General features: G+C 51.7%; 14 protein-coding genes across 14 annotated transcripts; all 14 read left to right on the top strand.

Annotated features, from left to right (window-relative positions):
* Window positions 1–38,691: 38,691 nt before the first annotated feature.
* On the top strand, window positions 38,692–39,081 carry LOC126281823 (sperm acrosomal protein FSA-ACR.1-like). The gene has a single exon (XM_049981051.1). It carries the CDS (start codon window positions 38,692–38,694, stop codon window positions 39,079–39,081), a length of 390 nt encoding a protein of 129 aa, XP_049837008.1.
* Window positions 39,082–39,096: 15 nt separating this feature from the next.
* Window positions 39,097–39,561, top strand: LOC126281822 (sperm acrosomal protein FSA-ACR.1-like). Its single transcript, XM_049981050.1, has one exon. It carries the CDS (start codon window positions 39,097–39,099, stop codon window positions 39,559–39,561), a length of 465 nt encoding a protein of 154 aa, XP_049837007.1.
* An 870-nt stretch (window positions 39,562–40,431) lies between these two features.
* On the top strand, window positions 40,432–41,205 carry LOC126281820 (ribosome-binding protein 1-like). The gene has a single exon (XM_049981049.1). The coding sequence runs from the start codon at window positions 40,432–40,434 to the stop codon at window positions 41,203–41,205; it is 774 nt and encodes a 257-aa protein (XP_049837006.1).
* On the top strand, window positions 41,202–41,741 carry LOC126281819 (sperm acrosomal protein FSA-ACR.1-like). The gene has a single exon (XM_049981048.1). It carries the CDS (start codon window positions 41,202–41,204, stop codon window positions 41,739–41,741), a length of 540 nt encoding a protein of 179 aa, XP_049837005.1.
* A 159-nt stretch (window positions 41,742–41,900) lies between these two features.
* Window positions 41,901–42,739, top strand: LOC126281817 (uncharacterized). Its single transcript, XM_049981046.1, has 2 exons — window positions 41,901–42,246; window positions 42,402–42,739. Exons 1-2 carry the CDS (start codon window positions 41,901–41,903, stop codon window positions 42,737–42,739), a joined length of 684 nt encoding a protein of 227 aa, XP_049837003.1.
* Window positions 42,740–43,317: 578 nt separating this feature from the next.
* LOC126281816 (sperm acrosomal protein FSA-ACR.1-like) lies at window positions 43,318–43,746 on the top strand. The gene has a single exon (XM_049981045.1). The coding sequence runs from the start codon at window positions 43,318–43,320 to the stop codon at window positions 43,744–43,746; it is 429 nt and encodes a 142-aa protein (XP_049837002.1).
* Window positions 43,743–44,491, top strand: LOC126281814 (sperm acrosomal protein FSA-ACR.1-like). Its single transcript, XM_049981043.1, has 2 exons — window positions 43,743–44,028; window positions 44,265–44,491. Exons 1-2 carry the CDS (start codon window positions 43,743–43,745, stop codon window positions 44,489–44,491), a joined length of 513 nt encoding a protein of 170 aa, XP_049837000.1.
* Window positions 44,492–44,739: 248 nt separating this feature from the next.
* Window positions 44,740–46,957, top strand: LOC126281812 (spidroin-1-like). The gene is made up of 2 exons (XM_049981041.1): window positions 44,740–45,754; window positions 46,722–46,957. Exons 1-2 carry the CDS (start codon window positions 44,740–44,742, stop codon window positions 46,955–46,957), a joined length of 1,251 nt encoding a protein of 416 aa, XP_049836998.1.
* A 569-nt stretch (window positions 46,958–47,526) lies between these two features.
* Window positions 47,527–47,997, top strand: LOC126281811 (spidroin-1-like). Its single transcript, XM_049981040.1, has one exon. The coding sequence runs from the start codon at window positions 47,527–47,529 to the stop codon at window positions 47,995–47,997; it is 471 nt and encodes a 156-aa protein (XP_049836997.1).
* Window positions 47,994–48,497, top strand: LOC126281809 (armadillo repeat-containing X-linked protein 4-like). The gene has a single exon (XM_049981037.1). It carries the CDS (start codon window positions 47,994–47,996, stop codon window positions 48,495–48,497), a length of 504 nt encoding a protein of 167 aa, XP_049836994.1.
* A 39-nt stretch (window positions 48,498–48,536) lies between these two features.
* LOC126281808 (sperm acrosomal protein FSA-ACR.1-like) lies at window positions 48,537–48,965 on the top strand. Its single transcript, XM_049981036.1, has one exon. The coding sequence runs from the start codon at window positions 48,537–48,539 to the stop codon at window positions 48,963–48,965; it is 429 nt and encodes a 142-aa protein (XP_049836993.1).
* On the top strand, window positions 48,962–49,710 carry LOC126281807 (sperm acrosomal protein FSA-ACR.1-like). The gene is made up of 2 exons (XM_049981034.1): window positions 48,962–49,247; window positions 49,484–49,710. Exons 1-2 carry the CDS (start codon window positions 48,962–48,964, stop codon window positions 49,708–49,710), a joined length of 513 nt encoding a protein of 170 aa, XP_049836991.1.
* Window positions 49,711–49,958: 248 nt separating this feature from the next.
* Window positions 49,959–53,605, top strand: LOC126281800 (spidroin-1-like). The gene is made up of 2 exons (XM_049981014.1): window positions 49,959–50,973; window positions 53,364–53,605. Exons 1-2 carry the CDS (start codon window positions 49,959–49,961, stop codon window positions 53,603–53,605), a joined length of 1,257 nt encoding a protein of 418 aa, XP_049836971.1.
* A 79-nt stretch (window positions 53,606–53,684) lies between these two features.
* Window positions 53,685–56,498, top strand: LOC126281799 (spidroin-1-like). The gene is made up of 2 exons (XM_049981013.1): window positions 53,685–54,503; window positions 54,948–56,498. The coding sequence occupies exons 1-2, from the start codon at window positions 53,685–53,687 to the stop codon at window positions 56,496–56,498; spliced, it is 2,370 nt and encodes a 789-aa protein (XP_049836970.1).
* Window positions 56,499–67,731: the final 11,233 nt, after the last annotated feature.

Below are 67,731 nucleotides of genomic sequence, written 5' to 3'. Positions count from 1 at the left end.
AGTGTGCATGAAGACCACAATATTTAATCGCGATGCAATTACTGTGTCATATTGTCAATATAAGGGTGTGATGGGTAAGTTATGTGGGCTGTTTTGAGTCGGATACAAGTTACTGGTCTACCAGTAGAGATTCAAGTGAATGATTGTAAGCCCGGGTATCATTTATACGAAAGTGTGCTTGGGGACCACAATATTTTATCGCGACGCAATTTCTGTGTCATATCATCAGTATGAGGGTGTGACTAATTAAGTATGTGCCCAGTGGCGCGGCGGCTACACACTACTGGAATTGAAGGAGAAATTAAATGAGGTGGTGGTGTTCCAGGTTATCACTTGTAGGAAATTGTGCATGAAGACCACAATATTTAATTGCGATGCATTTACTGTGTCATATTGTCAATATCTGGGTGTGAAGGGTAAGGTATGTTGGGCTGCATTGAGTCGGATACAAGCTACTGGTCTCCCAGGAGAGATTCAAGTGGGTGAACTTGTCCCCGGTTATCAATTATACGAAAGTGTGCTTGAAGACCATAATATTTTATCGCGATGCAATTTCTGTGTCATTTCATCAATATGAGGGTGTGACTGATCAAGTACGTAAGCAGTGGTGCGTACGACACACACCACTGGAATTGCAGGAGAAATTAAATGAGGTGGTGGTGTTCCAGGTTATCACTGATAGGAATGTGTGTATGAAGACCACAATATTAAATCACGATTCAATTACTGTGTCATATTGCAAATATCAGGGTGTGAATTGCAATGTATGTGGGCTGTAATGAGTCGGATACCTGCTACTGTTCTCCCAGGAGAGATTCAAGTATGTCAAGGTGAGCCCGGTTATCACTTATACGAAATTGTACTTGAAGATCATAATATTTTATATTGGCTCAATTTTTGTGTCATATCATCAACATGAGAGTGTGACTGATCATGTACGTGGGCAGTGGTGCGTCGGATACACACTACTGGAATTGCTGGAAAAATAGAATGAGGTGGTGGTGTTCCGGGTTATCAGTGATAGGAAAGTGTGCATGAAGACCACCATATTTAATCGCGATGCAATTACTGTGTCATATTGTCAATATCAGGGTGCGAAGGGTAATGTATGTGGGCTGTATCGAGTCGGATACAAGTTACTGGTCTCCCAGGAGAGATTCAAGTGGGTGAAGGTGAGCCCGGTTATCACTTATACGAAAGTGTTCTTGAAGACCACAATATTTTATCGCGACGCAATTACTGTGTCATATCATGAATATGATGGTGCCTGATCACGTACAAGGGCAGTGGTGCGTCGGATACACAATTGCAGGAGAATTTAAATGAGGTGGTGGTGTTTCGGGTTATCACTTGTAGGAAAGTGTGCATGAAGACCACAATATTTAATCGCGATGCAATTACTGTGTCATATTGTCAACATCAGGGGGTGAAGGGAAAGGAACGTGGGCTGTATTGAGTCGGATACAAGCTACTGGTCTCCCTGGAGAGATTCAAGTGGGTGAACGTGAGCCTGGTTATCACTTATACGAAAGTGTGCATAATATTTTATCGCGACGCAATTTAAGTGTCATATCATCAATATGAGGGTGTGACTGATGAAGTACGTGGGCTGTGGTGCGTCGGATACACACTACTGGAATTGCAGGAGAAATTAAAACAGTTGGTGGTGTTCCGGTTTATCACTTGTAAGAAAGTGTGCATGAAGGCCACAATATTTAATCGCGACGCAATTACTGTGTCATATTGTCAACATCAGGGTGTGAACGGAAAGGAATGTAGGCTGTATTGAGTCGGTTACATGCTACTGGTGTCCCGGGAGATATTCAAGTGGGTGAACGTGACCCCAGTCATCACTTACACGAAAGTTTGCTTGAAGACCATAATATATTATCGCGACGCAATTTCTGTGTTGTATCATCCATATGAGTGTGTGACTGATCAAGTACGTAGGCAGTGGTGCGTCCGATACACACTACTGGAATTGCAGGAGAAATTAAATGAGGTGGTGTTGTTTCAGGTTATCACTTGCCGGAAAGTATGCATGAAGACAACAATATTTAATCGCGATGCAATTACTGTGTCATATTGTCAATATCAGGGTGTGATCTGTAAGGTATGTGGGCTGTATTGAGTCGGATACAAGCTACTGGTCTCCCAGTAGAGATTCAAGTGGGTTAAGGTGAGCCCAGTTATCACTTATACGAAAGTGTGCTTGAAGACCATAATTATTTATTGCGACGCAAATTCTGTGTCATATCATCAATATGAGGGTGCAACGGATCAAGTACGTGGCAGTGGTGCGTCGGATACACACTACTGGAATTGCAGGAAAAATTAAATGAGGTAATGGTGTTCTGGGTTATCACTTATAAAAATGTGTGCGAGAAGACACCAATTGTTAATTGCGAGGCAATTACTGTGTCTTATTGTCAATATCAGGGGGTGAAGGGTAAGGTATGTGGGCTGTATTGAGTGGGATACAAGCTTCTGGTCTCCTAGGAGAGATTCAGGTGGGTGAAGGTGAGCCCCGTTATCACTTATACAAAAGTGTGCTTGAAGACCATTATATTTTTTCGCGACGCAAATTCTGTGTCATATCATCAATATGAGGGTGTGACTGATCAAGCACGTGGGCAGTAGTACGTCGGATATACACAACTGGAATTGCAGGAGAAATTAAATGAGGTGTTGGTGTTCCAGGTTATCACTTGTAGGAAAGTGTGCATGAAGACCACAATATTTAATCGCGATGCAATTACTGTGTCATGTTGTCAACATCAGGTTGTAAAGGGAAAGAATGTGGGCTGTATTGGGTCGGATACAAGCTACTGTTTTCCCAGGAGAGATTCAAGTGGGTGAACTCGACCCCAGTTATCACTTATACGAAAGTGTGCTTGAAGACCATAATATTTTATCGCGACGCAAATTCTGTGTCATATCATCAATATGAGGGTGTGACTGATCAAGCACGTGGGCAGTTGTACGTCGGATATACACAACTGGAATTGCAGGAGAAATTAAATGAGGTGGTGGTGTTCCGGGTTATCACTTGTAGGAAAGTGTGCATGAAGACCACAATATTTAATCACGATGCAATTACTGCGTCATATTGTCAACATCAGGGGGTGAAGGGATAGTAATGGGGCTGTATTCAGTCGGATACAAGCTACTGGTCTTCCAGAAGAGATTCAAGTTTGTTAACGTTACCCCGGTTATCACTTATACGAAAGTGTGCTTGAAGACCATAATATTTTATCGCGATGCAATTTCTGTGTCATATCATCAATATTCGGATGTGACTGATCAAGTACGTGGGCAGTGGTGCGTCGGATACACACTACTGGAATTGCAGGAGAAATTAAATGTGGTGATGGTGTTCCGTGTTATCTATTGTAGGAAAGTGTGCATGAAGACCACAATATTTAATCGCGATGCAATTACTGTGTCATATTGTCAATATCAAGGTGTGAAGGGTAAGGTATGTGTGCTGTATTGAGTCGGATACAAGCTCCTTGTCTCCCAGGAGAGATTCAATTGGAAGAAGGTAAGCCCGGTTATCACCTATATGAAAGTGTGCTTGAAGACCATAATATTTTATCGTGACGCAATTTCTGTGTCATATCATCAATATGAGGGTGTGACTGATCAAGTTCGTGGGCAGTGGTGTGTCGGATACACACTACTGGAATTGCAGGAGAAATTGAATGAGGTGGTGGTGTTCCGGGTTATCTCTTGTAGGAAAGTGTGCATGAAGACCACAAAATTTAATCGCGATGCAATTACTGTGTCATATTGTCAATATCAGGGTGTGAAGGTTAAGGTATGTGTGCTGTATTGAGTCGGGTGCAAGCTACTTGTCTCCCATCAGAGATTCAATTGGAAGAAGGTAAGCCCGGTTATCACCTATACGAAAGTGTGCTTGAAGACCATCATATTTTATCACGAAGAAATTTCTGTGACATATTACCAATATGAGGGTGTGACTGATCAAGTACATGGGCAGTGGTGTGTCGGATACACACTACTGGAATTGCAGGAGAAATTGAATGAGGTGGTGGTGTTCCGGGTTATCTCTTGTAGGAAAGTGTGCATGAAGACCACAATATTTAATCGCGATGCAATTACTGTGTCGTATTGTTAATATCAGGGTGTGAAGGGTAAGCTATGTGTTCTGTATTGAGTCGGATACAAGCTACTTGTCTCCCAGGAGAGTTTCAATTGGAAGAAGGTAAGCCCGGTTATCACCTATACGAAAGTGTGCTTGAAGCCCATCATATTTTATCGCGAAGCAATTTCTGTGTTATATTATCAATATGAGGGTGTGACTGATCAAGTATGTGGGCAGTGGTGTGTCGGATACACACTACTTGAATTGCAAGAGAAATTAAATGAGATGATGGTGTTCCAGGTTATCACTTGTAGGAAAGTGTGCATGAAGGCCACAATATTTAATTGCGATAAAATTACTGTGTCATATTGTCAACATCAGGGGGTGAAAGGAAAGATATGTGGGCTGTATTGAGTCGGATACAATCTAGGGGTCTTCCAGGAGAGATTCAAGTGGGTTAACGTTACTCTGGTTATCACTTATACGAAAGTGTGCTTGAAGACAATAATATTTTAAGGCGACGCAGTTTCTGTGTCATATCATCAATATGAGGGTGTGACTGATCAAGTACGTGGGCAGTGGTGTGTCGGATACACACTACTGGAATTGCAGGAGAAATGAACTGAGGTGGTGGTGTTCCGGGTTATCACTTATAGGAAAGTGTCCATCAGAACCACAATATTTAATCGCGATGCAATTACTGTGTCATATTGTCAATATCAGGGTGTGAAGGGTAATGTATGTGGGCTGTATTGGGTCGGATACAAGCTACTGTTCTCCCAGGATTGATTCAAGTGGGTGAACTTGGCAACTGGTATCAATTATACGAAAGTGTGCTTGAGGACCATAATATTTTATCGCGACGCTATTTCTGAGTCATATCATCAATATGAGGATGTGACCGATCCAGTACGTAGGCAGTGGTGCGTCGGATACACACTACCGGAATTACAGGAGAAATTAAATGAGGTGGTGGTGTTCCGGGTTATCACTTATAGGAAAGTGTGCATGAAGACCACAATATTTAATCGCGATGCAATTACTCTGTCATATTGTCAATATCAGGGTGTGAAGGGTAAGGTATGTGGGCTGTATTGAGTCGGATACAAGCTACTGGTCTCCCAGGAGAGATTCAAGTGGCTGAAGGTGAACCCAGTTATCACATATACGAAAGTGTGCTTCAAGACTATAATATTTTATCGCGACGCAATTTCTGTGTCATATCATCAATATGAGGGTGTGACTGATCCACTACGTAGGCAGTGGTCCGTCGGATACACATAACTGGAATTGCAGGAGAAATTAAATGAGGTGGTGTTGTTCCGGGTTATCACTTGTAGGAAAGTGTGCATGAAGACAACAATATTTAATCCCGATGCAATCACTGTGTCATATTGCCAATATGAGGGTGTGAAGGGTAAGGTATGTAAACTGTATTGAGTCGGATATAAGCTACTGGTCTCCCAGGTAAGATTCAGGTGGGTGAAGGTGAGCCCAGTTATCACTTATACGAAAGTGTGCTTGAAGACCATAATATTTTATCGTGACGACATTTCTGTGTCATATCATCAATATGAGGGTAAGACTGATCAAGTAAGTGGGCAGGGGTGCGTCGGATACACACTACTGGAATTGCAGGGGAAATTAAATGGGGTTATCGTGTTCCTGGTTATCACTTGTAGGAAAGTATGCACGAAGACCGCAATATCTAATCCCGATGCAATTACAGTGTCATATAGTCAACATTAGGGTGTGAAGGGAAAGGAATGTGGGCTGCATTGAGTCGGATACAAGCTACTGGTCTCCCAGTAGAGATTCAAGTGTGTGAAGGTGAGCCCGGTTATCACTTATACGAAAGTGTGCGTGAAGACCATAATATTTTATCGCGACGCCATTTCTGTTTCATATCACCAATATGAGTTTGTGACTGATCAAGTACGTGGGCAGTGGTGCGTTCGATACACACTACTGGAATTGCAGGAGAAATTAAAAGAGGTGGTTGTGTTCGGGTTATCACTTGTAGGAAAGTGCACATGAAGACCACAATATTTAATTGCGATGCAATTACTGTGTCTTATTGTCAATATCTGGGTGTGAAGGGTAAGGTATGTTGGGCTGCATTGAGTCGGATACAAGCTACTGGACTCGCAGGAGAGATTCAGGTGGGTGAAGGTGAGCCCAGTGATCACATATACGTAAGTGTGCTTGAAGACCATAATATTTTATCCTGACGCAATTTCTGTGTCATATCATCAATATGAGGGTGTGACTGATCAAGTACGTGGGCAGTGGTGCGTCGGATACACACTACTGGAATTGCAGGAGAATATAAATGAGGTGGTGGTGTTCCGGGTTATCACTTGTAGGAAAGTGTGCATGAAGACCACAATATTTAATCGCGATGCAATTACTGTGTCATATTTTCAATATCAGGGTGTGAAGCGTAAGGTATGTGGGCTGTATTGAGTCGGATACAAGCTACTGGTCTCCCAGGAGAGATTCAATTGGAAGAAGGTAAGCACGGTTATCACCAATACGCAAGTGTGCTTGAAGACCATAATATTTTATCGCGACGCAATTTCTGTGTCCTATCATCAATATGAGTGAGTGACTAATCCAGTACGTAGGCAGTGGTGCGTCGGATACACACTACTGGAATTGCAGGAGAAGTTAAATGAGGTGGTGGTGTTCCGGGTTATCACTTGTAGGAAAGTTTGCATGAAGACCACAATATTTAATCACGATGCAATTACTGTGTCATATTGTCAACATCAGGGGGTGAAAGGAAAGGAATGTGGGCTGTACTGAGTCGGATACAATCTAGTGGTTTTCCAGGAGAGATTCAAGTGGGTAAACGTTACCCGGTTATCACTTATACGAAAGTATGCTTGAAGACCATATCATTTTAAGGCGACGCAGTTTCTGTGTCATGTCATCAATATGAGGGTGTGACTGATCAAGTACGTGGGCATTGGCGCGTCGGATACACACTACAGGAATTGCAGGAGAAATTGAATGAGGTGGTGGTGTTCCGGGTTATCTCTTGTAGGAAAGTGTGCATGAAGACCACAATATTTAATCGCGATGCAATTACTGTGTCATATTGTCAATATCAGGTTGTGAAGCGTAAGGTATGTGGGCTGTATTGAGTCGGATACAAGCTACTGGTCTCCCAGGAGAGATTCAATTGGAAGAAGGTAAGCACGGTTATCACCAGTACGCAAGTGTGCTTGAAGACCATAATATTTTACCGCGACGCAATTTCTGTGTCCTATCATCAATATGAGGGAGTGACTGATCCAGTATGTAGGCAGTGGTGCGTCGGATACACACTACAAGAATTGCAGGAGAAGTTAAATGAGGTGGTGGTGTTCCGGGTTATCACTTGTAGGAAAGTGTGCATGAAGACCACAATATTTAGTCCCGATGCAATTACTGTGTCATATTGTCAATATGAGGGTGTGAAGGGTAAGGTATGTAAACTGTATTGAGTCGGATATAAGCTACTGGTCTCCCAGGAGAGATTCAGGTGGGTGAAGGTGAGCCCGGTTATCACTTATACGAAATTGTGCTTGAAGACCATAATATTTTATCGTGGCTCAATTTTTGTGTCATATCATCAACATGAGAGTGTGACTGATCATGTACGTGGGCAGTGGTGCGTCGGATACACACTACTGGAATTGCTGGAAAAATAGAATGAGGTGGTGGTGTTCCGGGTTATCACTTATAGGAAAGAGTGCATGAAGACCACAATATTTAATCGCGATGCAATTACTGTGTCATATTGTCAATATCAGGGTGTGAAGGGTAATGTATGAGGGCTGTATTGAGTCGGATGCAAGTTACTGGTCTCCCAAGAGAGATTCAAGTGTGTGAAGGTGAGCACGGTTATCACTTATACGAAAGTGTGCTTGAAGACCATAATATTTTATCGCGACACCATTTCTGTTTCATATCACCAATATGAATTTGTGACTGATCAAGTACGTGGGCAGTGGTGCGTTCGATACATACTACTGGAATTGCAGGAGAAATTAAATGAGGTGGTTGTGTTCGGGTTATTACTTGTAGCAAATTCCACATGAAGACCACAATATTTAGTTGCGATGCAATTACTGTGTCATATTGTCAACATCAGTGGGTGAAGGGAAAGGATATGGGCTGTATTGAGTCGGATACAAGCTACTGGTCTCCCAGGAGAGATTCAAGTGGGTGAAGGTGAGCCCGGTTATCACATATACGAAACTGTGCTAGTGGACCATAATATTTTATCACGACGCAATTTCTGTGTCATATCACCAATATGAGGTTGTGACTGATCAAGTACGGGGGCAGTGGTGCGTCGGATACACACTACTGGAATTGCTGGAGAAATAGAATGAGGTGGTGATGTTCCAGGTTATCACTTATAGGAAAGTGTGCATGAAGACCACAATATTTAATCGCGATGCAATTACTGTGTCATATTGTCAATATTAGGGTGTGAAGGGAAAGGAATGTCGGCTGCATTGAGTCGGATACAAGCTACTGGTCTCCCGGGAGAGATTCAAGTGGGTGAACGTGACCCCAGTTATCACTTAGACGAAAGTGTGCTTAAAGACCATAATATTTTATCGCGACGCAATTTCTGTGTTGTATCATCAATATGAGGGTGTGACTGATCAAGTATGTAGGCAGTGGTGCGTCCGATACACACTACTGGAATTGCAGGAGAAATTAAATGAGGTGGTGGTGTTCCAGGTTATCACTTGTAGGAAAGTATGCATGAAGACAACAATATTTAATTCCGATGCAATTACTGTGTGATATTGTCAATATCAATGTGTGAACGGTAATGTATGAGGGCTGTATTGAGTCGGATACAAGTTACTGGTCTCCCAGGAGAGATTCAAGTGGGTCAAGGTGAGCCCGGTTATCACTTATACGAAATTGTGCTTGAAGACCATAATATTTTATCGTGGCTCAATTTTTGTGTCCTATCATCAACATGAGAGTGTGACTGATCATGTACGTGGGCAGTGGTGCGTCGGATACACACTACTGGAATTGCTGGAAAAATAGAATGAGGTGGTGGTGTTCCGGGTTATCACTTATAGGAAAGTGTGCATGAAGACCACAATATTTAATCGCGATGCAATTACTGTGTCATATTGTCAATATCACGGTGTGAAGGGTAATGTATGAGAGCTGTATTGAGTCGGATGCAAGTTACTGGTCTCCCAAGAGAGATTCAAGTGTGTGAAGGTGAGCCCTGTTATCACTTATACGAAAGTGTGCGTGAAGACGATAATATTTTATCGCGACGCCATTTCCGTTTCATATCACCAATATGAGTTGATGACTGATCAAGTACGTGGGCAGTGGTGCGTTCGATACACACTACTGGAATTGCAGGAGAAATTAAATGAGGTGGTTGCGTTCGGGTTATCACTTGTAGGAAAGTGCACATGAAGACCACAATATTTAATTGCGATGCAATTACTGTGTCATATTGTCAATATCTGGGTGTGAAGGGTAAGGTATGTTTGGCTGCATTGAGTCGGATACAAGCTACTGGTCTCGCAAGAGAGATTCAGGTGGGTGAAGGTGAGCCCCATTATCACTTATAGGAAAGTGTGCTTGAAGACCATAATATTTTATCGCGACGTAAATTCTGAGTCATATCATCTATATGAGGTTGTGACTGATGAAGTACGTCGGCAGTGGTGCGTCGGATATACACAACTGGAATTGCAGGAGAAATTAAATGAGGTGGTGGTGTTCCGGGTTATCACTAATAGGAATGTGTGCATGAAGACCACAATATTAAATCACGATTCTATTACTGTGACATATTGCCAATATCAGGGTGTGAAGGGTAAGGTATGTGGGCTGTAATGAGTCGGATACCAGCTACTGTTCTCACAGGAGAGATTAAAGTGGATGAAGGTCAGCCCGGTTATGACTTATCGGAAAGTGTGCATGAAAAACATAATATTTTATCGCGACGCAATTTCTGTGTAATTTCACCAATATAAGTGTGTGACTGACCAAGTATGTGGGCACTGGTGCGTCAGATACACAACACTGGAATTGCAGGAGAAATTAAGTGAGGTGGTGGTGTTCTGGGTTATCACTTGTAGGAAAGTGTGCATGAAGACCACAATATTTAATCGCGATGCAATTACTGTGTCATATTGTCAACATCAGGGGGTGAAGGGAAAGAATGTGGGCTGTGTTGAGTCGGATACAAGCTACTGGTCTCCCAGGAGAGATTCTAGTGGGTGAAGGTGAGCCCGGTTATGACATATACGAAAGTGTGCTTGAAGACCATAATATTTTATCCCGACGAAATTTCTGTGTCATATCATCAATATGAGGGTGTGACTGATCAAGTACGGGGGCAGTGGTGCGTCGGATACACACTACTGGAATTGCAGGTGAAATTAAATGAGGTGGTGGTGTTCCGGTTTATCACTTGTAGGAAAGTGTGCATGAAGACCAAAATATTTAATCACGTCACTGTGTCATATTTTCAACATCAGGGGGTGGAAGGAAAGGAATGTGGGCTGTATTGAGTACGATTCAATCTAGTGGTCTTCCAGGAGAGATTCAAGTGGGTTAACGTTACCCGGGTTATCACTTATACGAAAGTGTGCTTGAAGACCATAATATTTTAAGGCGACGCAGTTTCTGTGTCATATCATCAATATGTGGGTGTGACTGATCAAGTACGTGGGCAGTGGTGCGTCGGATACACACTGCTGGAATTTCAGGAGAAATTGAATGAGGTGGTGGTGTTCCGGTTTATCACTTGTAGGAAAGTGTGCATGATGACCAAAATATTTAATCGCGATGCAATTACTGTGTGATATTGTCATTACCAGGGTTTGAAGGGTTAGGTATGTGGGCTGTATTGAGTCAGATACAAGCTACTGGTCTCCCAGGAGAGATTCAATTGGAAGAAGGTAAGCACGGTTATCACCTATACGAAAGTGTGCTTGAAGACCATAATATATTATCGCGACGCAATTTCTGTGTCATATCATCAATATGAGGGTGTGACTGATCAAGTACGTGGGCAGTGGTGTGTTGGATACACACTCTTGGATTTACAGGAGAAATTAAATGAGGTGGTTGTGTCCTGGGTTATCACTTGTATGAAGGTGTGCATGAAGACCACAATATTTGATCCCGATGCAATTACTGTTTCATGTTGCCAATATCAGGGTTTGAAGCGTAAGGTATGTAAACTGTATTAAGTCGGATATAAGCTACTGGTCTCCCAGGAGAGATTCAGTTGGGTGAAGGTGAGCCCGGGTATCACTTACACGAAAGTGTGCTTGAAGACCATAATATTTTATCGCGACGCCATTTCTATTTCATATCACCAATATGAGTTTGTGACTGATCAAGTACGTGGGCAGTGGTGCGTTTGATAAACACTACTGGAATTGCAGGAGAAATTAAATGAGGTGGTTGTGTTCGGGTTATCACTTGTAGGAAAGTGCACATGAAGACCACAATATTTAATTGCGATGCAATTACTGTGTCATATTGTCAATATCTGTGTGTGGAGGGTAAGGTTTGTTGGGCTGCATTGAGTCGGATACAAGCTACTGGTCTCCCACGAGAGATTCAAGTGGCTGAAGGTGAGCCCAGTTATCACATTTACGAAAGTGTGCTTGAAGACAATAATATTTTATCGCGACGCAATTTCCGTGTCATATCATCAATTTGAAGGTGTGACTGATGAAGTACGGGGGCTGTGGTGCGTCGGATACACACTACTGGAATTGCAGGAGAAATTAAGTGAGGTGGTGGTGTTCCGGCTTATCACTTGTAGGAAAGTGTGCATGAAGACCACAATATTTAATCACGATGCAATTACTGTGTCATATTTTCAACATCAGGGAGTGAAAGGAAATTAATGTGGGCTGTATTGAGTCCGATACAATCTAGTGGGCTTCCAGAATAGATTTAAGTGTGTTAACGTTACCCCGGTTATCACTTATACAAAAGTGTGCTTGAAGACCATAATGTTTTAAGGCGACAAAGTTTCTGTGTCATATCATCAATATGAGGGTGTGACTGATCAGTACGTAGGCATTGGTGCGTCGGATACACACTACTAAAATTGCAGGAGAAATTGAATGAGGTGGTGGTGTTCCGGGTTATCTCTTGTAGGAAAGTGTGCATGAAGACCACAATATTTAATTGCGATACAATTACTGTGCCATATTGTCAATACCAGGGTGGGAAGGGTAAGATATGTAGGCTGTATTGAGTCGTATACAAGCTACTGGTCTCCCAGGAGAGATTCAATTGGAAGAAGGTAAGCCCGGTTATCACCTATACGAAAGTGTGCTTGAAGACCATAATATTTTATCGCGACGCAATTTCTGTGTCATATGATCAATATCAGGGTGTGACTAATCAAGTACATAGGCAGTTGTGCGTCGGATACACACTACTGGATTTACAATAGAAATTAAATGAGGTGGTTGTGTCCCGGGTTATCACTTGTATGAAGGTGTGCATGAAGACCACAATAATTAATCCCGATGCAATTACTGTTTCATATTGCCAATATCAGGGTGTGAAGGGTAAGGTATGTAAACTGTATTGAGTCGGATATAAGCTACTGGTCTCCCAGGAGAGATTCAGGTGGGTGAAGGTGAGTCCGGTTATCACTTACACGAAAGTGTGTTTGAAGACCACAATATTTTATCGCGACGCAATTTCTGTGTCATATCATCAATATGAGGGTGTGACTGATCAAGTACGTGGGCAGTGGCGCGTCGGTTACACACTATCGGAATTGCAGGAGAAATTAAATGAGGTGGTGGTCTTCCGGGTTACCACTTGTAGGAAAGTGTGCATGAAGACCACAATATTTGATCGCGATGCATATACTGTGTCATATTGTGAATATCAGGATGTGAAGGGTAAGGTATGTCGGCTGTATTGAGTCGGATAGAAGCTACTGGTCTCCCAGTAGAGATTCAATTGTGTGAAGGTGAGCCCGGTTTATCAATTATACGAAAGTGTGCGTGAAGACCATAATATTTTATCGCGACGCCATTTCTGTTTCATATCACCAATATGAGTTTGTGACTGATCAAGTACGTGGGCAGTGGTGCGTTCGATACACACTACTGGAATTGCAGGACAAATTAAATGAGGTGGTTGTGTTCGGGTTATCACTTGTAGGAAAGTGCACATGAAGACCACAATATTTAATTGCGAAGCAATTACTGTGTCATATTGTCAATATCTGGGTGTGAAGGGTAAGGTATGTTGGGCTGCATTTAGTCGGATACAAGCTACTGGTCTCCCAGGAGAGATTCAAGTGGGTGAAGGTGAGCCCAGTTATCACATATACGAAAGTGTGCTTGAAGATCATAATATCTTATCGCGACGCAATTTCCGTGTCATATCATCAATTTGAGGGTGTGACTGATCAAGTACGGGGGCAGTGGTGCGTCGGATACACACTACTGGAATTGCAGGAGAAATTAAATGAGGTGGTGGTGTTCCGGGTTATCACTTGTAGGAAAGTGTGCATGAAGACCACAATATTTAATCACGATGCAATTACTGTGTCATATTGTCAACATCAGGGGGTGAAAGGAAATTAATGTGGGCTGTATTGAGTCCGATACAATTTAGTGGTCTTCCAGAAGAGATTCAAGTGGGTTAACGTTACCCCGGTTATCACTTATACAAAAGTGTGCTTGAAGACCATAATGTTTTATCGCGACGCAATTTCTGTGTTATATCATCAATATGAGGGTGTGACTGATCAAGTACGTGGGCAGTGGTGCGTCGGTTAAACACTACCGGAATTGCAGGAGAAATTGAATGAGGTGGTGGTCTTCCTGGGTTATCACTTGTAGGAAAGTGTGCATGAAGACCACAATATTTAATCGCGATGCAATTACTGTGTCATATTGTGAATATCAGTGTGTGAAGGGTAAGGTATGTGGGCTGTATTGAGTCAGATACAAGCTACTGGTCTCCCAGGAGAGATTCAATTGGAAGAAAGTAAGCACGGTTATCACCTATACGAAAGTGTGCTTGAAGACCATAATATATTATCGCGACGCAATTTCTGTGTCATATCATCAATATGAGGGTGTGACTGATCAAGTACGTGGGCAGTGGTGTGTTGGATACACACTACTGGATTTACAGGAGAAATTAAATGAGGTGGTTGTGTCTTGGGTTATCACTTGTATGAAGGTGTGCATGAAGACCACAATATTTAATCCCGATGCAGTTACTGTTTCATATTGCCAATATCAGGGTTTGAAGCGTAAGGTATGTCAACTGTATTAAGTCGGATATAAGCTACTGGTCTCCCAGGAGAGATTCACGTGGGTGAAGGTGAGCCCGGGTATCACTTACGCGAAAGTGTGCTTGAAGACCATAATATTTTATCGCGACGCAATTTCTGTGTCATATCATCAATATGAGGGTGTGACTGATCAAGAACGTGGGCAGTGGTGCGTTTGATAAACACTACTGGAATTGCAGGAGAAATTAAATGTGGTGGTTGTGTTCGGGTTATCACTTGTAGGAAAGTGCACATGAAGACCACAATATTTAATTGCGATGCAATTACTGTGTCATATTGTCAATATCTGGGTGTGAAGGGTAAGGTTTGTTGGGCTGCATTGAGTCAGATACAAGCTACTGGTCTCCCACGAGAGATTCAAGTGGCTGAAGGTGAGCCCAGTTATCACATTTACGAAAGTGTGCTTGAAGACCATAATATTTTATCGCTACGCAATTTCCGTGTCATATCATCAATTTGAAGGTGTGACTGATCAAGTACGGGGGCAGTGGTGCGTCGGATACACACTACTGGAATTGCAGGAGAAATTAAATGAGGTGGTGGTGTTCCGGGTTATCTATTATAGGAAAGTGTGCATGAAGACCACAATATTTAATCGCGATGCAATCACTGTGGCATATTGGCAATATCAGGGTGCGAAGATTAAGGTAATGTGGGCTGTATTGAGTCGTATACAAGCTACTGGTCTCCAAGGAGAGATTCAATTGGAAGAAGGTAAGCCCGGTTATCACCTATACGATAGTGTGCTTGAAGACCATAATATTTTATCGCTACGCAATTTCCGTGTCATATCATCAATTTGAAGGTGTGACTGATCAAGTACGGGGGCAGTGGTGCGTCGGATACACACTACTGGAATTTCAGGAGAAATTAAATGAGGTGGTGCTGTTCCGTGTTATCACTTGTAGGAAAGTATGCATGAAGACAACAATATTTAATCGTGATGCAATTACTGTGTCATATTGTCAACATCAGGGGGTGAAAGGAAAAGTATGTGGGCTGTATTGAGTCGGATACAAGCTACTGGTCTCCCAGGAGAAAGGCAAGTGGGTGAAATTGAGCCCGGTTATCACCTATACGAAAGTGTGCTTGAACACCATAATACTTCATCGCGTCGCAATTTCTGTGTCATATCATCAATATGAGGGTGTGACTGATCAAGTACGTATGCAGTAGTGTGTTGGATACACACTACTGGATTTACAATAGAAATTAAATGAGGTGGTTGTGTCCCGGGTTATAACTTGTATGAAGGTGTGCGTGAAGACCACAATAATTAATCCCGATGCAATTACTGTTTCATATTGCCAATATCAGGGTGTGAAGGGTAAGGTATGTAAACTGTATTGAGTCGGATATAAGCTACTGGTCTCCCAGGAGAGATTCAGGTGGGTGAAGGTGAGCCCGGTTATCACTTACACGAAAGTGTGTTTGAAGACCATAATATTTTATCGCGACGCAATTTCTGTGTCATATCATCAATATGAGGGTGTGACTGATCAAGTACGTGGGCAGTGGCGTGTCGGTTACACACTATCGGAATTGCAGGAGAAATTAAATGAGGTGGTGGTCTTCCGGGTTATCACTTGTAGGAAAGTGTGCATGAAGACCACAATATTTAATCGCGATGCAATTACTGTGTCATATTGTGAATATCAGGATGTGAAGGGTAATGTATGTCGGCTGTATTGAGTCGTATAGAAGCTACTGGTCTCCCAGTAGAGATTCAATTGTGTGAAGGTGAGCCCGGTTATCAAAAATACGAAAGTGTGCGTGAAGAACATAATATTTTATCGCGACGCCATTTCTGTTTCATATCACCAATATGAGTTTGTGACTGATCAAGTACGTGGGCAGTGGTGCGTTCGATACACACTACTGGAATTGCAGGACAAATTAAATGAGGTGGTTGTGTTCGGGTTATCACTTGTAGGAAAGTGCACATGAAGACCACAATATTTAATTGCGAAGCAATTACTGTGTCATATTGTCAATATCTGGGGGTGAAGGGTAAGGTATGTTGGGCTGCATTGAGTCGGATACAAGCTGCTGGTCTCCCAGGAGAGATTCAAGTGGGTGAAGGTGAGCCCAGTTATCACATATACGAAAGTGTGCTTGAAGACCATAATATCTTATCGCGACGCAATTTCCGTGTCATATCATCAATTTGAGGGTGTGACTGATCAAGTACGGGGGCAGTGGTGCGTCGGATACACACTACTGGAATTGCAGGAGAAATTAAATGAGGTGGTGGTGTTCCGGGTTATCACTTGTAGGAAAGTGTGCATGAGGACCACAATATTTAATCACGATGCAATTACTGTGTCATATTGTCAACATCAGGGGTTGAAAGGAAATTAATGTGGGCTGTATTGAGTCCGATACAATCTAGTGGTCTTCCAGAAGAGATTCAAGAGGGTTAACGTTACCCCGGTTATCTCTTATACGAAAGTGTGCTTGAAGACCATAATATTTTATCGCGACGCAATTTCTGTGTCATATCATCAATATGAGGGTGTGACTGATCAAGTACGTGGGCAGTGGTGCGTCGGATACACACTACTGGAATTGCAGGGGAAATTAAATGGGGTTGTGGTCTTCCTGGTTATCACTTGTAGGAAAGTATGCATGAAGACCACAATATTAAATCGCGATGCCATTACAGTGTCATTTTTTCAATAGAAGGGTGTGAAGAGTAAGGTATGTCTGCTGTATTGCGTCCTGGTCTCCCAGAGGAGATACATGTGGAAGAAGGTAAGCCAGGTTATCACATATACGAAAGTGTGCCTGAAGACCATAATATTTAATCGAGACGCAATTTCTGTGTCATATCATCAATATGAGGGTGTGACTGATCAAGTACGTGGGCAGTGGTGCGTCGGATACACACTACTGGAATTGCAGGAGAAATTAAATGAGGTGGTGGTTTTCCGGGTTATCACTTGTATGTAAGTGTGCATGAGGACCACAATATTTCATCTCGATGCAATTACTGTGTCTTATTGTCAAAATCAGGGTGAGAAGGGTAAGGTATGTGGGCTGTATTGAGTCGGATACAAGCTACAGTTCGAGCAGGAGAGATTCAAGTGGGTGAAGGTTAGCCCAGTTATCACTTATACGAAAGTGTGCTTGAAGACCATAATATTTTATCGCGACGCAATTTCTGTGTCATATCATCAATATGAGGGTGTGACTGATCAAGTACGTGGGCTGTGGTGCGTCGGATACACACTACTGGAATTGCAGGGGAAATTAAATGGGGTTGTGGTCTTCCTGGTTATCACTTGTAGGAAAGTATGCATGAAGACCACAATATTAAATCGCGATGCAATCACAGTGTCATTTTTTCAATATAAGGGTGTGAAGAGTAAGATATGTCTGCTGTATTGCGTCCTGGTCTCCCAGGAGAGATTCATGTGGAAGAAGGTAAGCCAGGTTATCACATATACGAAAGTGTGCTTGAAGACCATAATATTTTATCGCGATGCAATTTCTGTGTCAATTCACCAATATGAGTGTGTGACTGACCAAGTACGTGGGCAGTGGTGCCTCGGATACACAATACTGGAATTGCAGAAGAAATTAAGTGAGGTGGTGGTGTTCCGCGTTATCCCTTGTAGGAAAGTATGCATGAAGACAACAATATTTAATCACGATGCAATTACTGTGTGATATTGTCAAATTCAGGGTGTGAAGAGTAAGGTATGTGGGCTGTATTGAGTCAGATACAAGCCACTGGTCTCCCAGGAGAGATTCAAGTGGGTTGAAGGTAAGCCCGGTTATCACTTATACGAAAGTGTGCATGAAGACCATAATATTTCATCGCGACGCAATTTCGGTGTCATATCATCAATATGAGGGTATGACTGATCAAGTACGTGAGCAGTGGTGCGTCGGATACACACTACTGGAATTGCAGGAGAAATTAAATGAGGTGAAGGTGTTCCGGGTCATCACTTGTAGGAAAGTGTGCATGAAGACCACAATATTTATTCGCGATGCAATTACTGTGTCATATTGTCATTATCAGGGTGTTAAAGGAAAGGAATGTGGGCTGTATTGAGTCGGATACAAGCTACTCGTCTTCCAAGAGAGACTCAAGTGGGTGTACGTTACCCCGGTTATCACTTATACGTTAGTGTGCTTGAAGACTATAAAATTTTATCGCGACATTATTTCTGTGTCATATCATCAATATGAGGGTGTGACTGATCTAGCACATGGGCAGTGGTGCGTCGGATACACAATACTGGAATTGCTGGAGAAATTAAATGATGTGGTGGTGTTCTGGGTTATCACTTGTAGGAAAGTATGCATGAAGACAACAATATTTAATCACGACGCAATTACTGTGTGATATTGTCAATTTCAGGGTGTGAAGAGTAAGGTATGTGGGCTGTATTGAGTCGGATACAAGCTACAGTTCGAGCAGGAGAGATACAAGTTGCTGAAGGTGAGCCCGGTTATCACATATACGAAAGTGTGCTTGAAGACCATAATATTTTATCGCGACGCAATTTCTGTGTCATATCATCAATATCAAGGTGTGACTGATCAAGTACGGGGGCAGTGGTGCGTCTGATACACACTACTGGAATTGCAATAGAAATTAAAGGAGGTGGTCGTGTTCCGGGTTATCACTTGAAGGAAAGTGTGCATGAAGACAACAATATTTAACCGCGATGCAATTACTGTGTCATATTGTCAACATCAGGGGGTGAAAGGAAAGGAATGTGGGCTGTATTGAGTCGGATACAAGCTACAGTTCGAGCAGGAGAGATTCAAGTGGGTGAAGGTTAGCCCAGTTATCACTTATACGAAAGTGTGCTTGAAGACCATAATATTTTATCGCGACGCAATTTCTGTGTCATATCATCAATATGAGGGTGTGACTGATCAAGTACGTGGGCAGTGGTGCGTCGGATACACACTACTGGAATTGCAGGGGAAATTAAATGGGGTTGTGGTCTTCCTGGTTATCACTTGTAGGAAAGTATGCATGAAGACCACAATATTAAATCGCGATGCCATTACAGTGTCATTTTTTCAATATAAGGGTGTGAAGAGTGAGGTATGTCTGCTGTATTGCGTCCTGGTCTCCCAGGAGAGATTCATGTGGAATAAGGTAAGCCAGGTTATCACATATACGAAAGTGTGCTTGAAGACCATAATATTTAATCGAGACGCAATTTCTGTGTCATATCATCAATATGAGGGTGTGACTGATCAAGTACGTGGGCAGTGGTGCGTCAGATACACACTACTGGAATTGCAGGAGAAATTAAATGAGGTGGTGGTTTTCCGGGTTATCACTTGTATGTAAGTGTGCATGAGGACCACAATATTTCATCTCGATGCAATTACTGTGTCTTATTGTCAAAATCAGGGTGAGAAGGGTAAGGTATGTGGGCTGTATTGAGTCGGATACAAGCTACAGTTCGAGCAGGAGAGATTCAAGTGGGTGAAGGTTAGCCCAGTTATCACTTATACGAAAGTGTGCTTGAAGACCATAATATTTTATCGCGACGCAATTTCTGTGTCATATCATCAATATGAGGGTGTGACTGATCAAGTACGTGGGCAGTGGTGCGTCGGATACACACTACTGGAATTGCAGGGGAAATTAAATGGGCTTGTGGTCTTCCTGGTTATCACTTGTAGGAAAGTATGCATGAAGACCACAATATTAAATCGCGATGCAATTACAGTGTCATTTTTTCAATATAAGGGTGTGAAGAGTAAGATATGTCTGCTGTATTGCGTCCTGGTCTCCCAGGAGAGATTCATGTGGAAGAAGGTAAGCCAGGTTATCACATATACGAAAGTGTGCTTGAAGACCATAATATTTTATCGCGATGCAATTTCTGTGTCATTTCACCAATATGAGTGTGTGACTGACCAAGTACGTGGGCAGTGGTGCCTCGGATACACAATACTGGAATTGCAGAAGAAATTAAATGAGGTGGTGGTGTTCCGCGTTATCCCTTGTAGGAAAGTATGCATGAAGACAACAATATTTAATCACGATGCAATTACTGTGTGATATTGTCAAATTCAGGGTGTGAAGAGTAAGGTATGTGGGCTGTATTGAGTCAGATACAAGCCACTGGTCTTCCAGGAGAGATTCAAGTGGGTTGAAGGTAAGCCCGGTTATCACTTATACGAAAGTGTGCAAGAAGACCATAATATTTCATCGCGACGCAATTTCGGTGTCATATCATCAATATGAGGGTATGACTGATCAAGTACGTGAGCAGTGGTGCGTCGGATACATACTACTGGAATTGCAGGAGAAATTAAATGAGGTGAAGGTGTTCCGGGTCATCACTTGTAGGAAAGTGTGCATGAAGACCACAATATTTATTCGCGATGCAATTACTGTGTCATATTGTCATTATCAGGGTGTTAAAGGAAAGGAATGTGGGCTGTATTGAGTCGGATACAAGCTACTCGTCTTCCAAGAGAGACTCAAGTGGGTGTACGTTACCCCGGTTATCACTTATACGTTAGTGTGCTTGAAGACTATAAAATTTTATCGCGACATAATTTCTGTGTCATATCATCAATATGAGGGTGTGGCTGATCTAGCACATGGGCAGTGGTGCGTCGGATACACAATACTGGAATTGCTGGAGAAATTAAATGAGGTGGTGGTGTTCTGGGTTATCACTTGTAGGAAAGTATGCATGAAGACAACAATATTTAATCACGATTCAATTACTGTGTGATATTGTCAATTTCAGGGTGTGAAGAGTAAGGTATGTGGGCTGTATTGAGTCGGATACAAGCTACAGTTCGAGCAGGAGAGATACAAGTTGCTGAAGGTGAGCCCGGTTATCACATATACGAAAGTGTGCTTGAAGACCATAATATTTTATTGCGACGCAATTTCTGTGTCATATCATCAATATGAAGGTGTGACTGATCAAGTACGGGGGCAGTGGTGCGTCTGATACACACTACTGGAATTGCAATAGAAATTAAAGGAGGTGGTCGTGTTCCGGGTTATCACTTTTAGGAAAGTGTGCATGAAGACAACAATATTTAACCGCGATGCAATTACTGTGTCATATTGTCAACATCAGGGGGTGAAAGGAAAGGAATGTGGGCTGTATTGAGTCGGATACAATCTAGTGGTCTTCCAGGAGAGATTCAAGTGGGTTAACGTTACATAGGTTATCACATATACGAAAGTGTGCTTGAAGACCATAATATTTTATTGCGACGCAATTTCTGTGTCATATCATCAATATGAAGGTGTGACTGATCAAGTACGGGGGCAGTGGTGCGTCTGATACACACTACTGGAATTGCAATAGAAATTAAAGGAGGTGGTCGTGTTCCGGGTTATCACTTGTAGGAAAGTGTGCATGAAGACAACAATACTTAACCGCGATGCAATTACTGTGTCATATTGTCAACATCAGGGGGTGAAAGGAAAGGAATGTGGGCTGTATTGAGTCGGATACAATCTAGTGGTCTTCCAGGAGAGATTCAAGTGGGTTAACGTTACATAGGTTATCACTTATACGAAAGTGTGCTTGAAGAAAATAATATTTTAATGCGACACAGTTTCTGTGTCATATCATCAATATGAGGGTGTGACTGATCAAGTACATGGGCAGTGGTGCGTCGGCTACACACTACTGGAATTGCAGGAGAAATTGAATGAGGTGGTGGTGTTCCGGGTTATCTCTTGTAGGAAAGTGTGCATGAAGACCACAATATTTAATCCCGATGCAATTACTGTGTCATATTGTCAACATCAGGGGGTGAAAGGAAAGGAATGTGGGCTGTATTGAGTCCGATACAATCTAGTGGTCTTCCAGGAGAGATTCAAGTGGGTGAAGGTAATCCCGGTTATCACTTATACGAAAGTGTGCTTGAAGACCATAATAATTTATCGCGACGCAATTTCTGTGTCATATCATCAATATGAGGGTGTGACTGATCATGTACGTGGGCAGTGGTGCGTCGGATACACACTACCGGAATTGCAGGAGAAATTAAATGAGGTGGTGTTGTACCGGGTTATCTATTGTAGGAAAGTGTGCATGAAGACCACAATATTTAATCGCGATGCAATTACTGTGGCATATTGGCAATATCAGGGTGCGAAGAGTAAGGTAATGTGGGCTGTATTGAGTCGGATATAAGCTACTGGTCTCCCAGGAGAGATTCATATGGAAGAAGGTAAGCCAGGTTATCACATATACGAAAGTGTGCTTGAAGACCATAATATTTTATCGCGAAGCAATTTCTGTGCCATATCATCAATATGAGGGTGTGACTGATCAAGTACTTGGGCAGTGGTGCGTCGGATACACACTACTGGAATTTCTGGAGAAATTAAATGAGGTGGTTGTGTTCCGGGTAATCACTTGAAGGAAAGTGTGCATGAAGACCACAATTTTTAATCACGATGCAATTACTGTGTCATATTGTCAACATTAGGGTGTGAAGGGAAAGGAATGTGGGCTGTATTGGGTCGGATACAAGCTACTGTTCTCCCAGGAAAGATTCAAGTGGGTGAACTTGTCCCCGGTTATCACTTATACGAATGTGTGCATGAAGACCGTAATATTTTATCGCGACGCAATTTCTGTATCATATCATCAATATGAGGGTGTGACTGATCAAGTACGTAGGCAGTGGTGCGTCGGATACACACTACTGGAATTGCAGAAGAAATTAAATGAGGTGGTGGTGATCCGGTTTATCACTTGTAGGAAAGTATGCATGAAGACAACAATATTTAATCACGATGCGATTACTGTATGATATTGTCAATTTCAGGGTGTGAAGAGTAAGGTATGTGGGCTGTATTGAGTCAGATACAAGCCACTGGTCTCCAAGGAGAGATTTAGGTGGGTGAAGGTATGTCCGTTTATCACTTATACGAAAGTGTCCTTGAAGACCATAATATTTTATCGCGACGCAATTTCTGTGTCATATCATCAATATGATGGTGTGACTGATTAAGTACGTAAACAGTGGTGCGTCGGATACACACTACTGGAATTGCAGGAGAAATGAAGTGAGGTAGTGGTGTTCCGGGATATCACTTATAGGAAAGTGTGCATCAAGACAACAATATTTAATCGCGATGCAATTCTGTGTCATATTGTCAATATCAGGTTGTGAAGGGTAGTGTATGTGCGCTGTATTGAGTCGGATACAAGTTGCAGGACTCCCAGGAGAGATTCAAGTGTTTGAAGGTTATCCCAGTTATTACTTATATCAAAGTGTGCTTGAAGACCATCATATTTTATCGCGACGCAATTTCTGTGTCATATCATCAATATGAGGGTGTGACTGATCAAGTACGTGGGCAGTGGTTCGTCGGATACACTCTACTGGAATTGGAGAAGAAATTGAATGAGGTAGTGGTGTTCCGTGTAATCACATGTAGGAAAGTGTGCGTGAAGACCACAATATTTAATCACGATGCAATTACTGTGTCATATTGTCAACACTAGGGTGTGAAGGGAAAGGAATGTGGCCTGTATTGGGTCGGATACAAGCTACTGTTCTCCCAGGAGAGATTCAAGTGGGTGAACTTGTCCCCGGTTATCACTTATACGAATGTGTGCTTGAAGACCGTAATATTTTATCGCGACGCAATTTCCTTATCATATCATCAATATCAGGGTGTGATTGATCAAGTACGTAATCAGTGGTGCGTCGGGTACACACTACTGGAATTGCAGAAGAAATTAAATGAGGTGGTGGTGATCCGGGTTATCACTTGTAGGAAAGTATGCATGAAGACAACAATATTTAATCACGATGCGATTACTCTATGATATTGTCAATTTCAGGGTGTGAAGAGTAAGGTATGTGGGCTGTATTGAGTCAGATACAAGCCACTGGTCTCCCAGGAGAGATTCAAGTGGGTGAAGGTAAGCCCTTTTATCACTTATACGAAAGTGTGCTTGAAGACCATAATATTTTATCGCGACGCAATTTCTGTGTCATATCATCAATATGAGGGTGTGACTGATCAAGTACGTAGGCAGTGGTGCGTCGGATACACACTACTGGATTTGCAGGAGAAATTAAAAGAGGTGGTGGTGTCCCGGGTTATCACTTGTAGGAAAGTGTGCATGAAGACCACAATATTTAATCGCGATGCAATTACTGTGTCATATTGTCAACATCAGGGGGTGAAGGGTAAGAATGTGGGCTCTATTGGGTCGGATACTAGCTACTGTTCTCTCTCCCAATATTTAATCGCGAGGCAATTACTGTGTCATTTTGTCAATATCAGGGTGTGATGGGTAAGGTATGCGGGCTGTATTGAGTCAGATACAAGCTACTGGTCTCCCAGGAGAGATTCAAGTGGGTGATTGGAGCCCAGTTATCACTTATACGAAAGTGTGCTAGAATACCGTAATATTCTATCGCGACGCAATTTCTGTGTCATATCATCAATATGAGGGTGTGACTGATCAAGTACGAGGGCAGTGGTCCGTTAGATACACACTACAGGAATTGCAGGAGAAATTAAATGAGGTGGTGGTATTCCGGGTTATCACTTGTAGGAAAGTGTGCATGAAGACCACAATATTTAATCGCGATTCAATTACTCTGTCATATTGTCAATATCAGGGGTTGAAGGGTAAGGAATGTGGGCTGTATTGAGTCAGATACAAGCCACTGGTCTCCCAGGAGAGATTCAAGTGGGTGAAGGTAAGCCCTTTTATCACTTATACGAAAGTGTGCTTGAAGACCATAATATTTTATCGCGACGCAATTTCTGTGTCATATCATCAATATGAGGGTGTGACTGATCAAGTACGTAGGCAGTGGTGCGTCGGATACACACTACTGGATTTGCAGGAGAAATTAAAAGAGGTGGTGGTGTCCCGGGTTATCACTTGTAGGAAAGTGTGCATGAAGACCACAATATTTAATCGCGATGCAATTACTGTGTCATATTGTCAACATCAGGGGGTGAAGGGTAAGAATGTGGGCTCTATTGGGTCGGATACTAGCTACTGTTCTCTCAGGATCGATTCAAGTGGGTGAACTTGACCACGGTTATCACTTTTACGAAAGTGTGATTGAAGACCACAGTATTTTATCGCGACGAAATTTCTGTGTCGTATCATCAATATGAGGGTGTGACTGATCAAGTACGTGGGCAGTGGTGAATCGGATACACACTACTGGATTTGCAGGAGAAACTAAATGAGGTGGTGGTGTTCTGGGTTATACTTGTAGGAAAGTGTGCATGAAGACCAACATCTTTAATTGCGATGCAATTACTGTGTCATATTGTGTATTTCAGGGTGTGAAGGGTAAGGTATGTGGGCTGTATTGAGTCGGATACAAGCTACTAGTGTCCCAGGAGAGATTCAAGTGGGTGAAGGTGAGCCCGGTTATAACTTATACGAAAGTGTGCTTGAAGACCATAATATTTATCGCGACGCAATTTCTGTGTCATATCATCAATATGAGGGTGTTACTGATCAAGTACGTGGGCAGTGGTGCGTCGGATACACACTACTGGAATTGTAGGAGAAATTAAATGAAGTGGTGGTGTTTGGGGTATCACTTGTAGGAAAGAGTGCAGGAAGACCACAACATTTAATCGCGATGCAATTACTGTGTCATATTGTCAATATCAGTGTGTGAAAAGCAAGGTATGTGGGCTGTATTGAGTTTAATGCAACTTACTAGTCTCCCATTAGAGATTGAAGTGGGTGAAGGTGAGCCCGGTTATCACTTAAACGAAAGTGTGCTTAAAGACCATAATATTTTATCGCGCCACAATATCTGTGTCATATTATCAATATCAGGGTATGACTGATCAAGTAGGTCGGAAGTGGTGCATCTGATACACACTACAGGAATTGCAGGAGAAATTAAATGAGGTGATGGTGTTCCGGGTTATCACTTGTAGGAAAGTGTGCATGAAGACCACAATATTTAATCGCGATGCAATTACTGTCTCATATTGTCAATATCAGGGTGTGAGGGGCAAGGTATGTGGGCTGTATTGAGTCGGATACAATCTACTGGTCTCCCAGGAGAGATTCAAGTGGGTGAAGGTGAGCCCGGTTATCACTTATACGAAAGTGTGCTGGAAGACCTTAATATTCTATCTCGACGCAATTTCTGTGTCATACCATCAATATGAGGGTGTGACTGATCAAGTACGTGGGCAGTGGTGCGTCGGATACACACTGCCGGAATTGCAGTAGAAATTAAATGAGTTGGTGCTGTTCCGGGTTATCACTTTTAGGAAAGTGTGCATGACGACCCCAATATTTAATCGCGAGGCAATTACTGTGTCATATTGTCAATATCAGGGTGTGATGGGTAAGGTATGCGGGCTGTATTGAGTCAGATACAAGCTACTGGTCTCCCAGGAGAGATTCAAGTGGGTGATTGGAGCCCAGTTATCACTTATACGAAAGTGTGCTAGAATACCGTAATATTCTATCGCGACGCAATTTCTGTGTCATATCATCAATATGAGGGTGTGACTGATCAAGTACGAGGGCAGTGGTCCGTTAGATACACACTACAGGAATTGCAGGAGAAATTAAATGAGGTGGTGGTATTCCGGGTTATCACTTGTAGGAAAGTGTGCATGAAGACCACAATATTTAATCGCGATTCAATTACTCTGTCATATTGTCAATATCAGGGGTTGAAGGGTAAGGAATGTGGGCTGTATTGAGTCAGATACAAGCCACTGGTCTCCCAGGAGAGATTCAAGTGGGTGAAGGTAAGCCCTTTTATCACTTATACGAAAGTGTGCTTGAAGACCATAATATTTTATCGCGACGCAATTTCTGTGTCATATCATCAATATGAGGGTGTGACTGATCAAGTACGTAGGCAGTGGTGCGTCGGATACACACTACTGGATTTGCAGGAGAAATTAAAAGAGGTGGTGGTGTCCCGGGTTATCACTTGTAGTAAAGTGTGCATGAAGACCACAATATTTAATCGCGATGCAATTACTGTGTCATATTGTCAACATCAGGGGGTGAAGGGTAAGAATGTGGGCTCTATTGGGTCGGATACTAGCTACTGTTCTCTCAGGATCGATTCAAGTGGGTGAACTTGACCACGGTTATCACTTTTACGAAAGTGTGATTGAAGACCACAGAATTTTATCGCGACGAAATTTCTGTGTCGTATCATCAATATGAGGGTGTGACTGATCAAGTACGTGGGCAGTGGTGAATCGGATACACACTACTGGATTTGCAGGAGAAACTAAATGAGGTGGTGGTGTTCTGGGTTATACTTGTAGGAAAGTGTGCATGAAGACCAACATCTTTAATTGCGATGCAATTACTGTGTCATATTGTGTATTTCAGGGTGTGAAGGGTAAGGTATGTGGGCTGTATTGAGTCGGATACAAGCTACTGGTCTCCCAGTAGAGATTCAAGTGTGTGCTGGTGAGCCTGGTTATCACTTATACGAAAGTGTGCTTGAAGACCATAGTATTTTGTCGCGACGAAATTTCTGTGTCAAATCATCAAATGAGGGTGTGACTGATCAAGTACGTGGGTGGTGGTGCGTCGGATACACACTACTGGAATTGCAGGAGTAATAAAATTAGGAGGTGGTGTTCCGGGTTATCACTCATAGGAATGTGAGCATGAAGACCACAATATTTAACCGCGATGCAATTACTGTGTCGTATTGTCAATATCAGGGTGAGAAGCGTAAGGTATGTGGGCTGTATTGAGTCTGATACAAGCTACTGATCTCCCAGGAGCGATTCAAGTGCGTGAAGTTGAGCCCAGTTATCACTTATACGCAAGTGTGCCTGAAGACCATAATATTTTATCACGACGCAATTTCTGTATCATACCATCAATTGAGTTTGTGACTGATCAAGTACGCGGGCAGTGGTGCATCGGATAAACACTACTGGAATTGCAGTAGAAATTAAATGATGTGATGGTGTTCCGGGTTATCACTTGTAGGAAAGTGTGCATGAAGACCACAATATTTAATCGCGACGCAATTACTGCGTCATATTGTCAATATCAGGTTGTGAAGGGTAAGGTATGTGGGCTGTATTGAGTCGGATACAAGCTACTAGTGTCCCAGGAGAGATTCAAGTGGGTGAAGGTGAGCCCGGTTATAACTTATACGAAAGTGTGCTTGAAGACCATAATATTTATCGCGACGCAATTTCTGTGTCATATCATCAATATGAGGGTGTTACTGATCAAGTACGTGGGCAGTGGTGCGTCGGATACACACTACTGGAATTGTAGGAGAAATTAAATGAAGTGGTGGTGTTTGGTGTATCACTTGTAGGAAAGAGTGCAGGAAGACCACAACATTTAATCGCGATGAAATTACTGTGTCATATTGTCAATATCAGTGTGTGAAAAGCAAGGTATGTGGGCTGTATTGAGTTTAATGCAACTTACTAGTCTCCCATTAGAGATTGAAGTGGGTGAAGGTGAGCCCGGTTATCACTTAAACGAAAGTGTGCTTAAAGACCATAATATTTTATCGCGCCACAATATCTGTGTCATATTATCAATATCAGGGTATGACTGATCAAGTAGGTCGGAAGTGGTGCGTCTGATACACACTACAGGAATTGCAGGAGAAATTAAATGAGGTGATGGTGTTCCGGGTTATCACTTGTAGGAAAGTGTGCATGAAGACCACAATATTTAATCGCGATGCAATTACTGTCTCATATTGTCAATATCAGGGTGTGAGGGGCAAGGTATGTGGGCTGTATTGAGTCGGATACAATCTACTGGTCTCCCAGGAGAGATTCAAGTGGGTGAAGGTGAGCCCGGTTATCACTTATACGAAAGTGTGCTGGAAGACCTTAATATTCTATCTCGACGCAATTTCTGTGTCATACCATCAATATGAGGGTGTGACTGATCAAGTACGTGGGCAGTGGTGCGTCGGATACACACTGCCGGAATTGCAGTAGAAATTAAATGAGTTGGTGCTGTTCCGGGTTATCACTTTTAGGAAAGTGTGCATGACGACCCCAATATTTAATCGCGAGGCAATTACTGTGTCATATTGTCAATATCAGGGTGTGATGGGTAAGGTATGCGGGCTGTATTGAGTCAGATACAAGCTACTGGTCTCCCAGGAGAGATTCAAGTGGGTGATTGGAGCCCAGTTATCACTTATACGAAAGTGTGCTAGAATACCGTAATATTCTATCTCGACGCAATTTCTGTGTCATATCATCAATATGAGGGTGTGACTGATCAAGTACGAGGGCAGTGGTCCGTTAGATACACACTACAGGAATTGCAGGAGAAATTAAATGAGGTGGTGGTATTCCGGGTTATCACTTGTAGGAAAGTGTGCATGAAGACCACAATATTTAATCGCGATTCAATTACTCTGTCATATTGTCAATATCAGGGGTTGAAGGGTAAGGAATGTGGGCTGTATTGAGTCAGATGCAAACTACTGGTCGCCCAGTAGAGATTCAAGTGGGTGAAGGTGAGCCCAGTTATCACTTATACGAAAGTGTGCTTGAAGACCATAATATTTTATCGCGACACAAATTCTGTGTCATATCATCAATACGAGGGTATGACTGATCAAGTACATGGGCCGTGGTGCGTCTGATACACACTACTGGATTTGCTGGAGAAATTAAATGAGGTGGTGGTGTTCGGGGTTATCACTTGTAGGAAAGTGTGCATGAAGACCACAATATTTAATCGCGATGCAATTACTGTGTCATATTGTCAACATCAGGGGGTAAAGAAAAGGAATGTGGGCTGTATTGAGTCGGATACAATCTAGTGGTCTTCCAGGAGAGATTCAAGTGGGTTAACGTTACCTAGGTTATCACTTATACGAAAGTGAAGACCATAATATTTTAAAGCGACACAGTTTCTGTGTCATATCATCAATATGAGGGTGTGACTGATCAAGTACGTGGGCAGTGGTGCGTCGGTTACACACTACTGGAATTGCAGGAGAAATTATATGAGGTGGTGGTGTTCCGGGTCATCACTTGTAGGAAAGTGTGCATGAAGACCACATTATTTAATCGCGATGCAATTACTGTGTCATATTGTCAATATCAGGGTGTGAAGGGAAAGGAATGTGGGCTGTATAGGGTCGGATACAAGCTACTGTTCTCCCAGGATTGATTCAAGTGGTTGAACTTGACCCCTGTTATCAATTATACGAAAGTGTGCTTGAAGACCATAATATTTTATCGCGACGCAATTTCTGTGTCATATCATCAACATGAGGGTGTGACTGATCATGTACGTGGGCAGTGGTGCGTCGGATACACATTACTGGAATTGCAGAAGAAAAGAAGTGAGGTGGTGGTGTTCCGGGTTATTACTTATTGGAAAGTGTGCATCAAGACCACAATATTTAATCGCGATGCAACTACTGTGTCATATTGTCAATATCAGGGTGTTAAGTGTAATGTATGTGGGCTGTATTGAGTCGAATACAAGTTACAGGTCTCCCAGGAGAGATTCAAGTGTTTGAAGGTTATCCCAGTTATCATTTATACGAAAGTGTGCTTGAAGACCATCATATTTTATCGCGACGCAATTTCTCTGTCGTATCATCAATTTGAGGGTGTGACTGATCAAGTACATTGGCAGTTGTGCGACGGATACACTCTACTGGAATTGCAGGAGAAATTTAATGAGGTGGTGGTGTTCCGGGTTATCTATTGTAGGAAACTGTGCATAAAGACCACAATATTTAATCGCGATGCAATTACTGTGGCATATTGGCAATATCAGGGTGCGAAGAGTAAGGTAATGTGGGCTGTATTGAGTCGGATATAAGCTACTGGTCTCCCAGGAGAGATTCATACGGAAGAAGGTAAGCCAGGTTATCACATATACGAAGGTGTGCTTGAAGACCATAATATTTTATCGCGAAGCAATTTCTGTGCCATATCATCAATATGAGGGTGTGACTGATCAATTACTTGGGCAGTGGTGCGTCGGATACACACTACTGGAATTGCAGGAGAAATTAAATCAGGTGGTTGTGTTCCGGGTAATCACTTGTAGGAAAGTGTGCAAGAAGACCACAATTTTTAATCACGATGCAATTACTGTGTAATATTGTCAATATCAGGGTGTGAAGGGTAAGGTATGTAAACGGTATTGAGTTTGATATAAGCTACTGGTCTCCCAGGAGAGATTCATGTGGGTGAAGGTGAGCCCGGTTATCAGTTACACGAAAGTGTGCTTGAAGACCATAATATTTTATCGCGACGAAATTTCTGTGTCATATCATCAATATGAGGGTGTGACTGATCATGTACGTGGGCAGTGGTGCGTCGGATACACACTACTGGAATTGCAGGAGAAATTAAATGAGGTGGTGGTGTTCGGGATTATCACTTGTAGGAAAGTGTGCATTAAGACCACAATATTTAATCGCGAAGCAATTCCTATGGCATATTGTCAATATCAGGGTGTGAAAGGAAAGGAATGTGGGCTGTATAGGGTCGGATACAAGCTACTGTTCTCCCAGGATTGATTCAAGTGGTTGAACTTTTCCCCGGTTATCAATTACACGAAAGTGTAGTTGAAGACCATAATAATTTATCGCGACGCAATTTCTGTGTCATATCATCAATGTTAGGGTGTGACAGATCAAGTACGTAGGTAGTGGTGCGTCGGATACACACTACTGGAATTGCATTAGAAATTTAATGAGGAGGTGGTGTTCCGGGTTATGACTTGTAGGAAAGTGTGCATGAAGACCACAATATTTAATCGCGATGCAATTACTGTGTCATATTGTCTATATCAGGGTGTGAAGGGTAATGTATGTGCGCTGTATTGAGTCGGATACAAGTTGCAGGACTCTCAGGAGAGATTCAAGTGTTTGAAGGTTATCCCAGTTATCACTTATACGAAAGTGTGCTTGAAGACCATCATATTTTATCTCGACGCAATTTCTCTGTCATATCATCAATTTGAGGGTGTGACTGATCAAGTACGTGGGCAGTGGTGCGTCGGATACACTCTACTGGAATTGCAGGAGAAATTAAATGAGGTAGTGGTGTACCGTGTAATCACATGTAGGAAAGTGTGCGTGAAGACAACAATATTTAATTGCGATGCAATTAATGTGTGATATTGTCAATATCAGGATGTGAAAGGTAATGTATGTGGGCTGTAGTGAGTCGGATACAAGCTACTGGTCTCCCAGGAGAGATTCAAGTGGGTGATGGTAATCCCGGTTATCACTTATACGAAAGTGTGCTTGAAGACCATAATGTTTTATCGCGAAGCAATTTCTGTGCCATATCATCAATATGATGGTGTGACTGATCAAGTACTTGGGCAGTGGTGCGTCGGATACACACTACTGGAATTGCTGGAGAAATTAAATGAGGTGGTTGTGTTCCGGGTAATCACTTGTAGGAAAGTGTGCATTAAGACCACAATATTGAATCGCGATGCAATTACTATGGCATATTGTCAATATCAGGGTGTGAAGGGTAAGGTATGTGGGCTGTATTGTGTCGTATACAAGCTAGTGGTCACCCAGTGGAGATTCAAGTGGGTGAAAGAAAGCCCGGTTATCACTTATACGAAAGTGTGCATGAAGACCATAATATTTCATCGCGACGCAATTTTCGGTGTCATATCATCAATATGAGGGTATGACTGATCAAGTACGTGAGCAGTGGTGCGTCGGATACACACTACTGGAATTGCAGGAGTAATTTAACGAGGAGGTGGTGTTCCGGGTGATGACTTGTAGGAAAGTGTGCATGAAGACCACAATATTTAATCGCGATGCAGTTACTGTGTCATACTGTCAACATCAGGGTGTGAAAGGAAAGGAATGTGGGCTGTATTGAGTCGGATACAAGCTACTGGTCTCCCAGGAGAGATTCAAGTGGGTGAAGGTAATCCCGGTTATTACTTAGACGAAAGTGTGCTTGAAGACCATAATATTTTATCGCGACGCAATTTCTGTGTCATATCATCAACATGAGGGTGTGACTGATCATGTACGTGGGCAGTGGAGCGTCGGATACACATTACTGGAATTGCAGAAGAAAAGAAGTGAGGTGGTGGTGTTCCGGGTTATTACTTATTGGAAAGTGTGCATCAAGACCACAATATTTAATCGCGATGCAATTACTGTGTCATATTGTCAATATCAGGGTGTTAAGTGTCATGTATGTGGGCTGTATGGAGTCGAATACAAGTTACAGGTCTCCCAGGAGAGATTCAAGTGTTTGAAGGTTATCCCAGTTATCATTTATACGAAAGTGTGCTTGAAGACCATCATATTTTATCGCGACGCAATTTCTCTGTCGTATCATCAATTTGAGGGTGTGACTGATCAAGTACGTGGGCAGTGGTGCGTCGGATACACACTACTGGAATTGCAGGAGAAATTTAATGAGGAGGTGGTGTTCCGGGTTATGACTTGTAGGAAAGTGTGCATGAAGACCACAATATTTAATCGCAATGCAATTACTGTGTGATATTGTCAATATCAGGATGTTAAAGGTAATGTATGTGGGCTGTAATGAGTCGGACACAAGCTACTGGTCTCCCAGGAGAGATTCAAGTGGGTGAAGGTAATCCCGGTTATCACTTATACGAAAGTTTGCTTGAAGACCATAATATTTTATCGCGACGCAATTTCTCTGTCGTATCTTCAATATGAGGGTGAGACTGGTCAAGTACGTGGGCAGTGGTGCGTCGGATACACACTACCGGAATTGCAGGAGAAATTAAATGAGGTGGTGGTGTTCCGGGTTATCTATTGTAGGAAAGTGTGCATAAAGACCACAATATTTAATCGCGATGCAATTACTGTGGCATATTGGCAATATCAGGGTGCGAAGAGTAAGGTAATGTGGGCTGTATTGAGTCGGATATAAGCTACTGGTCTCCCAGGAGAGATTCATACGGAAGAAGGTAAGCCAGGTTATCACATATACGAAAGTGTGCTTGAAGACCATAATATTTTATCGCGAAGCAATTTCTGTGCCATATCATCAATATGAGGGTGTGACTGATCAATTATTTGGGCAGTGGTGCGTCGGATACACACTACTGGAATTGCTGGAGAAATTAAATCAGGTGGTTGTGTTCCGGGTAATCACTTGTAGGAAAGTGTGCATGAAGACCACAATTTTTAATCACGATGCAATTACTGTGTAATATTGTCAATATCAGGGTGTGAAGGGTAAGGTATGTAAACGGTATTGAGTCGGATATAAGCTAATGGTCTCCCAGGAGAAATTCAGGTGGGTGAAGGTGAGCCCGGTTATCAGTTATACGAAAGTGTGCTTGAAGACCATAATATTTTATCGCGACGAAATTTCTGTGTCATATCATCAATATGAGGGTGTGACTGATCATGTACGTGGGCAGTGGTGCGTCGGATACACACTACTGGAATTGCAGGAGAAATTAAATGAGGTGGTGGTGTTCGGGATTATCACTTTTAGGAAAGTGTGCATTAAGACCACAATATTTAATCGCGAAGCAATTCCTATGGCATATTGTCAATATCATGGTGTGAAAGGAAAGGAATGTGGGCTGTATAGGGTCGGATACAAGCTACTGTTCTCCCAGGATTGATTCAAGTGGTTGAACTTTTCCCCGGTTATCAATTACACGAAAGTGTACTTGAAGACCATAATAATTTATCGCGACGCAATTTCTGTGTCATATCATCAATATTAGGGTGTAACAGATCAAGTACGTAGGTAGTGGTGCGTCTGATACACACTACTGGAATTGCAGGAGAAATTTAATGAGGAGGTGGTGTTCCGGGTTATGACTTGTAGGAAAGTGTGCATGAAGACCACAATATTTAATCGCGATGCAATTACTGTGTCATATTGTCTATATCAGGGTGTGAAGGGTAATGTATGTGCGCTGTATTGAGTCGGATACAAGTTGCAGGCCTCACAGGAGAGATTCAAGTGTTTGAAGGTTATCCCAGTTATCACTTATACGAAAGTGTGCTTGAAGACCATCATATTTTATCGCGACGCAATTTCTCTGTCATATCATCAATTTGAGGGTATGACTGATCAAGTACGTGGGCAGTGGTGCGTCGGATACACTCTACTGGAATTGCAGGAGAAATTAAATGAGGTAGTGGTGTACCGTGTAATCACATTTAGGAAAGTGTGCGTGAATACAACAATATTTAATCGCGATGCAATTACTGTGTGATATTGTCAATATCAGGATGTGAAAGGTAATGTATGTGGGCTGTAGTGAGTCGGATACAAGCTACTGGTCTCCCAGGAGAGATTCAAGTGGGTGAAGGTAATCCCGGTTATCACTTATACGAAAGTGTGCTTGAAGACCATAATACTTTATCGCGACGTAATTTCTGTGTCATATCTTCAATATGAGGGTGAGACTGGTCAAGTACGTGGGCAGTGGTGCGTCGGATACACACTACCGGAATTGCAGGAGAAATTAAATGAGGTGGTGGTGTTCCGGGTTATCTATTATAGGAAAGTGTGCATGAAGACCACAATATTTAATCGCGATGCAATCACTGTGGCATATTGGCAATATCAGGGTGCGAAGATTAAGGTAATGTGGGCTGTATTGAGTCGGATATAAGCTACTGGTCTCCCAGGAGAGACTCATATGGAAGAAGGTAAGCCAGGTTATCACATATACGAAAGTGTGCTTGAAGACCATAATGTTTTATCGCGAAGCAATTTCTGTGCCATACCATCAATATGAGGGTGTGACTGATCAAGTACTTGGGCAGTGGTGCGTCGGATACACACTACTGGAATTGCTGGAGAAATTAAATGAGGTGGTTGTGTTCCGGGTAATCACTTGTAGGAAAGTGTGCATGAAGACCACAATTTTTAATCACGATTCAATTACTGTGTCATATTGTCAACATTAGTGTGTGAAGGGAAAGGAATGTGGGCTGTATTGGGTCGGATACAAGCTACTGTTCTCCCAGGAGAGATTCAAGTGGATGAACTTGTCCCCGGTTATCACTTATACGAATGTGTGCTTGAAGACCGTAATATTTTATCGCGACGCAATTTCTGTATCATATCATCAATATGAGGGTGTGACTGATCAAGTACGTAGGCAGTGGTGCGTCGGATACACACTACTGGAATTGCAGAAGAAATTAAATGAGGTGGTGGTGTTCCGGGTTATCACTTGTAGGAAAGTATGCATGAAGACAACAATATTTAATCACGATGCGATTACTGTGTGATATTGTTAATTTCAGGGTGTGAAGAGTAAGGTATGTGGGCTGTATTGAGTCAGATACAAGCCACTGGTCTCCCAGGAGAGATTCAGGTGGGTGAAGGTAAGACCGTTTATCACTCATACGAAAGTGTCCTTCAAGACCATAATATTTTATCGCGACGCAATTTCTGTGTTATATCATCAATATGATGGTGTGACTGATTAAGTACGTAAACAGTGGTGCGTCGGATACACACTACTGGAATTGCAGAAGAAATGAAGTGAGGTGGTGGTGTTCCGGGTTATCACTTGTAGGAAAGTATTCGTGAAGACAACAATATTTAATCACGATGCGATTACTGTGTGATATTGTCAATTTCAGGGTGTTAAGAGTAAGGAATGTGGGCTGTATTGAGTCAGATACAAGCCACTGGTCTCCCAGGAGAGATTCAAGTGGGTGAAGGTAAGCCCGGTTATCACTTATAGGAAAGTGTGCTTGAAGACCATAATATTTTATCGCGACGCAATTTCTGTGTCATATCATTAAAATGAGGGTGTGACTGATCAAGTACGTAGGCAGTGGTGCGTCGGATACACACTACTGGTATTGCAGGAGGAATTAAATGAGGTGGTTTTGTTCCGGGTTATCACTTGTAGGAAAGTGTGCATGAAGAACACAATTTTTAATCGCGATGCAATTACTGTGTCATATTGTCAATATCTGGGTGTGAAGAGCAAGGTATGTGGGCTGAATTCAGTCGGATATAAGCTACTGGTCTCCCAGGAGAGATTCAAGTGGGTGAACGTGAGCCCGGTTATCACTTATACGAAAGTGTGCTTGAAGACCATATTATTTTATCGCGACGCAATTTCTGTGTCATATCATTAAAATGAGGGTGTGACTGATCAAGTACGTAGGCAGTGGTGCGTCGGATTCACACTACTGGAATTGCAGGAGAAATTAAAATAGGTGGTGGTGTCCCGGGTTATCACTTGTAGGAAAGTGTGCATGAAGACCACAATATTTAATCGCGATGCAATTACTGTGTCATATTGTCAACATCAGGGGGTTAAGGGAATGAATGTGGGCTGTATTACTGGGTAGGATAAGACTGGCCTGGAGAGGACTGGGCAGGAGAGGACTGGGGAAGATAGGACGGCAGGAGAGGACTGGGCAGGAGAGGACTGGGCAGGAGAGGACTCGGCAGGAGAGGACTGGGGAAGATAGGACTGTTGGAGAGGACTGGGCAGGAGAGGACTGGGCAGGAGGACTGGGCAGGAGAGGACTGGGCAGGAGAGGACTGGCCAGGAGAGGACTGATTTGGAGAGGGCTGGGACGGGGAGGACTGAGCAGCAGAAGACTGGTCAGCTGAGGACTGTTCAGGAGAGGACTGGGCAGGAGAGGACTGGGCAGGAGAGGGCTGGGCAGGAGAGGACTGGCCAGGAGAGGACAGGGCAGGAGAGGACTGGGGAAGATAGGACTGTTGGAGAGGACTGGGCAGGAGAGGACTGGGCAGGAGGACTGGGCAGGAGAGGACTGGGCAAGAGAGGCATGGGCAGGAGAGGACTGGGCAGCAGAAGACTGGGCAGCAGAAGAATGGGCAGGAGAGGGCTGGGCAGGAGAGGAGAGGGCAGGAGAGGTCTGGGCAGGAGAGGACTGGGCAGAATATGACTGGGCAGGACATGACTGGGCAGGACAGGACTATGCAGGAGAGGGCTGGGCAAAAGAGGGCTGAGAAGAATAGGGCTGGGCAGGAGAGAACTGGGCAGGAGAGGACTGGGCAGGAGAGGACTGGGCAGAAGAGGACTGGGCAGGAGAGGACTGGCAGGAGGGGGATGGGCAGGAGAGGACTGGGCAGCAGAAGACTGGGCAGCAGAGGACTGGGCAGGAGAGGACTGGGCAGTTGTGGGCTGTTCAGGGGACGACTGGGCAGCAGAAGACTGGGCAGCAGAGGACTGGCAAGGAGAGGACTGGGCAGAAGAGGACTGGCCAGGAGAGGGCTGGGCAGGAGAGGACAGGGCAGGAGAGGACTGGGCAGTAGAGGACTGGGCAGGAGATGACTGGGCAGGACAGGACTGGGCAGGACAGGACTATGCAGGAGAGAGCTGGGCAAAAGAGGGCTGGGGAGAATAGGGCTGGGCAGGAGAGGACTGGGCAGGAGAGGACTGGGCAGGAGCGGGATGGGCAGGAGAGTCATGGGCAGGAGGGGACTGGGCAGGAGAGGACTGGGCAGGAGAGGGCTGGGCAGGGGACGACTGGGCAGCAGAAGACTGGGCAACAGAGGACTGGGCAGGAGAGGACTGGGCAGTTGTGGGCTGTTCAGGGGACGACTGGGCAGCAGAAGACTGGGCAGCAGAGGACTGGCAAGGAGAGGACTGGGCAGAAGAGGACTGGGCAGGAGAGGGCTGGGCAGGAGAGGACAGGGCAAGAGAGGACTGGGCAGTAGAGGACTGGGCAGGAGATGACTAGGCAGGACAGGACTGGGCAGGACAGGACTATGCAGGAGAGGGCTGGGCAAAAGAGGGCTGGGGAGAATTGGGCTGGGGAGGAGAGGACTGGGCAGGAGAGGACTGGGCAGGAGCGGGATGGGCAGGAGAGGACTGGGCAGGAGAGGACTGGGCAGGAGAGGACTGGGCAGGAGACGACTGGGCAGGAGAGGGCTGGGCAGGAGAAGACAGGGCAGGAGAGGACTGGGCAGGAAAGAACTGGGCAGGAGATGACTGGGCAAGACAAGACTGGGCAGGACAGGACTATGCAGGAGAGGGCTGGGCATAAGAGGCTGGGGAGAATAGGGCTGGGCAGGAGAGGACTGGGTAGGAGAGGACTGGGCAGGACAAGACTGGGCAGGAGAGGACTGGGCAGGAGAGGGATGGGCAGGAGAAGACTGGGCAGGAGAGGACTGGGCAGCAGAAAACTCGGCAGCTGAGGACTGGGCAGGAGTGGACTGGGCAGAAGAGGGCTGGGCAGGAGAGGACTGGGCAGGAAAGGACTGGCCAGGAGAGGACAGGCCAGGAGAGGAATGGGCAGTAGGGGACTGGGGAATATAGGACGGCAGGAGAAGACTGGGCAGGAGAGGACTGGGCAGGATGACTGGGCAGGAGAGGACTGGCCAGGAGAGGACTGGGCAGGAGAGGACTGGGGAAGATAGGATGGCAGCAGAGGACCGGGCAGCAGAGGACTTTGCTGGAGAGGAGTGGCTAGGAGAGGACTGGGCAGGGGAGGACTACACAGGAGAGGACTGGGCAGGAGAGGGCTGGGCAGCAGAGGACTAGTCAGAAGAGGACTGGGCAGGAGAGGACTGGGCATGGGAGGGCTGGGCAGGAGAGGGCAGGTCAGGAGGACTGGGCAAGAGAGGACTGGCCAGGAGAGGACTGGGCAGGAGAGGACTGGGGAAGATATGATGGCAGGAGAGGACTGGGAGGAGAGGACTGGCAGCAGAGGACTGGGCAGGAGGACTGGGCAGGAGAGGACTGGGCAGGAGAGGACTGGGCAGGAGAGGACTAGGTAGGAGAGGACTGGGCAGGAGAGGACGGGGCAGGAGAGGACTGAGCATGTGAGGGCTGGGCAGCAGAGGACATGTCAGGAGAGGACTGGGCAGGAGAAGACTGGGCAGGAGAGGGCTGGGCAGGGGAGGACTAGTCAGGAGAGGACTGGTCAGGAGAGTACTGGGCAGGAGAGGACTGGGCAGGAGGACTGGGCAGGAGAGGACTGGGGAAGATAGGACGGCAGGAGAGGACTGGGCAGGAGAGTCCTTGGCAGGAGAGGACTGGGGAAGATAGGACGGTAGGAGAGGACTATGCAGGATAGGACTGAACATCAGAGGAATGGGCAGGAGAGGACTGAGCAGGAGAGGTCTGGGCAGGAGACGACTGGGCAGGAGAGGACTGGGCAGGAGAGGACTGGGCAGCAGAGGACTAGTCAGCAGAGGACATGGCAGGAGAGGACTGGGCAGGAGAGGACTGATTTGGAGAGGGATGGGCAGGGGAGAACTAGGCAGCAGAAGACTGGTCAGCTGAGGACTGTTCAGGAGAGGACTGGCCAGGAGAGGACTTTGCAGGAGAGGGCTGGGCAGGAGAGGACTGTCCAGGAGAGGACTGGGCAGGAGAGGACTGGGGAAGATAGGACTGTTGGAGAGGACTGGGCAGGAGAGGACTGGGCAGGAGGACTGGGCAGGAGAGGACTGGGCAGGAGAGTCATGGGCAGGAGAGGACTGGGCAGCAGAAGACTTGGCAAGTGGGAGACTGGGCAGGAGGGGGCTGAGCAGGAGAGGACAGCGCAGGAGAGGACTGGGCAGAAGTGGACTGGGCAGAATATGACTGGGCAGGACAGGACTGGGCAGGACAGGACTATGCAGGAGAGGGCTGGGCAAAAGAGGGCTGAGAAGAATAGGGCTGGGCAGGAGAGAACTGGGCAGGAGAGGACTGGGCAGGAGAGGACTGGGCAGGAGGGGAATGGGCAAGAGAGGCATAGGCAGGAGAGGACTGGGCAGGAGAGGACTGGCAGGAGAGGGATGGGCAGGAGAATTCTGGGCAGGAGAGGATTGGGCAGCAGAAGACTGGGCAGGAGATGACTGGGCAGGACAGGACTGGGCAGGACAGGACTATCCAGGAGAGGGCTGGGCAAAAGAGGGCTGGGAAGAATAGGGCTGGGCAGGAGAGGACTGGGCAGGAGAGGACTGGGCAGGAGCGGGATGGGCAGGAGAGTCATGGGCAGGAGGGGACTGGGCAGGAGAGGACTGGGCAGGAGAGGGCTGGGCAGGGGACGACTGGGCAGCAGAAGACTGGGCAGCAGAGGATTGGGCAGGAGAGGACTGGGCAGGAGAGGACTGGGCAGGAGAGGGCTGGGCAGGAGAAGACAGGGCAGGAGAGGACTGGGCAGGAGAGGACTGGGCAGGAGATGACTGGGCAAGACAAGACTGGGCAGGACACGACTATGCAGGAGAGGGCTGGGCATAAGAGGCTGGGGAGAATAGGGCTGGGCAGGAGAGGACTGGGCAGGAGAGGACTGGGCAGGAGAGGACTGGGCAGGAGAGGACTGGGCAGGAGAGGGATGGGCAGGAGAAGACTGGGGAGGAGAGGACTGGGCTGCAGAAAACTCGGCAGCTGAGGACTATGCAGGAATGGACTGGGCAGGAGAGGGCTGGGCAGGAGAGGACTGGCAGGAAAGGTCTGGCCAGGAGAGTACAGGCCAGGAGAGGAATGGGCAGGAGAGGACTGGCTAATACAGGACATCAGGAGAAGACTGGGCAGGAGAAGACTGGGCAGGATGACTGGGCAGGAGAGGACTGGGCAGGAGAAGTCTGGGCAGCAGAGGACTGAGCAGAAGAGGCCGGGGCAGGAGAGAGCAGGAGAGGACTGCGAAGGAAGGGCTGTGCAGGGGAGGGATGGGCAGGAGAGGGATGAGCCGGAGAGGGATGCGCAGGAGAGGACTGGGCAGGAGAGGACTGGTCAGGAGAGGACTGGGCAGGAGAGGGCTTCGCTGGAAATGATTGGGCATGAGAGTCCTGGCAGGAGGGACTGGGCAGGAGAGTGCTGGGCAGGAGAGGGCTGGGCAGGAGAGGACTGGGCAGGAGAGGGATGGGCAGGAGGACTGGGCAGCAGAAGACTGGGCAGTAGAGGACTGGGCTGGAGACGACTGGGCAGGAGAGGACGGTAGGAGAGGACAGTTCAGGGGATGACTGGGCAGGACCTGACTGGGCAGGAGAGGACTATGCAGGAGAGGGCTGGGCAAAAGAGGGCTGGGGAGAATAGAGCTGGGCAGGAGAAGACTGGGCAGGAGAGGACTGGGCAGCAGAAGACTGGGCAGTAGAAGACTGGTCAGGAGAGGACTGGGGAGGACTGGCAGGAGGGGGATGGGCAGGAGAAGACTGGGCAGGAGAGGACTGGGCAGCAGAAGACTGGGCAGCTGAGGACTGGGCAGGAGAGGACTGGGCAGCAGAGGACTGGCAAGGAGAGGACTGGGCAGGAGAGAACTGGGCCGGAGAGGACAGGGCAGGAGAGGACTGGGCAATAGAGGACTGGGCAGGAGATGACTGGGCTGGACAGGACTGGGCAGGACAGGACTATGCAGGAGAGGGCTGGGCAAAAGAGGGCTGGGGAGAATAGGGCTGGGCAGGAGAGGACTGGGCAGGAGAGGACTGGGCAGGAGCGGGATGGGCAGGAGAGTCATGGGCAGGAGGGGACTGGGCAGGAGAGGACTGGGCAGGAAAGGGCTGGGCAGGGGACGACTGGGCAGCAGAAAACTGGGCAGCAGAGGACTGGGCAGGAGAGGACTGGGCAGGAGAGGACTAGGCAGGAGAGGACTGGGCAGGAGATGACTAAGCAAGACAAGACTGGGCAGGACAGGACTATGCAGGAGAGGGCTGGGCATAAGAGGCTGGGGAGAATAGGGCTGGGCAGGTGAGGACTGGGCAGGAGAGGACTGGGCAGGAGAGGACTGGGCAGGAGAGGACTGGGCAGGAGAGGGATGGGCAGGAGAAGACTGGGCAGGAGAGGACTGGGCAGCAGAAAACTCGGCAGCTGAGGACTGGGCAGGAGTGGACTGTTCAGGAGAGGGCTGGGCAGGAGAGGCCTGGGCAGGAAAGGACTGGCCAGGAGAGGACAGGCCAGGAGAGCAATGGGCAGGAGAGGACTGGGGAATATAGGACGGCAGGAGAAGACTGGGCAGGAGAGGACTGGGCAGGATGACTGGGCAGGACAGGACTGGGCAGGAGAAGTCTGGGCAGCAGAGGACTATGCAGATGAGGCCGGGGCAGGAGAGAGCAGGAGATGACTGGGATGGAAGGGCTGTGCAGGGGAGGGATGGGCAGGAGAGGGATGGGCCGAAGGGGGATGGGCAGGAGAGGACTGGGCAGGAGAGGACTGGCCAGGAGAGGACTGGGCAGGAGAGGGCTTCGCTGCAGAAGACTGGGCAGGAGAATCCTGGCAGGAGGGACTGGGCAGGAGAGGGCTGGGCAGGAGAGGGCTGGGCAGGAGAGGACTGGGCGGGAGACAGATGGGCAGGAGAGGGCTGGGCAGCAGAGGACTGGGCAGCAGAAGACTGGGCAGCAGAGAACTGGGCTGGAGACGACTGGGCAGGAGAGGACGGCTGGAGAGGACAGGGCAGGGGATGACTGTGCAGGACCGGACTGGGCAGGAGAGGACTACGCAGGAGGTGGCTGGGCAAAAGAGGGCTGGGCAGAATAGGGATGGGCACCAGAGGACTGGGAAAAAGAAGACTGGGCAGGAGAGGACTGGGCAGGAGACGACTGGGCAGGAGAGGACTGGGAAGGAGAGGACTGGGCAGGAAAGGACTGGGCAGGAGGGGACTGGGCAGCAGAGGACTGGGCAGCTGAGGACTGGGCAGGATAGGGCTGGGCAGGAGAGGACTGGGCTAGAGAGGACTGGGCAGGAGAGTACTGGGCAGGAAAGGACTGTTCAAGAGAGGACTGCTCAGAAGACGACTGGGCAGGAGAGGACTGAGCATTAGAGGGCTGGGCAGGAGAGGGCTGGGCAGGAAATGGCTGGGCAGGAGAGGACTGGGCAGGAGAGGACTCTGCAGGACAGGTTTGGCCAGGAGAGGAACGGGCCTTAGAGCCCTGGGCGTGAGAGGACTGGGCGGGAGATGAATGGGCAGGAAATGACTCGGCAGGAGCGGACTGGAAAGGAGAGGACTGTGGAGGAGAGTACTGGGCAGGAGAAGACGGGGCAGCAGAAATCTGGGTAGCGGAGGAGTGGGCATTAGAGGATTGTGCAGGAGAGGAGTGGGCAACAGAGGACTGTGCAGGAGAGGGCTGGGCAGGAGAGGACTGGGCACGGGGAACTAAGCAGGAGTGGATTGGGCAGCAGAAGACTGGGCAGCAGAGGACTGGCAGTTGAGGACTGGGGAGCAGACGTTTGAGCAGAAGAGGACAGGGCAGGAGAGTACTTGGCAGAAGAGGACTGGGCAGGAGCAGATGGGGCGGGAAAGGACTAAGCAGGAGAGGACTGGGCAGGAGAGGACTTGGCAGGAGACGCCTGGCCAGAAGAGGTCTGGGTAGCAGATTAGTGGGCATCAGAGGATTGTGCAATAGAGGCCTGGGCTGGGCAGCAGAGGACTGGGCAGCAGAGGACTGGGCAGGAGAGGAATGGGCAGTAGAGGACTGGGCAAGAGAGGACTGGCAGGAGAGCACTGGGCAGGAGATGACTGGACAGGGGAGGACTGGGCAGGAGAGGACTGGGCGGGAGAGGGATGGGCAGGGAGAACTGGGCAGCAGAAGACTGGGCAGCAGAGGACTGGGCAGGAGAGGACTGGGCAGGAGAGGACTGGGCAGGAGAGGGTTGTTCAGGAGAGGACTGGGCAGAAGAGGGATGGGCAGGAGAGGACTGGGCAGGAGAGGACTGGCCAGGAGAGGACTGGGCTGGATAGGACTGGGAAGATAGGACGGCAGGTCTGGGCAGGAGAGGACTGGGCAGGAGGACTGGGCAGGAGAGGACTGGGCAGGAGAGGGATGGGCAGGAGAGGACTGGGCAGGAGAGGACTGGGCACAATAAGACTGGGTAGCAGAGGACTGGGCAGGAAGACTGGGCAGGAGTGGACTGGGCAGGAGAGGGATGGGCAGGAGAGGACTGGGCAGAAGACTTGGCAGCAGAAGACTGGGCAGCAGAGGACTGGGCAGGAGAGGACTGGGCAGGAGAGGACTGGGCAGAAGAGGGCTGTTCAGGAGAGGACTGGGCAGGCGAGGGATGGGCAGGAGAGGACTAGGCACGAGAGGATTGGCCAGAGAGGACTGGGCAGGAGAGGACTGGGGAACATAGGTCGGCAGGTCTGGGCAGGAGAGGACTGGGCAGGAGGACTGGGCAGGAGAGGACTGGGCAGGAGAGGGATGGGCAGGAGAGGACTGGGCAGGAGAGGACTGGGGACAATAAGACTGGGTAGCAGAGGACTGGGCAGGATAGGACTGTGCATTAGAGGGCTGGGCAGGAGAGGGCTGGGCAGGAGAGGGCTGGGCAGTAGAGGACTGTGCAGGAGAGGACTGGGAGGCAGAGGACTGGCAGGAGAGGATTGGGCAGGGGAGGACTGGGCATCAGAGGAATGGGCAGGAGAGGACTGGGCAGGAAAGGACTGGGAAGGAGACGAATGGGAAGGAGAGGACTGGGCAGGTGAGGTCTGGGCAGCATAGGACTGGGCAGCAGAGGACTGGGCAGGAGTGGGCTGGGCAGTAGAGGACTGGGCAAAAGAGGACTGGGTAGGAGAGGACTGGGCAGGAAAGGACTGCTCAAGAGAGGACTGCTCAGAAGAGGACTGGGCAGGAAATGACTGGGCGGGACAGGACTAGACAAGAGAGGACCTATGCAGGAGAGGTCTGGGCAGAAGAGGACTGGGCAAGAGAGGACTGAAGAGGAGATGACTGGGTCATAGTGGGCTGGGCGGGAGATAACTGGGCAGGAGAGGACTGGGCAGGAGAGGAATCTGCAGGAGAGGGTTGGCCAGGAGAGGAATGGGCGGTAGAGCACTGGGCGGGAGATTAGTGGGTGGGAGAGGAATGCGCAGGAGAGGCCTTGGCGGCAGAGGACTAGTCAGGAGGGAACTGGGCAGCTGAGGACTGGGCATCAAAGGACTAGTGAGGCGAGGACCTTGCAGGAGAGGACTGTGCAGCAGAGGTCAGGAGATGACTAGGCAGGAGAGGACTAGGTAGGAGAGGACTAGGCAGCAGAGGACTGGGCAGGAGAGGACTGGGCGGCAGAGAACTTGGCAGGTGAGGACTGGTCAGGAGAGGACTGGGCAGGAGAGGACTGGGCAGCAGAGGACTGGGGAGGAGCGGACTGGGCAGGAGAGGACTGGGCAGGAGAGGGCGGGCAGGAGAGGACTGTGCAGGAGAGGACTGGGAGGCAGAGGACTGGCAGGAGAGGATTGGGCAGGAGAGGGATGGGCAGGAAAGGGATGGGCTGCAGAGTTCTGGGCAGCAGAAGACTGGGTAGCAGAGGACAGCGCTAGAGACGACTGGGCAGAATAGGACGGCTGGAGAGGACAGAGCAGGAGATGACTGGGCAGGACAGGACTGGGCAGGAGAGGACTATGCAGGAGGGGGCTGGGCAAATGAGGGCTGGGAAAAATAGGGCTGGGCAGGAGAGGACTGGGAAAAAGAGGACAGGGCAGGAGAGGACTGGGCAGGAGAGGACTGGGCAGGAGAGGACTGGGCAGGAGGGGACTGGGCAGCAGAGGACTGGGCAGCAGAGGACTGGGCAGGAGAGGGCTGGGCAGTAGAGGACTGGGCAAAAGTGTACTGGGCAGGAGAGGACTGGGCAGGAAAGGACTGCTCAAGAGAGGACTGCTCAGAAGTGGACTGGGCAGGAGAGGACTAGGCAGGAGAGGACGGCAGGAGAGGGCTGGGCAGCAGAGGACTGGGCAAGAGAGGACTGGGCAGGAGAGGGCTGGGCAGGGGAGGACTGGTCAGCAGAAGACTGGGCAGCAAAGGACTGGGCAGGAGAGGACTGGGCAGGAGAGGACTGGGCAGGAGAGGACAGGGCAGGAGAGGGCTGCGCAGTAGACGACAGGGCAGGAGAGGATTGGGCAGGAGAGGACTGGGCAGGAGAGGGCGGGGTAGGAGGGGACTGGGCAGGAGGGGACCGGGCAGGAGAGGGCTGGGCAGGAGAGGACTGGGCAGGAAAGGACTGCTCAAGAGAGGATTGCTCAGAAAAGGACTGGGCAGGAGAGGACTGAGCATTAGAGGGCTGGACAGGAGAGGGCTGGGCAGGAGAGTGCTGGGCAGGAGAGGACTTGGCAGCAGAGGACTGGGCAGCAATGGACTGAACAGGAGAGGTCTGGGCAGGAGAGGACTGGGCTGGAGAGGTCTGGGCAGGAGAGGGCAGGAGAGGACTGGGGAGGGCTGTGCAGGAGAGCGATGGGCAGGAGAGGGATAGGCCAAATAGGGATGGGCATTAGAGGACTGGGCAGGAGAGGACTGGGCAGGAGAGGACTGGGCAGGAGGGGGCTTCGCAGGAGAAGACTGGGCAGGAGAGACCTGGCAGGAGGGACTGGCAGGAGGCGGCTGGGCAGGAGAGGGCTGGGCAGGAGAGGACTGGGCAGGAGAGGAATGGGCAGGAGAGGGATGGGCAGCAGAGGACTGGGCAGCAGAAGACTGGGCAGCAGAGGACTGGGCTGGAGACGACTGGGCAGAATAGGACGGCTTTGGAGGACAGGGCAGGAAATGACTAGGCAGGACAGGACTGGGCAGGAGAGGACTATGATGGAGGGGGCTGGGCAAATGAAGGCTGGGCAGAATAGGGCTGGGCAGGAGGGGACTGGGAAAAAGAGGACAGGGCAGGAGAGCAATGGGCAGGAGAGGACTGGGGAATATAGGACGGCAGAAGAAGACTGGGCAGGAGGGGACTGGGCAGGATGACTGGGCAGGACAGGACTGGGCAGGAGAAGTCTGGGCAGCAGAGGACTATGCAGATGAGGCCGGGGCAGGAGAGAGCAGGAGATGACTGGGATGGAAGGGCTGTGCAGGGGAGGGATGGGCAGGAGAGGGATGGGCCGAAGAGGGATGGGCAGGAGAGGACTGGGCAGGAGAGGACTGGCCAGGAGAGGACTGGGCAGGAGAGGGCTTCGCTGCAGAAGACTGGGCAGGAGAATCCTGGCAGGAGGGACTGGGCAGGAGAGGGCTGGGCAGGAGAGGACTGGGCAGGAGAGGACTGGGCAGGAGAGGACTGGGCAGGAGAGGGATGGGCAGGAGAAGACTGGGCAGGAGAGGACTGGGCAGCAGAAAACTCGGCAGCTGAGGACTGGGCAGGAGTGGACTGTTCAGGAGAGGGCTGGGCAGGAGAGGCCTGGGCAGGAAAGGACTGGCCAGGAGAGGACAGGCCAGGAGAGCAATGGGCAGGAGAGGACTGGGGAATATAGGACGGCAGGAGAAGACTGGGCAGGAGAGGACTGGGCAGGATGACTGGGCAGGACAGGACTGGGCAGGAGAAGTCTGGGCAGCAGAGGACTATGCAGATGAGGCCGGGGCAGGAGAGAGCAGGAGACGACTGGGATGGAAGGGCTGTGCAGGGGAGGGATGGGCAGGAGAGGGATGGGCCGAAGAGGGATGGGCAGGAGAGGACTGGGCAGGAGAGGACTGGCCAGGAGAGGACTGGGCAGGAGAGGGCTTCGCTGCAGAAGACTGGGCAGGAGAATCCTGGCAGGAGGGACTGGGCAGGAGAGGGCTGGGCAGGAGAGGGCTGGGCAGGAGAGGACTGGGCGGGAGACAGATGGGCAGGAGAGGGCTGGGCAGCAGAGGACTGGGCAGCAGAAGACTGGGCAGCAGAGAACTGGGCTGGAGACGACTGGGCAGGAGAGGACGGCTGGAGAGGACAGGGCAGGGGATGACTGTGCAGGACCGGACTGGGCAGGAGAGGACTACGCAGGAGGTGGCTGGGCAAAAGAGGGCTGGGCAGAATAGGGATGGGCACCAGAGGACTGGGAAAAAGAAGACTGGGCAGGAGAGGACTGGGCAGGAGACGACTGGGCAGGAGAGGACTGGGAAGGAGAGGACTGGGCAGGAAAGGACTGGGCAGGAGGGGACTGGGCAGCAGAGGACTGGGCAGCTGAGGACTGGGCAGGATAGGGCTGGGCAGGAGAGGACTGGGCTAGAGAGGACTGGGCAGGAGAGTACTGGGCAGGAAAGGACTGTTCAAGAGAGGACTGCTCAGAAGACGACTGGGCAGGAGAGGACTGAGCATTAGAGGGCTGGGCAGGAGAGGGCTGGGCAGGAAATGGCTGGGCAGGAGAGGACTGGGCAGGAGAGGACTCTGCAGGACAGGTTTGGCCAGGAGAGGAACGGGCCTTAGAGCCCTGGGCGTGAGAGGACTGGGCGGGAGATGAATGGGCAGGAAATGACTCGGCAGGAGCGGACTGGAAAGGAGAGGACTGTGGAGGAGAGTACTGGGCAGGAGAAGACGGGGCAGCAGAAATCTGGGTAGCGGAGGAGTGGGCATTAGAGGATTGTGCAGGAGAGGAGTGGGCAACAGAGGACTGTGCAGGAGAGGGCTGGGCAGGAGAGGACTGGGCACGGGGAACTAAGCAGGAGTGGATTGGGCAGCAGAAGACTGGGCAGCAGAGGACTGGCAGTTGAGGACTGGGGAGCAGACGTTTGAGCAGAAGAGGACAGGGCAGGAGAGTACTTGGCAGAAGAGGACTGGGCAGGAGCAGATGGGGCGGGAAAGGACTAAGCAGGAGAGGACTGGGCAGGAGAGGACTTGGCAGGAGACGCCTGGCCAGAAGAGGTCTGGGTAGCAGATTAGTGGGCATCAGAGGATTGTGCAATAGAGGCCTGGGCTGGGCAGCAGAGGACTGGGCAGCAGAGGACTGGGCAGGAGAGGAATGGGCAGTAGAGGACTGGGCAAGAGAGGACTGGCAGGAGAGCACTGGGCAGGAGATGACTGGACAGGGGAGGACTGGGCAGGAGAGGACTGGGCGGGAGAGGGATGGGCAGGGAGAACTGGGCAGCAGAAGACTGGGCAGCAGAGGACTGGGCAGGAGAGGACTGGGCAGGAGAGGACTGGGCAGGAGAGGGTTGTTCAGGAGAGGACTGGGCAGAAGAGGGATGGGCAGGAGAGGACTGGGCAGGAGAGGACTGGCCAGGAGAGGACTGGGCTGGATAGGACTGGGAAGATAGGACGGCAGGTCTGGGCAGGAGAGGACTGGGCAGGAGGACTGGGCAGGAGAGGACTGGGCAGGAGAGGGATGGGCAGGAGAGGACTGGGCAGGAGAGGACTGGGCACAATAAGACTGGGTAGCAGAGGACTGGGCAGGAAGACTGGGCAGGAGTGGACTGGGCAGGAGAGGGATGGGCAGGAGAGGACTGGGCAGAAGACTTGGCAGCAGAAGACTGGGCAGCAGAGGACTGGGCAGGAGAGGACTGGGCAGGAGAGGACTGGGCAGAAGAGGGCTGTTCAGGAGAGGACTGGGCAGGCGAGGGATGGGCAGGAGAGGACTAGGCACGAGAGGATTGGCCAGAGAGGACTGGGCAGGAGAGGACTGGGGAACATAGGTCGGCAGGTCTGGGCAGGAGAGGACTGGGCAGGAGGACTGGGCAGGAGAGGACTGGGCAGGAGAGGGATGGGCAGGAGAGGACTGGGCAGGAGAGGACTGGGGACAATAAGACTGGGTAGCAGAGGACTGGGCAGGATAGGACTGTGCATTAGAGGGCTGGGCAGGAGAGGGCTGGGCAGGAGAGGGCTGGGCAGTAGAGGACTGTGCAGGAGAGGACTGGGAGGCAGAGGACTGGCAGGAGAGGATTGGGCAGGGGAGGACTGGGCATCAGAGGAATGGGCAGGAGAGGACTGGGCAGGAAAGGACTGGGAAGGAGACGAATGGGAAGGAGAGGACTGGGCAGGTGAGGTCTGGGCAGCATAGGACTGGGCAGCAGAGGACTGGGCAGGAGTGGGCTGGGCAGTAGAGGACTGGGCAAAAGAGGACTGGGTAGGAGAGGACTGGGCAGGAAAGGACTGCTCAAGAGAGGACTGCTCAGAAGAGGACTGGGCAGGAAATGACTGGGCGGGACAGGACTAGACAAGAGAGGACCTATGCAGGAGAGGTCTGGGCAGAAGAGGACTGGGCAAGAGAGGACTGAAGAGGAGATGACTGGGTCATAGTGGGCTGGGCGGGAGATAACTGGGCAGGAGAGGACTGGGCAGGAGAGGAATCTGCAGGAGAGGGTTGGCCAGGAGAGGAATGGGCGGTAGAGCACTGGGCGGGAGATTAGTGGGTGGGAGAGGAATGCGCAGGAGAGGCCTTGGCGGCAGAGGACTAGTCAGGAGGGAACTGGGCAGCTGAGGACTGGGCATCAAAGGACTAGTGAGGCGAGGACCTTGCAGGAGAGGACTGTGCAGCAGAGGTCAGGAGATGACTAGGCAGGAGAGGACTAGGTAGGAGAGGACTAGGCAGCAGAGGACTGGGCAGGAGAGGACTGGGCGGCAGAGAACTTGGCAGGTGAGGACTGGTCAGGAGAGGACTGGGCAGGAGAGGACTGGGCAGCAGAGGACTGGGGAGGAGCGGACTGGGCAGGAGAGGACTGGGCAGGAGAGGGCGGGCAGGAGAGGACTGTGCAGGAGAGGACTGGGAGGCAGAGGACTGGCAGGAGAGGATTGGGCAGGAGAGGGATGGGCAGGAAAGGGATGGGCTGCAGAGTTCTGGGCAGCAGAAGACTGGGTAGCAGAGGACAGCACTAGAGACGACTGGGCAGAATAGGACGGCTGGAGAGGACAGAGCAGGAGATGACTGGGCAGGACAGGACTGGGCAGGAGAGGACTATGCAGGAGGGGGCTGGGCAAATGAGGGCTGGGAAAAATAGGGCTGGGCAGGAGAGGACTGAAAAAAAGAGGACAGGGCAGGAGAGGACTGGGCAGGAGAGGACTGGGCAGGAGAGGACTGGGCAGGAGGGGACTGGGCAGCAGAGGACTGGGCAGCAGAGGACTGGGCAGGAGAGGGCTGGGCAGTAGAGGACTGGGCAAAAGTGTACTGGGCAGGAGAGGACTGGGCAGGAAAGGACTGCTCAAGAGAGGACTGCTCAGAAGTGGACTGGGCAGGAGAGGACTAGGCAGGAGAGGACGGCAGGAGAGGGCTGGGCAGCAGAGGACTGGGCAAGAGAGGACTGGGCAGGAGAGGGCTGGGCAGGGGAGGACTGGTCAGCAGAAGACTGGGCAGCAAAGGACTGGGCAGGAGAGGACTGGGCAGGAGAGGACTGGGCAGGAGAGGACAGGGCAGGAGAGGGCTGCGCAGTAGACGACAGGGCAGGAGAGGATTGGGCAGGAGAGGACTGGGCAGGAGAGGGCGGGGTAGGAGGGGACTGGGCAGGAGGGGACCGGGCAGGAGAGGGCTGGGCAGGAGAGGACTGGGCAGGAAAGGACTGCTCAAGAGAGGATTGCTCAGAAAAGGACTGGGCAGGAGAGGACTGAGCATTAGAGGGCTGGACAGGAGAGGGCTGGGCAGGAGAGTGCTGGGCAGGAGAGGACTTGGCAGCAGAGGACTGGGCAGCAATGGACTGAACAGGAGAGGTCTGGGCAGGAGAGGACTGGGCAGGAGAGGTCTGGGCAGGAGAGGGCAGCAGAGGACTGGGGAGGGCTGTGCAGGAGAGCGATGGGCAGGAGAGGGATAGGCCAAATAGGGATGGGCATTAGAGGACTGGGCAGGAGAGGACTGGGCAGGAGAGGACTGGGCAGGAGGGGGCTTCGCAGGAGAAGACTGGGCAGGAGAGACCTGGCAGGAGGGACTGGCAGGAGGCGGCTGGGCAGGAGAGGGCTGGGCAGGAGAGGACTGGGCAGGAGAGGAATGGGCAGGAGAGGGATGGGCAGCAGAGGACTGGGCAGCAGAACACTGGGCAGCAGAGGACTGGGCTGGAGACGACTGGGCAGAATAGGACGGCTTTGGAGGACAGGGCAGGAAATGACTAGGCAGGACAGGACTGGGCAGGAGAGGACTATGATGGAGGGGGCTGGGCAAATGAAGGCTGGGCAGAATAGGGCTGGGCAGGAGGGGACTGGGAAAAAGAGGACAGGGCAGGAGAGGACAGGGCAGTAGAGGACTGGGCAGAAGAGGAATGGGCAGGAGAGGACTGGGCAGGAGGGGACTGGGCAGCAGAGGACTGGGCAGGAGAGGGCTGGGCAGGAGAGGACTGGGCCAGAGAGGACTGGGCAGGAGAGGACTGGGCAGGAAAGGACTGCTCAAGAGAGGACTGCGCAGATGAGGACTGGGCAGGAGAGGACTGAGCATTAGAGGACTGGGCAGGAGAGGGCTGGGCAGTTGAGGGCTGGGCAGGAGAGGGATGGGCAGGAGAGGACTGGGCAGCAGAGGACTGGGCAGCAGCAGACTGGGCAGGAGAGGACTGTGCAAGAGAAGACTTGGCAGGAGAGGAATGGGCAGTAAATGACTGGGCGGGAGAGGACTGGACAGGAGAGGACTATGCACGAGAGGTCTGGCAGGAGAGCACTGGGCAGGAGAGGACTGAAGAGGAGAGGACTGGGTCGTAGTGGGCTGGGCGGGAGATGGCTGGGGAGGTGAGGACTGGGCAGGAGAGGACTCTGCAGGAGAGGGTTATCCAGGAGAGGAATGGGCGGTAGAGCACTGGGCGGGAGAATACTGGGCAGGAGAGGAATGCGCGGGGGAGGCCTGGGCAGCAGAGGACTAGTCAGGAGAGAACTGTGCAGCAGAGGACTGGGCAGCAGAGGACTAGTGAGGAGAGGACCTTGCAGGAGAACACTGTGCAGCAGAGGTCAGGAGAGGACTAGGCGAGAGAGGTCTGGGCAGCAGAGGACTGGGGAGGAGAGGACTGGGCGGCAGAGAACTTGGCAGGTGAGGACTGGTCAGGAGAGGACTGGGCAGCAGAGGACTGGGCAGAAGAGGACTGTTCAGCAGAGGACTGGGAGGCAGAGGACTAGTCAGGAGAGGAATGGGCAGAAGAGGACTGGGCAGGGAGGGCTGCGCAGGAGAGGGCTGGTCAGGAGAGGACTGGGCAGGAGAGGGATGGGCAGGAGAGGAATGGGCAGCAGAGGACTGGGCAGCAGAAGACTGGGCAGCAGAGGGCTGGGCTGGAGACGACTGGGCAGAATAGGTCGGGTGGAGAGGCCAGGGCAGGAGATGACTGGGCAGGACAGGACTGGGCAGAAGGGGACTATGCAGGATGGGGCTGGGCAAATGAGGGCTGGGCAGAATAGGGCTGGGCAGGAGAGGACTGGGAAAAAGAGGACAGGGCAGGAGAGGACTGGGCAGGAGAGGGCTGGGCAGGAGAGGACTGGGCAAGAGAGGACTGGGCAGGAGAGGACTGGGCAGGAGGGGACTGGGCAGCAGAGGACTGGGCAGCAGAGGATTGGGCAGGAGAGGGCTGGGCAGGAGAGGACTGGGCAAGAGAGGACTGGGCAGGAGAGGACTGTGCAGGAAAGGACTGCTCAAGAGAGGACTGCTCAGAAGAGGACTGGGCAGGAGAGGACTGAGCATTAAAGGACTGGGCAGCAGATTACGGCAGCAGAGGACAAGTCAGGAGAGGACTGCACAGGAAAGGGCTAGGCAGGAGAGGGCTGGGCAGGAGAGGACATGGCAGGAAAAGACTGGGCAGGAGTGGATGGGGCAGGAGAGGACTAAGCATTAGAGGACTGGGCAGGAGAGGACTTGGCAGGAGACGCCTGGCCAGGAGAGGTCTGGGCTGCAGAGGAGTGGGCATCAGAGGATTGTGCATGAGAGGACTGGGCTGGGCAGCAGAGGACTGGGCAGCATAGGACTAGTGAGGAGTGGACTTGTAAGGAGAGAACTGCTCAGGAAAGGTCAAGAGAGGACTAGGCCGAAGAGGTCTAGGCAGGAGAGGACTGGACAAAAGAGGACTGGGCAGGAGAGGACTGGGCAGGAGAGGACTTGGCAGGAGAGGAATGGGCAGGAGAGGACTGGGTAGAAGAGGACTGGGCAGGAGAGATCTGGGCAGGAGAAGGCTGGGCAGGAGAGGACTGGGCAGGAAAGGACTGGGCAGCAGAGTACTGGGCAGGAGAGGACTGGGCAGCAGAGGATTGGGCAGGAGAGTACTGGGCAGGAGAGGACCGGGCAGCAGAGGACTGGGCAGGAGAGGACTGGGCAGGAGGGGACTGGGCAGCAGAGGACTGGACAGGAGACGACTGGGCAGGAGAGGACTGGGCAGCAGAGGTCTGGGGAGCAGAGGACTGGGCAGGAGAGGACTTGGCAGGAGAGGACTGGCCAGCAGAGGACTGGACAGGAGAGGACTGGACAGGAGAGGATTGGGCTGGAGAGGACTGGGCAGAAGAGGACTGGGCAGCAGAGGACTGGGCAGGAGAGGACTGGGCAGGAGAGGACTGGGCAGGAGATGACTGGGCAGCAGAGGATTGGGCAGGAGAGGACTGGGCAGGAGAGGACCGGGCAGCAGAGGATTGGGCAGGAGAGGACTTGGCAGGAGAGGACTGGGCAGCAGGGGACTGGGCAGGAGAGGACTGGGCAGGAGAGGACTGGGCAGCAGAGGACTGGGGAGCAGAGGACTGGGCAGCAGAGGACTTGGCAGGAGAGGACTGGGCTGCAGAGGACTGGACAGGAGAGGACTGGACAGGAGAGGATTGGGCAGGAGAGGACTGGGCAGGAGAGGACTGCGCAGCAGAGGATTGGGCAGGAGAGGACTGGGCAGGAGAGGACTGGGCAGGAGAGGACTGGGCAGCAGAGGATTGGGCAGGAGAGGACTGGGCAGGAGAGGACCGGGCAGCAGAGGATTGGGCAGGAGAGGACTTGGCAGGAGAGGACTGGGCAGCAGAGGACTGGGCAGCAGAGGACTGGGCAGGAGAGGACTGGGCAGCAGAGGACTGGGGAGCAGAGGACTGGGCAGGAGAGGACTTGGCAGGAGAGGACTGGGCAGCGGAGGACTGGACAGGACTGGGCAGGAGAGGACTGGGCAGCAGAGGACTGGGCAGGAGAGGACTGGGCAGGAGAGGACTGGGCAGCAGAGGACTGGGGAGCAGAGGACTGGGCACGAGCGGACTGGGCAGCAGAGGACTGGGCAGCAGAGGACTGGACAGGAGAGGACTGGGGAGCAGAGGACTGGGCAGGAGAGGACTGGGCAGCAGAGTACTGGGCAGGAGAGAACTGGGCAGCAGAGGACTGGACAGGAGAGGACTGGGCAGGAAAGGACTGCTCAAGAGAGGATTGCTCAGAAAAGGACTGGGCAGGAGAGGACTGAGCATTAGAGGGCTGGACAGGAGAGGGCTGGGCAGGAGAGTGCTGGGCAGGAGAGGACTTGGCAGCAGAGGACTGGGCAGCAATGGACTGAACAGGAGAGGTCTGGGCAGGAGAGGACTGGGCACGAGAGGTCTGGGCAGGAGAGGGCAGGAGAGGACTGGGGAGGGCTGTGCAGGAGAGCGATGGGCAGGAGAGGGATAGGCCAAAGAGGGATGGGCATTAGAGGACTGGGCAGGAGAGGACTGGGCAGGAGAGGACTGGGCAGGAGGGGGCTTCGCAGGAGAAGACTGGGCAGGAGAGACCTGGCAGGAGGGACTGGCAGGAGGCGGCTGGGCAGGAGAGGGCTGGGCAGGAGAGGACTGGGCAGGAGAGGAATGGGCAGGAGAGGGATGGGCAGCAGAGGACTGGGCAGCAGAACACTGGGCAGCAGAGGACTGGGCTGGAGACGACTGGGCAGAATAGGACGGCTTTGGAGGACAGGGCAGGAAATGACTAGGCAGGACAGGACTGGGCAGGAGAGGACTATGATGGAGGGGGCTGGGCAAATGAAGGCTGGGCAGAATAGGGCTGGGCAGGAGGGGACTGGGAAAAAGAGGACAGGGCAGGAGAGGACAGGGCAGTAGAGGACTGGGCAGAAGAGGAATGGGCAGGAGAGGACTGGGCAGGAGGGGACTGGGCAGCAGAGGACTGGGCAGGAGAGGGCTGGGCAGGAGAGGACTGGGCCAGAGAGGACTGGGCAGGAGAGGACTGGGCAGGAAAGGACTGCTCAAGAGAGGACTGCGCAGATGAGGACTGGGCAGGAGAGGACTGAGCATTAGAGGACTGGGCAGGAGAGGGCTGGGCAGTTGAGGGCTGGGCAGGAGAGGGATGGGCAGGAGAGGACTGGGCAGCAGAGCACTGGGCAGCAGCAGACTGGGCAGGAGAGGACTGTGCAAGAGAAGACTTGGCAGGAGAGGAATGGGCAGTAAATGACTGGGCGGGAGAGGACTGGATAGGAGAGGACTATGCACGAGAGGTCTGGCAGGAGAGCACTGGGCAGGAGAGGACTGAAGAGGAGAGGACTGGGTCATAGTGGGCTGGGCGGGAGATGGCTGGGCAGGTGAGGACTGGGCAGGAGAGGACTCTGCAGGAGAGGGTTATCCAGGAGAGGAATGGGCGGTAGAGCACTGGGCGGGAGAATACTGGGCAGGAGAGGAATGCGCGGGGGAGGCCTGGGCAGCAGAGGACTAGTCAGGAGAGAACTGTGCAGCAGAGGACTGGGCAGCAGAGGACTAGTGAGGAGAGGACCTTGCAGGAGAAGACTGTGCAGCAGAGGTCAGGAGAGGACTAGGCGGGAGAGGTCTGGGCAGCAGAGGACTGGGCAGCAGAGGACTGGGCAGAAGAGGACTGTTCAGCAGAGGACTGGGAGGCAGAGGACTAGTCAGGAGAGGAATGGGCAGAAGAGGACTGGGCAGGCAGGGCTGCGCAGGAGAGGGCTGGTCAGGAGAGGACTGGGCAGGAGAGGGATGGGCAGGAGAGGAATGGGCAGCAGAGGACTGGGCAGCAGAAGACTGGGCAGCAGAGGGCTGGGCTGGAGACGACTGGGCAGAATAGGTCGGGTGGAGAGGCCAGGGCAGGAGATGACTGGGCAGGACAGGACTGGGCAGAAGGGGACTATGCAGGATGGGGCTGGGCAAATGAGGGCTGGGCAGAATAGGGCTGGGCAGGAGAGGACTGGGAAAAAGAGGACAGGGCAGGAGAGGACTGGGCAGGAGAGGGCTGGGCAGGAGAGGACTGGGCAAGGGAGGACTGGGCAGGAGAGGACTGGGCAGGAGGGGACTGGGCAGCAGAGGACTGGGCAGCAGAGGATTGGGCAGGAGAGGGCTGGGCAGGAGAGGACTGGGCAAGAGAGGACTGGGCAGGAGAGGACTGTGCAGGAAAGGACTGCTCAAGAGAGGACAGCTCAGAAGAGGACTGGGCAGGAGAGGACTGAGCATTAAAGGACTGGGCAGCAGATTACGGCAGCAGAGGACAAGTCAGGAGAGGACTGCACAGGAAAGGGCTAGGCAGGAGAGGGCTGGACAGGAGAGGACATGGCAGGAAAAGACTGGGCAGGAGTGGATGGGGCAGGAGAGGACTAAGCATTAGAGGACTGGGCAGGAGAGGACTTGGCAGGAGACGCCTGGCCAGGAGAGGTCTGGGCTGCAGAGGAGTGGGCATCAGAGGATTGTGCATGAGAGGACTGGGCTGGGCACCAGAGGACTGGGCAGCATAGGACTAGTGAGGAGTGGACTTGTAAGGAGAGAACTGCTCAGGAAAGGTCAAGAGAGGACTAGGCCGAAGAGGTCTAGGCAGGAGAGGACTGGACAAAAGAGGACTGGGCAGGAGAGGACTGGGCAGGAGAGGACTTGGCAGGAGAGGAATGGGCAGGAGAGGACTGGGTAGAAGAGGACTGGGCAGGAGAGATCTGGGCAGGAGAGGGCTGGGCAGGAGAGGACTGGGCAGGAAAGGACTGGGCAGCAGAGTACTGGGCAGGAGAGGACTGGGCAGCAGAGGATTGGGCAGGAGAGTACTGGGCAGGAGAGGACCGGGCAGCAGAGGACTGGGCAGGAGAGGACTGGGCAGGAGGGGACTGGGCAGCAGAGGACTGGACAGGAGACGACTGGGCAGGAGAGGACTGGGCAGCAGAGGTCTGGGGAGCAGAGGACTGGGCAGGAGAGGACTTGGCAGGAGAGGACTGGCCAGCAGAGGACTGGACAGGAGAGGACTGGACAGGAGAGGATTGGGCTGGAGAGGACTGGGCAGAAGAGGACTGGGCAGCAGAGGATTGGGCAGGAGAGGACTGGGCAGGAGAGGACTGGGCAGGAGATGACTGGGCAGCAGAGGATTGGGCAGGAGAGGACTGGGCAGGAGAGGACCGGGCAGCAGAGGATTGGGCAGGAGAGGACTTGGCAGGAGAGGACTGGGCAGCAGGGGACTGGGCAGGAGAGGACTGGGCAGGAGAGGACTGGGCAGCAGAGGACTGGGGAGCAGAGGACTGGGCAAGAGAGGACTTGGCAGGAGAGGACTGGGCTGCAGAGGACTGGACAGGAGAGGACTGGACAGGTGAGGATTGGGCATGAGAGGACTGGGCAGGAGAGGACTGCGCAGCAGAGGATTGGGCAGGAGAGGACTGGGCAGGAGAGGACTGGGCAGGAGAGGACTGGGCAGCAGAGGATTGGGCAGGAGAGGACTGGGCAGGAGAGGACCGGGCAGCAGAGGATTGGGAAGGAGAGGACTTGGCAGGAGAGGACTGGGCAGCAGAGGACTGGGCAGGAGAGGACTGGGCAGGAGAGGACTGGGCAGCAGAGGACTGGGGAGCAGAGGACTGGGCAGGAGAGGAATTGGCAGGAGAGGACTGGGCAGCAGAGGACTGGACAGGACTGGGCAGGAGAGGACTGGGCAGCAGAGGACTGGGCAGGAGAGGACTGGGCAGGAGAGGACTGGGCAGCAGAGGACTGGGGAGCAGAGGACTGGGCACGAGCGGACTGGGCAGCAGAGGACTGGGCAGCAGAGGACTGGACAGGAGAGGACTGGGGAGCAGAGGACTGGGCAGGAGAGGACTGGGCAGCAGAGTACTGGGCAGGAGAGAACTGGGCAGCAGAGGACTGGACAGGAGAGGACTGGGCAGGAGAGGACTGGGCAGCAGAGGACTGGGCAGGAGCGGACTTGGTAGCAGAGGACTGGGCAGCAGAGGTCTGGACAGGAGAGGACTGGGCAGGAGAGGACTGGGCAGCAGAGTACTGGGCAGGAGAGGACTGGGCAGGAGAGGACTGGGCAGCAGAGGACTGGGCAGGAGCGGACTTGGTAGCAGAGGACTGGGCAGGAGAGGACTTGGCAGGAGAGGACTGGGCAGCAGAGGATTGGGCAGGAGAGGACTGGGCAGGAGAGGACCGGGCAGCAGAGGACTGGGCAGGAGAGGACTAGGCAGGAGAGGACTGGGCAGGAGAGGACTGGGCAGGAGAGGATTGGGCAGGAGAGGACTGGGCAGCAGAGGACTGGGCAGGAGAGGACTGGGCAGGAGAGGACCGGGCAGCAGAGGACTGGGCAGGAGAGGACCAGGCAGCAGAGGACTGGGCAGGAGAGGACTGGGCAGGAGAGGACTGGGCAGAAGAGGATTGGGCAGGAGAGTACTGGGCAGGAGAGGACCGGGCAGCAGAGGACTGGACAGGAGAGGACTGGGCAGGAGAGGACTGGGCAGCAGAGGACTGGACAGGAGAGGACTGGGCAGCAGAGGATTGGGCAGGAGAGTACTGGGCAGGAGAGGACCGGGCAGCAGAGGACTGGGCAGGAGAGGACTGGGCAGGAGAGGACTGGGCAGCAGAGGACTGGGCAGGGGAGGACTGGGCAGCAGAGGATTGGGCAGGAGAGTACTGGGCAGGAGAGGACCGGGCAGCAGAGGACTGGGCAGGAGAGGACTGGGCAGGAGAGGACTGGGCAGCAGAGGACTGGACAGGAGACGACTGGGCAGGAGAAGACTGGGCAGCAGAGGCCTGGGGAGCAGAGGACTGGGCAGGAGAGGACTTGGCAGGAGAGGACTGGCCAGCAGAGGACTGGACAGGAGAGGACTGGACAGGAGAGGATTGGGCAGGAGAGGACTGGGCAGAAGAGGACTGGGCAGCAGAGGATTGGGCAGGAGAGGACTGGGCAGGAGAGGACTGGGAAGGAGATGACTGGGCAGCAGAGGATTGGGCAGGAGAGGACCGGGCAGGAGAGGACCAGGCAGCAGAGGATTGGGCAGGAGAGGACTTGGCAGGAGAGGACTGGGCAGCAGGGGACTGGGCAAGAGAGGACTGGGCAGGAGAGGACTGGGCAGCAGAGGACTGGGGAGCAGAGGACTGGGCAGGAGAGGACTTGGCAGGAGAGGACTGGGCAGCAGAGGACTGGGCAGAAGAGGTCTGGGCAGGAGAGGACTGGGCAGCAGAGGACTGGGCAGGAGAGGACTGGGCAGGAGAGGACTGGGCAGCAGAGGACTGGGCAGGAGACGACTGGGCAGGAGAGGACTGGGCAGCAGAGGACTGGGCAGGAGAGGACTGGGCAGGAGAGGACTGGGCAGCAGAGGACTGGGCAGGAGAGGTCTGGGCAGGAGAGGACTGGGCAGCAGAGGACTGGGCAGGAGAGGACTGGGCAGGAGAGGACTGGGCAGGAAAGGGCTGGGCAGGAGAGGACTGGGCAGGAGAGGACTGGGCAGGAGAGGACTGGGCAGGAGAGGACTGGGCAGCAGAGGACTGGGCAGGAGAGGACTGGGCAGGAGAGGACTTGGCAGGAGAGGACTTGGCAGCAGAGGACTGGGCAGGAGAGGACTGGGCAGGAGAGGACTGGGCAGCAGAGGACTGGGCATGAGAGGACTGGGCAGGAGAGGACTGGGCAGCAGAGGACTGGGCAGGAGAGGACTTGGCAGGAGAGGACTGGACAGGAGAGGACTGGGCAGCAGAGGACTGGGGAGCAGAGGACTGGGCAGGAGAGGACTTGGCAGGAGAGGATTGGGCTGCAGAGGACTGGACAAAAGAGGACTGGACAGGAGAGGATTGGGCAGGAGAGGACTGGGCAGGAGAGGACTGCGCAGCAGAGGATTGGGCAGGAGAGGACTGGGCAGGAGAGGACTGGGCAGGAGAGGACTGGGCAGCAGAGGATTGGGCAGGAGAGGACTGGGCAGGAGAGGACCGGGCAGCAGAGGATTGGGCAGGAGAGGACTTGGCAGGAGAGGACTGGGCAGCAGAGGACTGGGCAGGAGAGGACTGGGCAGGAGAGGACTGGGCAGCAGAGGACTGGGGAGCAGAGGACTGGGCAGGAGAGGACTTGGCAGGAGAGGACTGGGCAGCAGAGGACTGGACAGGACTGGGCAGGAGAGGACTGGGCAGCAGAGGACTGGGCAGGAGAGGACTGGGCAGGAGAGGACTGGGCAGCAGAGGACTGGGGAGCAGAGGACTGGGCACGAGCGGACTGGGCAGCAGAGGACTGGGCAGCAGAGGACTGGACAGGAGAGGACTGGGGAGCAGAGGACTGGGCAGGAGAGAACTGGGCAGCAGAGTACTGGGCAGGAGAGAACTGGGCAGGAGAGGACTGGACAGGAGAGGACTGGGCAGGAGAGGACTGGGCAGCAGAGGACTGGGCAGGAGCGGACTTGGTAGCAGAGGACTGGGCAGCAGAGGTCTGGACAGGAGAGGACTGGGCAGGAGAGGACTGGGCAGCAGAGTACTGGGCAGGAGAGGATTGGGCAGGAGAGGACTGGGCAGCAGAGGACTGGGCAGGAGCGGACTTGGTAGCAGAGGACTGGGCAGGAGAGGACTTGGCAGGAGAGGACTGGGCAGCAGACGATTGGGCAGGAGAGGACTGGGCAGGAGAGGACCGGGCAGCAGAGGACTGGGCAGGAGAGGACTAGGCAGGAGAGGACTGGGCAGGAGAGGACTGGGCAGGAGAGGACTGCGCAGCAGAGGACTGGGCAGCAGAGGACTGGGCAGGAGAGGACTGGGCAGGAGAGGACCGGGCAGCAGAGGACTGGGCAGGAGAGGACCGGGCAGCAGACGACTGGGCAGGAGAGGACTGGGCAGGAGAGGACTGGGCAGCAGAGGATTGGGCAGGAGAGTACTGGGCAGGAGAGGACCGGGCAGCAGAGGTCTGGACAGGAGAGGACTGGGCAGGAGAGGACTGGGCAGCAGAGGACTGGGCAGGAGAGGACTAGGCAGCAGAGGATTGGGCAGGAGAGTACTGGGCAGGAGAGGACCGGGCAGCAGAGGACTGGGCAGGAGAGGACTGGGCAGGAGAGGACTGGGCAGCAGAGGACTGGGCAGGAGAGGACTGGGCAGCAGAGGATTGGGCAGGAGAGGACTGGGCAGGAGAGGACTGGGCAGGAGATGACTGGGCAGCAGAGGATTGGGCAGGAGAGGACTGGGCAGGAGAGGACCAGGCAGCAGAGGATTGGGCAGGAGAGGACTTGGCAGGAGAGGACTGGGCAGCAGGGGACTGGGCAAGAGAGGACTGGGCAGGAGAGGACTGGGCAGCAGAGGACTGGGGAGCAGAGGACTGGGCAGGAGAGGACTTGGCAGGAGAGGACTGGGCAGCAGAGGACTGGGCAGGAGAGGTCTGGGCAGGAGAGGACTGGGCAGCAGAGGACTGGGCAGGAGAGGACTGGGCAGGAGAGGACTGGGCAGCAGAGGACTGGGCAGGAGAGGACTGGGCAGGAGAGGACTGGGCAGCAGAGGACTGGGCAGGAGAGGACTGGGCAGGAGAGGACTGGGCAGCAGAGGACTGGGCAGGAGAGGTCTGGGCAGGAGAGGACTGGGCAGCAGAGGACTGGGCAGGAGAGGACTGGGCAGGAGAGGACTGGGCAGGAAAGGGCTGGGCAGGAGGGGACTGGGCAGGAGAGGACTGGGCAGGAGAGGACTGGGCAGGAGAGGACTGGGCAGCAGAGGACTGGGCAGGAGAGGACTGGGCAGGAGAGGACTTGGCAGGAGAGGACTGGGCAGCAGAGGACTGGGCAGGAGAGGACTGGGCAGGAGAGGACTGGGCAGCAGAGGACTGGGCAGGACAGGACTGGGCAGGAGAGGACTGGGCAGCAGACGACTGGGCAGGAGAGGACTTGGCAGGAGAGGACTGGGCAGCAGAGGACTGGACAGGACTGGGCAGGAGAGGACTGGGCAGGAGAGGACTGGGCAGGAGAGGACTGGGCAGGAGAGGACTGTGCAGGAGAGGACTGGGCAGGAGAGGACTGGGCAGGAAAGGGCTGGGCAGCAGAGGACTGGGCAGGAGAGGACTGGGCAGCAGAGGACTGGGCAGGAGAGGACTTGGCAGGAGAGGACTGGGCAGGAGAGGACTGGGCAGGAGAGGACTGGGCAGGAGAGGACAGGGCAGTAGAGGACTGGGCAGGAGAGGACTGGGCAGGAGAGGACTGGGCAGCAGAGGACTGGGCAGGAGAGGACTTGGCAGGAGAGGACTGGGCAGCAGAGGACTGGGCAGGAGAGGACTGGGCAGGAGAGGACAGGGCAGCAGAGGACTGGGCAGGAGAGGACTGTGCACGAGAGGACTGGGCAGGAGAGGACTGGGCAGGAGAGGACTGGGCAGGAAAGGGCTCGGCAGGAGAGGACTGGGCAGGAGAGGACTGGGCAGGAGAGGACTGGGCAGGAGAGGACTGGGCAGGAGAGGACTGGGCAGGAGAGGACTGTGCAGGAGAGGACTGGGCAGGAGGGGACTGGGCAGGAAAGGGCTGGGCAGGAGAGGACTGGGCAGGAGAGGACTGGGCAGCAGAGGACTGGGCAGGAGAGGACTTGGCAGGAGAGGACTGGGCAGCAGAGGACTGGGCAGGAGAGGACTGGGCAGGAGAGGACTGGGCAGCAGAGGACTGGGCAGGAGAGGTCTGGGCAGGAGAGGACTGGGCAGCAGAGGACTGGCCAGGAGAGGACTGGGCAGGAGAGGACTGGGCAGGAAAGGGCTGGGCAGGAGAGGACTGGGCAGGAGAGGACTGGGCAGGAGAGGACTGGGCAGGAAAGGGCTGGGCAGGAGAGGACTGGGCAGTAGAGGACTGGGCAGCAGTGGACTGGGCAGGAGAGGACTTGGCAGGAGAGGACTGGGCAGGAAAGGGCTGGGCAGGAGAGGACTGGGTAGGAGAGGACTGGGCAGCAGAGGACTGGGCAGGAGAGGACTGGGCAGGAAAGGGCTGGGCAGGAGAGGACTGGGCAGGAGAGGACTGGGCAGCAGAGGACTGGGCAGGAAAGGGCTGGGCAGGAGAGGACTGGGCAGGAGAGGACTGGGCAGCAGAGGACTGGGCAGGAAAGGGCTGGGCAGGAGAGGACTGGGCAGGAAAGGGCTGGGCAGGAGAGGACTGGGCAGGAGAGGACTGGGCAGCAGAGGACTGGGCAGGAGAAGACTTGGCAGGAGAGGACTGGGCAGGAAAGGGCTGGGCAGGAGAGGACTGGGCAGGAGAGGACTGGGCAGCAGAGGACTGGGCAGGAGAGGACTGGGCAGGAAAGGGCTGGGCAGGAGAGGACTGGGCAGGAGAGGACTGGGCAGCAGAGGACTGGGCAGGAGAGGACTGGGCAGCAGAGGACTGGGCAGGAGAGGACTGGGCAGGAGAGGACTGGGCAGCAGAGGACTGGGCAGGAGAGGACTGGGCAGGAGAGGACTGGGCAGCAGAGGACTGGGCAGGAGAGGACTTGGCAGGAGAGGACTGGGCAGGAGAGGACTGGGCAGGAAAGGGCTGGGCAGGAGAGGACTGGGCAGGAGAGGACTGGGCAGCAGAGGACTGGGCAGGAGAGGACTTGGCAGGAGAGGACTGGGCAGCAGAGGACTGGGCAGGAGAGGACTGGGCAGGAGAGGACTGGGCAGCAGAGGACTGGGCAGGAGAGGTCTGGGCAGGAGAGGACTGGGCAGGAGAGGACTGGGCAGGAGAGGACTGTGCAGGAGAGGACTGGGCAGGAGAGGACTGGGCAGGAAAGGGCTGGGCAGCAGAGGACTGGGCAGGAGAGGACTGGGCAGCAGAGGACTGGGCAGGAGAGGACTGGGCAGGAGAGGACTTGGCAGGAGAGGACTGGGCAGCACAGGACTGGGCAGGAGAGGACTGGGCAGGAGAGGACTGGGCAGGAGAGGACTGGGCAGGAGAGGACTGGGCAGGAGAGGACTGTGCAGGAGAGGACTGGGCAGGAGAGGACTGGGCAGGAAAGGGCTGGGCAGCAGAGGACTGGGCAGGAGAGGACTGGGCAGCAGAGGACTGGGCAGGAGAGGACTTGGCAGGAGAGGACTGGGCAGCAGAGGACTGGGCAGGAGAGGACTGGGCAGGAGAGGACAGGGCAGCAGAGGACTGGGCAGGAGAGGACTGGGCAGCAGAGGATTGGGCAGGAGAGTACTGGGCAGGAGAGGACCGGGCAGCAGAGGACTGGACAGGAGAGGACTGGGCAGGAGAGGACTGGGCAGCAGAGGACTGGGCAGGAGAGGACTGGGCAGCAGAGGATTGGGCAGGAGAGTACTGGGCAGGAGAGGACCGGGCAGCAGAGGACTGGGCAGGAGAGGACTGGGCAGGAGAGGACTGGGCAGCAGAGGACTGGGCAGGAGAGGACTGGGCAGCAGAGGATTGGGCAGGAGAGTACTGGGCAGGAGAGGACCGGGCAGCAGAGGACTGGGCAGGAGAGGACTGGGCAGGAGAGGACTGGGCAGCAGAGGACTGGACAGGAGACGACTGGGCAGGAGAAGACTGGGCAGCAGAGGTCTGGGGAGCAGAGGACTGGGCAGGAGAGGACTTGGCAGGAGAGGACTGGCCAGCAGAGGACTGGACAGGAGAGGACTGTACAGGAGAGGATTGGGCAGGAGAGGACTGGGCAGAAGAGGACTGGGCAGCAGAGGATTGGGCAGGAGAGGACTGGGCAGGAGAGGACTGGGCAGGAGATGACTGGGCAGCAGAGGATTGGGCAGGAGAGGACTGGGCAGGAGAGGACCAGGCAGCAGAGGATTGGGCAGGAGAGGACTTGGCAGGAGAGGACTGGGCAGCAGGGGACTGGGCAAGAGAGGACTGGGCAGGAGAGGACTGGGCAGCAGAGGACTGGGGAGCAGAGGACTGGGCAGGAGAGGACTTGGCAGGAGAGGACTGGGCAGCAGAGGACTGGGCAGGAGAGGTCTGGGCAGGAGAGGACTGGGCAGCAGAGGACTGGGCAGGAGAGGACTGGGCAGGAGAGGAATGGGCAGCAGAGGACTGGGCAGGAGAGGACTGGGCAGGAGAGGACTGGGCAGCAGAGGACTGGGCAGGAGAGGACTGGGCAGGAGAGGACTCGGCAGCAGAGGACTGGGCAGGAGAGGTCTGGGCAGGAGAGGACTGGGCAGCAGAGGACTGTTCAGGAGAGGACTGGGCAGGAGAGGACTGGGCAGGAAAGGGCTGGGCAGGAGGGGACTGGGCAGGAGAGGACTGGGCAGGAGAGGACTGGGCAGGAGAGGACTGGGCAGCAGAGGACTGGGCTGGAGAGGACTGGGCAGGAGAGGACTTGGCAGGAGAGGACTGGGCAGCAGAGGACTGGGCAGGAGAGGACTGGGCAGGAGAGGACTGGGCAGCAGAGGACTGGGCAGGAGAGGACTGGGCAGGAGAGGACTGGGCAGCAGAGGACTGGGCAGGAGAGGACTTGGCAGGAGAGGACTGGGCAGCAGAGGACTGGACAGGACTGGGCAGGAGAGGACTGGGCAGGAGAGGACTGGGCAGGAGAGGACTGGGCAGGAGAGGACTGTGCAGGAGAGGACTGGGAAGGAGAGGACTGAGCAGGAAAGGGCTGGGCAGCAGAGGACTGGGCAGGAGAGGACTGGGCAGCAGAGGACTGGGCAGGAGAGGACTTGGCAGGAGAGGACTGGGCAGGAGAGGACTGGGCAGGAGAGGACTGGGCAGGAGAGGACAGGGCAGCAGAGGACTGGGCAGGAGAGGACTGGGCAGGAGAGGACTGGGCAG

The sequence above is a fragment of the Schistocerca gregaria genome, chromosome 7 (assembly GCF_023897955.1).
Source record: "Schistocerca gregaria isolate iqSchGreg1 chromosome 7, iqSchGreg1.2, whole genome shotgun sequence".
NCBI classification, from domain to species: Eukaryota; Metazoa; Arthropoda; class Insecta; order Orthoptera; family Acrididae; genus Schistocerca; species Schistocerca gregaria.
Note: the sequence above shows the minus strand (reverse complement) of the source record. Positions and strands in the feature narration are given on the sequence as shown.

Excerpts from the sequence above, each read along its gene's own strand:
- LOC126281820 (XM_049981049.1), top strand. The coding sequence starts at position 40,432 with ATGCAGGATAGGACTGAACATCAGAGGAATGGGCAGGAGAGGACTGAG.
- LOC126281822 (XM_049981050.1), top strand. The coding sequence starts at position 39,097 with ATGACTAGGCAGGACAGGACTGGGCAGGACAGGACTATGCAGGAGAGG.
- LOC126281819 (XM_049981048.1), top strand. The coding sequence starts at position 41,202 with ATGACTGGGCAGGACAGGACTGGGCAGGACAGGACTATCCAGGAGAGG.
- LOC126281807 (XM_049981034.1), top strand. The coding sequence starts at position 48,962 with ATGACTGTGCAGGACCGGACTGGGCAGGAGAGGACTACGCAGGAGGTG. Across the intron at positions 49,248-49,483 it reads AGAGAGGACTGGGCAGGAGA|GAGCGGACTGGAAAGGAGAG; the intron begins GTACTGGGCAGG and ends ATGACTCGGCAG.
- LOC126281814 (XM_049981043.1), top strand. The coding sequence starts at position 43,743 with ATGACTGTGCAGGACCGGACTGGGCAGGAGAGGACTACGCAGGAGGTG. Across the intron at positions 44,029-44,264 it reads AGAGAGGACTGGGCAGGAGA|GAGCGGACTGGAAAGGAGAG; the intron begins GTACTGGGCAGG and ends ATGACTCGGCAG.
- LOC126281808 (XM_049981036.1), top strand. The coding sequence starts at position 48,537 with ATGACTGGGCAGGACAGGACTGGGCAGGAGAAGTCTGGGCAGCAGAGG.
- LOC126281812 (XM_049981041.1), top strand. The coding sequence starts at position 44,740 with ATGGGCAGTAGAGGACTGGGCAAGAGAGGACTGGCAGGAGAGCACTGG. Across the intron at positions 45,755-46,721 it reads GGAAGGAGAGGACTGGGCAG|GAGAGGACTGGGAAAAAGAG; the intron begins GTGAGGTCTGGG and ends AGGGCTGGGCAG.
- LOC126281811 (XM_049981040.1), top strand. The coding sequence starts at position 47,527 with ATGGGCATTAGAGGACTGGGCAGGAGAGGACTGGGCAGGAGAGGACTG.
- LOC126281809 (XM_049981037.1), top strand. The coding sequence starts at position 47,994 with ATGACTGGGCAGGACAGGACTGGGCAGGAGAAGTCTGGGCAGCAGAGG.
- LOC126281823 (XM_049981051.1), top strand. The coding sequence starts at position 38,692 with ATGACTGGGCAGGACAGGACTGGGCAGGACAGGACTATGCAGGAGAGA.
- LOC126281800 (XM_049981014.1), top strand. The coding sequence starts at position 49,959 with ATGGGCAGTAGAGGACTGGGCAAGAGAGGACTGGCAGGAGAGCACTGG. Across the intron at positions 50,974-53,363 it reads GGAAGGAGAGGACTGGGCAG|GAGAGGGCTGGGCAGTTGAG; the intron begins GTGAGGTCTGGG and ends AGGACTGGGCAG.
- LOC126281817 (XM_049981046.1), top strand. The coding sequence starts at position 41,901 with ATGACTGGGCAGGAGAGGACTGGGCAGGAGAAGTCTGGGCAGCAGAGG. Across the intron at positions 42,247-42,401 it reads GGGCAGCAGAAGACTGGGCA|ACTGGGCAGGAGAGGACTGG; the intron begins GTAGAGGACTGG and ends GGGCAGGAGAAG.
- LOC126281816 (XM_049981045.1), top strand. The coding sequence starts at position 43,318 with ATGACTGGGCAGGACAGGACTGGGCAGGAGAAGTCTGGGCAGCAGAGG.
- LOC126281799 (XM_049981013.1), top strand. The coding sequence starts at position 53,685 with ATGGGCGGTAGAGCACTGGGCGGGAGAATACTGGGCAGGAGAGGAATG. Across the intron at positions 54,504-54,947 it reads GGACTGGGCAGGAGAGGACT|GACTGGGCAGGAGAGGACTG; the intron begins GTGCAGGAAAGG and ends TGGACAAAAGAG.